The sequence below is a fragment of the Zalophus californianus genome, chromosome 1 (assembly GCF_009762305.2).
Source record: "Zalophus californianus isolate mZalCal1 chromosome 1, mZalCal1.pri.v2, whole genome shotgun sequence".
NCBI classification, from domain to species: Eukaryota; Metazoa; Chordata; class Mammalia; order Carnivora; family Otariidae; genus Zalophus; species Zalophus californianus.
Genome location: NC_045595.1, coordinates 123,147,073 through 123,219,161, shown reverse-complemented (window position 1 = coordinate 123,219,161; position 72,089 = coordinate 123,147,073). Strand labels below are relative to the sequence as shown.

Sequence of the window (72,089 nt, the reverse complement as noted above, 5' to 3'; positions counted from 1 at the left end):
AGCAATAACTTTTTGGATTGAATTTAGCAACTACTGTAATTGGATGCTGACGTGGACAAAATATATTGATTTGGGTCCCATCCCCAAATGTGATTGCCACCAGCTCTTTATATTGCTGCTGTGGTATTTTGAACCAGAAGCTTCTTTAAATTATGTTGCAAACTGATCTTTGTTTTTATGTTATGTTTTGTTTTGATTTCTAAGTGATGAGTTCGAAACACACAGCTTTAAATGATTTTTTTATTGTGGGATTTTGGGTACAGTTAAGAAATAAAAGGGAATCATTGTGTTTAAACATAAGGTAGTTTGTGAATGTATTTTTTAAAATCTAGAGTCATTGAAACAAAAACTCATAAAAACAATATTAATGCAGTCTTGTTTACAGTATGTACAGTGACATAACATAGAACATGAGCTTTTTCTGGTGCCAACAACAATAAAACACAGACGTTAAACATCAAGCCATGCCTTTTATATTTTTGTACAAATATTTTACATGGAGTACAAGGCAAAACTAAATTTAAAAGGGCCCCTATCAAAGCTGTGTTCCTTAACAGATATCTAAAGAATTTCTTTAAGCTTTTATCTTCAAAAATACATTTCCTTCCATCAGGACAATCCCCAGCCCTGATATACTGAGACCCCGATCATGCACAGTATTTCAGACTATTGTTCTTATGGTTCACAACAATTCCCAACTTTCTGGTTTGTTTGCTTTCTTTCTTTCTTTTTTTATGGTGGGGGGAGGGTCGTGCTTTCATCTTAATAGCACCTTAATAAAAATTTCTTTAATTTTGAAACTAGTTAGTTTCAGTGTTTAGTTTTAGTTCTTCCCAGAGGGGATTTTGTTTCTGGAATTGGCTCAGTTTATTTTTGTTGTTCTACAAAGAGAAACTGAGCCCTCCCCCCAAAGTAAGTTTTGCTAGATCTTTTCAGTCCTTATTGCTCTAAATTTGATAATTATATCGTAAAATCCACGGAGCCTGCCCAAACCATAATCTTGGCCCAGGTTCTGACAGGTGACCATCATTCTAGGGTGCCGGTCAGGGGAACTGCAGTATGGATTCCTGCGTCCGGTGGGTGGTAGAAACAGATGACCTTTAGGATCTCCATTTGAATGGTGAGAGCCCTCCCCATGCCAGTTACATCCTGACCATTGCCAGTGCACACAGTATGAATGAAGACAGCTTGCACTAAGTTCCACACAGAATTAGTGGCTCTGTTTACATAAATGTCATTATTTTTCTTGACTTTTAAACGATGCTTCAAGAAGATCTAGAGCTATTTCAACAGTATAGATCAAGGTCCTGAGGAAATCCCACAAGGCCACCTGGACAGGGACTCCATTTTTCTAGCACAATGGCATTGCTTTCTAAGATACATGTCTCACATACTTGGCATCAAGTACACATTTTTAAAAAGCATCTTCATTCCTGGTTGTCAAGACGTACTAACAGTTTTCTGTCTGTTCTTGTGACTCATTGGTCATTGGTGTCTCTGGTCCCTCTTGTGTGGTAGATGAGAAAGATATGTGAAATTCAGGTCAGAGCCCTTTTGGTTTTGTCCGTTGCCAGACAAAGAAGTGCCTGAAGTCTGACCTCCCATTCCATGAAGTTAAAAAAATTTTTTTTCTTTTCTTTCCTATTATGTGTACCAGTTCCCATCACTGTATTCTGGAAATGTGAAAGAGCTCTTTGTGTCAATAGTGTGTGCTGTCTTTGGAGGTCTGCTTGAACAGGCATCCCTGCATTTGTGCTGATTGCTTTAAGATATAAAATGTGCTACCTTATTTTTAAGAAAGAAAATAAAATTTGTTTTAACCCACTGGAGGAAAACAGGAGAAATATCCACAACACACTGATAACAATTCTGAATCATCTGCCCAAGCCCCTGATGTTCCAAAATCCTTTCTGATACTATGTTCTGACCATCTGAACAGTTTCTGTGAATTATCAGTTACCTTTTGGTTCATTCCTCAAAAATTTGAATCTGACCAAATCAAATGAAGCATAACAAACAAATCTATAACTGGCCTCCCTTGAGACGACATAGTTATAACATAAAATCCAAAAGTCCAAATGTGATTTTGTTTACCTGCCAATATTTCTCAAATGCCACTACATTTTGGCTTTGCTGAGTATAGCAGTATCTGGAACCCTAAGGTGTACTGTCCTTTCATGGGTCTCAAAATGGTATAAACTGAACTCTTTTCAGAAGCCCCAGCAAAGAAGAAAATCCCTTGAGAACTTTCAGGTTCAAAAGTAACCATTTGTACATTTCTACCAAGCATTTTCTAGGGTTGTTTGATTTCCATACTGTATCATTGTTCTGGAAATTTTCCACAGGCAACTAGAATATTCAAAACATTGCATAGCGTTAAGCAGTAGGGGACCCTAACTCTCTGCTGTGAACTTTATTCTTCTAAGCCTGCCATTCCAGGAAGTGCCAGAATGCACCAAAACTAAACTCCCCATAAAACTGTGTTCTTAAACAGAAGAAGTCCCTGGATACGTTTTTGAGATATTTTAAATCCAGATCAAAATCCTGGACTCTATGTCCATGAGGCCAAACATTTGGATGAAGACTAAAAAACACAGAAATAGAAATGTTCTAAAAGATTACAGATTTTTTGCTTTGTGTAGATATCTTCCAACTAACTCAACTCCTTACATGATAGTTTGGTTTTGATGGTTTGTTTTTATCCTCGGTGCATGACATTGCACTGCTGAGCCTGAGCAAAGGCTGGTGGAGAGGTGAGTTTTCATTTCCAGCAGTGGGTCATTATGTGTACATAGCAAATATCCATGCTCCAGTTGCCCCTTCCTCTTAATCTCTTCCCCTGCCGTTTAGTGTAAAGGAATAGTAATACTGTATTATGCTCTGTTTAAAAACCTCAGTTATTACCCTAAATCAGAATTTCAAATGTTGGGTGACAGCAAGAAATCACAGCAGGGAAAAAAAAAAAAAATGACAGCTTGGATGAACTTTAAAATTGGATGTTGTGAAACTATTTTTGTGCATTTTAGCTGTCTTATTTACAATGTCAGCATAACTGTAGAGATGCCAAATTTACAAGATTGGGAAGGGAGACTATCATTCTGCTATGCCTGCAAGTGTCTACATTGTTGAAATCTCCTGTTTTCTAAAGTGTTTCACAATGTCAAAAATACGCTGAAACTGGGTAAGTCTCACCTGTGTTAGGGTATAAAAGAAAATATTCTTGGCATATTTTCTAGTCTGAACCTTTTCGGTACTTTCCAGTATTCTTTCCCTGCATACAAAAAGCCTTCAGTTGTTGTGCATAGTTGTTCTGAGCAGTAGCCAGAAACGATTTGGTGGGTTCTAAGCCAATGTTTTCCCATAGAGTCACTGCCACGCCTTGGAATATATTATGTTCTCTCTGTCAAAGTGTGAGTAATAAAGCACTTATAGTAGTAGGATGCCTGTTTGTTCCTCATTGCCACTTCCAGACTATTATCCGTCCCTCCTAAACACCCAATGCTTTGAAGCTCTTGCCATCAACCTACAAAGTCCCTATCTACCTTCCAGGCCTCCCTCGAAGTGCTTAAGTATTTTCAGTTTTGGCTCACTGTCACTGGCTCCAACACCCCTTTCTTAACTCTTGATGATTGTAATATCCGCTTGGACAATCCTATAAATACCCTGCTTTCTTGGTTTCCTGGTCTTGTCCAGTGAAACATATTACCAATTAGTACATCGCCTCCTTAATTCATAGCAGGTGGCTCTTGCTATTTGCTCTAGGTAGCTCCCCTGCAACCTCACCAAATAAAGGCCACTGGCCCAACAATTCCTTCCCTCTCCTGCATCCCCATTTCCCCCCATCCCATTGGAGGATTTCACTATATTCATGTTGGTATCTCTTGTCTTATAAACACTCACCTTGACCACCTTACCCTAACTACCTTATTTATCTGCTCCCCTTCACAGAAAAACTCCTCAGAGGGAATTATGTATACTTAGTGTCTTCAGTGACCCCCTCCCTTGGTCTCTTGAACCAACTTAAATCAGGCTTTCATCCCCACCATAATAGCTATTGCTAAGAAAAATATGATCTCCATGCTGTTAAAATGCAATGGTTAGGTCTCTGGCTTCATGCTTTTGACTTCTCTGCAGTCTTGAACACAGTTAATAACAACTTCCTTCCTGAAATACTTTCTCAGCTCTGGAATATCCCTCATTTTCTCTCATGTCTCTGGCCACTCCTTCTTGGTCCTGGAGTGCCCAGCACTGGACATTCCCTCTCTAAATGATCTTTTCCGGTGTTGGGACTCTATCCACTGAAAGACCCACATTTTTAACTCTAGCCCTAACCTCTTTCCTGAATGCCAGAGTTCTATGTCTAACTTCTTACTTGGTATCTTCATTTGGATGTCTAGTTGGCATCTCCAACTCAACACTAAACTAATTTGCACCCACCCACCATTTTACTCCCATCACATACATCCTGTGTCAGTAACAACAACTCCATTCTTCCAGACCAGAAAATCTTGTAGTTACCTTTAAATTTTCTTTTTTACATACCACATACAATCCATTGGCGGGGGTGGGGGCGGGGGGGTGCGGAATCTGTTTTTCCTCGCTTCAGAATATATCCACAATCCATGGATATACGAGTCCATGCCACATCTTGCTTGGAATGACACTTTTAAAAACATATAAAAGTTATGGTACTTTTCTGCTCAAGTCCGCAATGTCTTCCCAACCTCCCAATCCTTACATTCGCTCTAAAGCCCTCATAAATCTGACCTATCCTTTGCCCCATTTCCAACCACTACTACCACTTCTCTGACCTCATCTACTGGCTCCCTAGTTCATTTGCTCCACCACACTGCCCTTGCTTTATCCAGAACACTCTCAAAGCGTGCTCTTGTCTCAGGGTCTTAGCCCTGGCTGCTTCCTCTGTCCAGACATCTCTTCCCCCACACTTCTGCATGACTCGCTCCTCCTTTCCTTTAGGTACCTACACAAATATCCCTTTACTGTCAGAGATGTATATAATCTCTAATCGCCCACTCATTTTCTGCTTTATTGCTTGTCATAGAACTTATCAGCATCTACTTTGTTCATTGGCCTAGCTCCAGTATTTTGAAGAATAGCTGGCAAACAGTAGATGTATTTATCGGATGAATTAATGAAGGAAGGAAAATAAACAATAGCAGAGTTTTGGCATTAAAAAAAGCTACAGAACTATATGGTCATTTTACTTCAATATCAAAACAAAAAGCTGTGTCCAAAGTTCATATCATTAAAGCATTGGTTTGCTTTCATGTATAAAACAGAAAACCCTATGATTTTCTTTCCTGGAAGGCTATTGTGGATGGAAAACACCTGACTGTGATCCTGGCTGTACTTTCTCCATTAATCATCTTAACAGGCCAAGTTGCAGGACTGGAGGAGAGACTGTCATATAGAACCTGGGGAAAAGCAGCATTTCAAAACTCTTACATTTATACAGATAACGATCCATCTTAAGCTACTGGTATTGCAGGGTTATTGGAATGGGAAGGGGATTCTGCATTTTGTTTCCTGGCCTAAATGTTTAAAAATGATAGCAATTTTTTTTTCTAAAACAAGAAATAAACAACAGGAAATGTATCCCCCTGCCAAAGGCAGCTTCAAGAAAACCTAATGACATTCGGGTCTTATCATTTGTCCAAGTGACAAGAGTTCCGAGGCTTGCCTGGGCAGGCTCTACCCTCTGTATATATTCAGCGCCACTGGATGTTGTTGCATGAAGTCTCATTTAGGAAATTGAAACATGCCTTCTGATGAATGTTTTGTTTCACCCAGTCTTGTAAAGGGCACACCTTGTAGTTTCGATCTGTTGAATTATGTATTTTCCCGCTCACTTAATAAAAGAAACATTTAAAATAAAGGAAGAGGAGAATGAAATGACATAATATGAAGCACTATAACAATGAAATAATTTTTTGTTCTTTTATTATTATCTGTGTCTTTTCACAAATCTGTCAAGAGGAAGGATAATGTGTAATTCATGCTAAATAGCTAGGGTCAAGGTCTTAATCAACCTTTTCCAGGACCAAAGCCATTTGGGGATTCCATGGTGCTTAGCTGCAGATTCCTGAAGTTCTTTACAAAAGATACAAGGCATTGGCTTCAGTTAGAGATGGAGCATGTGAAACAGATGCTAAGGAATGCCCAAGGTGTTACTGCAAAATGAGCTCTCCATAAGTTATGTGAAAAAGCATTTTAGAGTTTGGTTTTCTTTAAAACTGAATATTGCCAGCCTGAATGTGTTTTTATATTTCCATAAGCAACTAAGTCCAAGTTCTGTGACAACAACAATGTGACAGAGGGTCACCGCTCCCCTCCCCAGAATTGTCATCTTGGTTTCCAGAATTCAAAATTAATTTACCTACTAACCGCCCTTAGTAAAATAGATGGCAGTTGGAAGATGAAAGAATTTAGAACCAAAAGGCATCCCTGGAGCAGAAAGAATCAGCATAGCCTTCAGATTAACCTGAGGCTTTCCCCCCTTCTCCTCCTTCCTCCTCCCTCGAGCAGCCATTCAAAATTGAAGGCCCACAGCCCAGAGCATGCCAAAGTTATCACCAGTCCAAGGCAAAATGATCAGAAAGGACAACATAGTGAGTTCTCCATAAAGCTCATTCAAAGACACTTTTATTTGGAGACAGCATGCTTTCATCGTAGTCATAAGATGTATTTGAGAGCGGATGCTGATAATATATACAGCCGTTCATTTTATTAAATGTTCAAGTTTGGTTTTGGGGAGTGGGGGTGGAGTTGGTTTTGGAGTTTTGGGGGTGTTTTGGGGCGGTGGTTAGTTTTTGTTTTTACCCATGGTCCTAGTTTGGTAAAATTAAAAGTTGGCAGCCTTTTTGTCGGTCCTCACAAGATTTGGGCTTGGATTAGGGAGGCTTTGGTTTTGTTTTCCAAATTTTTCTGCTTAGTGAAGTCCCAAAAAATGTGCTAATGACTGCTCCAGAGTACTTATAAAAGTCCAGATCTTTTTTCAGTATAGAAATGTACTAACCATCTCAAAAATTGATGGGATGAATATTTAAAAAAGCATGGTGGGAACCAGCATATTCCAGCACCAGGAACAAAGCAGATACTCCACCTGGTGTCTGTGATTTGGACTTACATTGCTGGCTTTATCAAAGTAAGTAAGTGGTGGTTAAACTGAGGCAGAATTCAAGTCACTGTGATGGGCTGCTGTGCCATCACAGAGCGGACATGTTGTGAGGGGGAAGACATCGCAAAACACGAATGTTATCAGCTAACTGCATCCCAGCCACCTTATCAGCCTTATCAGAAACAGATACAGATCTCAGTGTCCCCACTGTCCCTGAGGGGCGGGCGAAGAGTGCATCCTAAAGCCTGCCCTGTGGAAGGTCCCCAACTTACACCTGGGTTTGACCAAGTCTTTAGGTCCTTTTCCTGGAACTCCGAACACTTTTTTCCCATTGTCATAGGCCTTTTTTTTAACCTAGGCTATTGCTAAGAGAGTGGTTACTGCCACCCACCAGGGTACAGATAGGAGGTCCCCCCACCACGTCACCCCTACCCCACCGGCCACCTGCCTGCCAGCAAGGAGCACAGCCGCCAGGGAGAGTGGTGGTCTGTTTCTGCTCAGCAGTCGTCTCCGTCTCAACACGAGACTTGGCAAATAAATACAATATAACTTTCAATATAAATGACAAATTTCATTTGAATTTTCTGAGTAGCTGTTTAAGATTCATGAACCACCTCAGTTGTAAATGCATTGTTCATTTTAATGCTTCTAAATTTTCACATTCTTTCTTTCCTTCAAAAAAGATCACACTCCACATACTGGCATTATTTACTGCCTTTCACCATACAGGTTACTATACAAAATAAGGTAAAATCACTGATTAAAAACTAGGGTATTTGGGGCGCACCTGGGTGGCTCAGTTGGTTAAGCATCTGCCTTCGACTCAGGTCATGATCTTGGGGTCCTGGGATTGAGTCCCGCAATAGGGTCCCTGCTCAGTTGGAAGTCTGCTTCTCTCTTTCCTTCTGCCTCACTCAAAATAAAATAAAATTTTTTAAAAATCTTAAAAAAAATTATCAGTTCCCAATCTTCTCAAATATGATGACCTCCATCATAACCACCCTAAGAAACTGAAAAGCAGCAAGAAGTTCAATAACACTTTCGAATGAAACTGCATTTTATAAGCCACATTCATCTGAAAATATGTACTGAGACACGTGAGTCATTTGTTAAGTCTACAAACAATGTTTGGTATACACATGGGTTACTGGACCCCTTGTTCTAGTTCCACACCCTAAGCCCTGCTGAGGTCCCTGATCCATAATTTGGAAAATGTAACTGTAAACATTTTCCCTAAGAACCCCCATTTGCATCTTCATTTTGTTTTATGGCAATGTTTGATGTGGATATGTTAATGGTCATTGGTTCTGTTCATCTTAATAAGGCTGCCCTTGTCACCTTCGGCTATCAGAGAACTTAAAAAAATATCATCATAGTATTTTTATATTTTTCCCTATTTATATGCCATCTTATTTCTTTTAAGTATTTGCAACATCTATGATCAGACTTTTGACAAGCCACTAAAGCAAACCCAGCTCTCACCTGTGTGAAGAAAAGCAAAGTAGCCCCAGAGCTTTCCAGACCCGGACTCAGCCAGCTGCCTGCCCCCCCTTCCCAGCCCCCCAACCCCCCAGCCCCCGGCCAGGGACAATGCTTGGGGGATGAATCACACCATCAGTCAGGAATGCCAGTGATTTCTGTATGTTGGTGGTAGGAGCCCCCTGAATGGATCATTTTGTGCGTGTAATCCCGTGCATTCTTGGACTTGCTGTCTGTAGGACTCAGCCCCCAGATTTCCTCACTGAACCCCAGCTTGGAAGCATGAAGCTGCCCTGTGGCCCAACTAGCCCAAATTCTCCTGATAGTAAGAATCACCTGCGTGCCTATCACTAAGGCAGACTTCTGGATCACCCACCCTGCTATGAATAGGACCCTGTAATTTTGATGCCCCTGAACCACCCCCAGGCCCACGCTTTGAGAAATATTACACTTCTGAGCTTTTGCTTCTTCCCCTTTGAACAACTCTGTATGCTTTCCACACAGAAAGTGTGTCCAAAACCTGCCCCTTCTTGACGTTATGCAGGCCTCCGGTCCCATCTTTTGTCCCACGTAGGACTTTGAGAAGAGAGGGTTGCCTAGCGGCGGCTATGCCCAACCACCTGGAACTGGCTTCTCTGAGCACGGAACCTCACTCTTCCATCCGCCTTCAGGGCTGGGCCGGCTCTGCACCACCGGTGGCGCACTCCTCCACAGCCCAGAGCTTCCCACTTCTTTCCTGCACACCCTCTTCCTGTCTCAAATCTTCAAGTCTCCATTCATTCTTACCATCCCTTTTATTGTCTCTTAGATTGAGGTTGCGATAAAATTGTTTATTACTACTTCTTTAGTTCCATACTCTCTCTTTGATAACCAACTTCTGATTTCTTTTGACTTAGCTATTTACTTTTTTGTTCTTTTTTCTGCCTTTCCCTTTTATTTGACAACTGTCTGGATTTCTACATCTTTGTGACTTCAAATGCTTCTTACTTTGTTCTTCTCCTTATTTGAATCTTTTTATGATTAAATGTCTGCATTCGGGGCGCCTGGGTGGCTCAGTTGTTAAGCGTCTGCCTTCGGCTCAGGTCATGATCCCAGGGTCCTGGGATTGAGCTCCGCATGGGGCTCCCTGCTCGGCGGGAAGCCTGCTTCTCCCTCTCTCACTCCTGCTGCTTGTGTTCCCTCTCTCACTGTGTCTCTCTCTGTCAAATAAATAAATAAAATCTTTAAATGTCTGCATTCACTTTTGCATGTTATTTGTTTTTAACTTTTTCTTTTTATTTGAATTTTATCTATATGCTTTAGTCCGCAGGTATGTTCTTTTTTTACTCTTAATTTATTGGTCTCTTGGTTTGCTTTATTGGTTTTGTCTATTCTATGTCCTAATCATTGTTTATTTATTCATTATAATTATTTTCCCAACATATTTAAAATTTTTTTCTCCCTAATTTTAACTTTAATTTAGAACTTATTCTATTTAATCCCCTCATTTTGTAAAGGGGGATACTGAAATGCAAAGAGTTAGAAATAATTTGCTCAAGATCTTAGGGTAAGCAATGGTAGAACTGAAAGAAGAAGCCTGCTCTTTTGGTTACTTGGCCTGGTCCTCTGTCTACCAAACCATTGCAGTAACAATGACTGTGCGAATAAGACCCTTCTTTCAAATAAAGAACACCTGAGTAGCACCTCTTCAAAGAGCATTTAGTTCCTGAGACATCAGAGTGGAGACTGATTCAACATCAGTGATCACCCAGGGAGAAGGCTGTTCCTTGGCCTTAACCAAAAGGACATGTGAAAACAAGTGAAAAGGGGAATGCTGAGAAGTGGGACTTTATTTCTAAACTACTTGGAAGAACAGAATCTGAAGCCAATACAATCTGCGACCCTAGGTAAAAACACCTCTCCAAGCCTCTGTGTTCTTACTTCTAACATGGGGATAATGAGACCATTCCTGCCTGCCTCACAGTTGTGTTATGTTGATCATATCAGGTCATGGATGGAAAAGTTCTTTGTAAATTTTGCGTGTAGTTGTTCTTATAATGAGCATAAAATTCAAAAGAAAGGTTAGAGGACTCACTACATAAAAAGAATACCATTGTTACTTTTAAAATGTGTGTATCTATTTATTTTAATAGGGAAAGAATAGGGATGCCTGGGTGGCTTGGTCCAGTTAAGCATCTGACTTGAATGCCCATAGTGATCTCTTGGGTCCTGGGATTGGGCTCTGTGCTCAGCAGGTTTTCTGCTCGTCCCTCTCCCTCCCTCTTCCCCTCCCCCTGCTTCTGCTCTTTCAAATAGATAAATAAAATCTTAAAAAAAAAAAAGAGGGAAAGAATAAGGTGCCTATGCCACTCAATACCTTAAATCATATTTTTTCCCTCTTCCTCCTTTAAAAAAAATTACTTTTTATTGACTTTCTATTGTTTGTTTGCACATTTCCATCTGGTGGTCTTGGGTTTATATTCCTGCATTATATGCATGCATTGGCCTGCTTCATTCCCTAAACTTTGATGGTTAAGAAAAAATGAATATAATCTAACTTAATGAGAGCTACTTTTTAAGAATGTCTGTCTTCAGACTTGTATTTGGCCTCACCAATCAAGCAGTGGCTTCTGTGGCAGTCCCATACTTTCTTCCCTGATCTATTTTGTACTCCTACATTCCCACAAATGTTCCAGCTATAATCTTTGTGGAAGTTAACAATGACAATCAGAAAAAAAAAATTACCTTGTACATTAGGTATTTGAGATTTTTAAAATTTCATTACCCAATAAAATTTTCAGACAGCGATCCTTTAGTGCCTCGGCATCTGGAGCAGTTACCTCCTAGGCAAAGCCGGCTCTGCAGCAGCAAATTATTGGATTAAAATCTAAGTGAATTCTCACTGGCAAGCAATCTGTGAGTAAGGACCATGGATGAGTCAGGCTGTGCACTAAGTGATGAGGACAAAGGCTCAGGGACATTCTAGTGTTGGGCCTTCTCTTGGCGGGGGCCATAATCATCAGAAGTGAATTAGAATAGCATTCGGCATTCAAGACTCTTACCTGTGGGAACACTCGGACCATCTCTTTGCCCTTTAGTGTGAAGCCATCAGCAAGGAACCTAGCCCTTATCTCTGCCGTGATCTTACACATCTCGAAAGGACAAAACTGCATACCTGCAAGGAACTTAGAGGCTCACCCCCCAGAGACCAGAACTGAGTGGCTCAAGGTGGCCTGAAGGGCTGCAGCAGCAATGGAACAAGAAGGCTCATCTCCATACTCCAAGGACAGCACTCTCTCCTGTCTACCAAGCCGTTCTCCAGACCCTCTTCATCCTTCTCCCATCAGTGGCAAAATAAAGGCAATGGCTTTGTTGTGTGGCAACAGAGCCCCCCCCCATAAGACTTGGCTAGAATCTGGCAGTTGGGTCAGGGTAAGAGAGAAGGGCGCCTGTGCTCTTGCTGTAGCAAAGCAGAGCAATTTCCCCCTTCAGATCAGCACAGGCCACCCGAGGAGAGTTTGGGAAGGGAGAAGAAAAAAGGGGAGGATAGTTGAGAGGAAAGGCAGTGACATGGCTTCGGGGCAGACTCCCCCTGTAAGGGGAGACTGTAGCCACCACAAAGGAGCGCTCCATTCTGAGGCTGCCTTGAACATCCCTAGAGGCCCGCAGACTTGCTCCCAGGACTGGGGAAACTGAGTCACCTACTGCACAGAGACACTGAGGCACGAACCTTCAATTTTGATATGCTGGTTTGAGTCACTGAAGACAAATAAAAACCGCTTCCTCTTCCCACCAACCATCAAAAAATGCTTCAGCAAATCCATTTGCCTTGCTCAAAGAAAGGAGGTGATTTCAAGTTGCGAGGGAGAGAAGTTTGATTTGCTTTTATGTTTGCCTATCTTGCTACTGCCTCTCAAATATGTCTCTGCAGAGATGCCAGAAGCCCACATATGGTGTTTGTAAGCACTGGGGATTTTCTGAGGGGAGGGGGGCTCATAAATGGAAGCCAGCTGTGTCTCTTAGAGATCGGCAAGACAAAGGAGTACCTGGGTCAACAACTTGCCCACCACCAAATTGCACCATCTGCTTGTGACACTACATTCCTGGAACTCCTTTGTGTCTGGTAAACAGCTGTCACGAGAACCATTTCTCCCTGACACTGCTCCTTTTATTGGTGACCTATTGGTCAACAACACAGAGTAATGCTGTTTGTTAAACTTCAGTGATGACCTCATGATCTTTGCTCCTATTTTTTTATATCAACCTCATAAGCCTCCTTTAGCACCCCGCAAATTAACAGCAAATGGTATTGAAGGCAATGATAGAAAATATCACAAACACTGTCTGAAAATGATTAACCCACGAACATTAAAGAGACACAAACTCATAATGGAAAGATGCCCTGCAGAGCGTTGTGGCCATGTAGGAATCCTTGATTGAAAACTGGTTAGGAACAGAGAATTTTAATAGACTTAATTTAAACTGAGATGACTTAAAAATCGCAAACAAAAATTTTCTGCATGCAGCAGCACCATTCAATTTAGACTGAATTACCCAATGATGAATTAATTTGGGACAGTGCTCACTGAAAAATTGCCATAGATGTGCACCTGTCAAAGGAATTTGCCACAGATTGTCAAACCTTCGTGACATGAATGGCACAAATTCAGGGGGCTGCCCACTCAGTAGACCTCTTGCTTTTCTAATGAGAGTTGTCCTCATTGCCAAATATCACGAGCTCCAGTTAGAAGAAAGAGCAAAAAGGTGGGAATGGTACCTAGATTTGTACGAGGTACTGGGTAGCTTTTCATCTGGTACCTGTGACTCCCAATGTGGGTCATTGTGAGGCTATTAAGGTCACTGCATCTGTCCAGGAAGTTCTTAACAGTCACAGCCCCAGTGACCAGAACTAATTCCTCTGCCCTGCACTTGGTAGCCAGAGGTCTGCCTTTGGGATGGGGTCAAGAGGTCCCACAGGCCTCTGGGTACATCTGGGTTTGTCACCTTAGATTGTCTGAGTCTCTCCGGGTAACCACTGAGCTAGCCAGAAGAGTCCACTCATTCCTTCTGATCCACTATACAAATCCATTGAATTGACTCAATTACAGGCAAGATTAAAGGAAGGAAAAGAAAAAGAATAAAGGAAATAGGCCAATGCATTGGCTGCCACAGACAGAACTCGCACCAACAATCTGCCCCATATTCTTTCCTTTTAATCACAGCACAAGACACTATCCTTAAGTTCCTAGCAGTACCCCCCTAGCCATGGGTGTGGCTGGAGATAGAGACCATGACTGCACTTGGACCATGACTTGACCTCCTTGGACCCCTGCCACTCCAGGGAAAGTCCAACAGGTCAGTTTGAATCCTAGGGCATGCAAACAGGAACAATATACCAGCCTCAGCAGGCCTTGCTGGAGACCTGGACTCCTTCCTTTTTAGTGTTCTCCTTCTATCCTCTTCCGTTCATTGGCCTACCCAACACCCACTCACACTACTGTCTGTCAGAGAAATATCTACTCTTCACCAAACCCTTTCCCTCAAGTCTATCACACCAGAGCTTGGGCTTTAGTGCTCATTGGCTTATTTATACCAAAGACCTACTCTAAGATATAAGGGTCTAATGTTACTGGCCCAACTACCTTACATTGCTTATGGACACAAAGATTAATTAAGGTTGGAATCTGAAACATTTTTGTGGTCACTAAATTATCTCTAAATTGTTCACTCAAATTCTTCAGTGTCTTCTAAAATTAAATCATCTCAATGCTTGACTTCAATACATTCCATGAAGTCCTCATTTTATGTTTTCACAAAGAAAAATATCATAAGGATTCTTATTATATGGAGATTCTCCCTGCAATAGATGACTATTTGGATTGTGCATAGAACCAAAAGAAGGTTCTAGTTTTGTAGTTTAAACAACTGTCTGCTCCTTTCCTTAATGATCAAGAATCTGGTTATTAGTTGCTGAATAACTTAGGCCATACAGCACATGAATGTAGAGAGCACCAAACATTCACTGTGGTATAGATCATATGATGACTAGCTTAATAAATGGCTTCCAGACCATAACAAAGATAGCGGGATATAGCAGAAGGATCCAAACCCAAAAATCTGGGTTCAAATGGAACCCTAACACTACCTAATCATGTGGTCTTGAGCAAATTACCGAACTACTTTTGAATACCAGGCTCATTCATCCAGGACCTCTGGGTCCTGGAATGGAGCCTTGTGTTGGGCTTCCTGCTCAGGGGGAATCTGCTTCTCTTTCTCTGCCCCTCCCCACCGCTCGTTGCCTCTCTCTCAAATAAATAAAATCTTTTTATTTTAATATGTTTTTAAATGTTTTATTTATTCATGAGAGTCAGAGAGAGAGAGAGAGAGGCAGAGGCAGAGGGAGAAGCAGGCTCCCCGCCTAGCAGGGAGCCCGATGCGGGACTCGATCCCAGGACCCTGGGATCATGACCTGAGCCGAAGGCAGACGCTTAACCATCTGAGCCACCCAGGTGCCCCTCAAATAAATAAAATCTTGAAAAAAAGATTATATTCATTATAAATGTGAAAGGTAATGAGATTATTAGTTATGAGAACCATCATTAACACAACCAAACACAAATGCACAAGGTTCTAGCAATTAATTTCAATGCAACTACACTGAGTCTCAAAGACTTGGACCTTCAAGAATCTTTCATGTACATATGTAGTCACACCCAAATGAGTGTGGATGAGAGATGCAGGATTTTTGTATTTCACATCACTTCATCTTAATTGTTGTACTTATAAACCTCCTACTTTTCTTGAAATAAATCTATAGTTTCCCTTAAAAGTAAATCCACATCCCCAATATTAGCAAGAGTCCACATGGTTTGAGGTGGCTCGAACTCACAGGACTGATTCAAGTTCCCCCAAATTCACCATCCTGTCATTGGGTCCTCAGCTTGCCCTTTAGCCCTTCAGTGTGGGCATTGACCCATCTCTTCCCCTTGAAAGCTTTTCCAGAGGGCTGGAGATGACAGAAGGAAAACACACAGCAAATAATAAACAACTAGATAATCTATATTCCAAGTTATGACCAGTTTTCCAGAATCTATAGGCCTAGAACCACCCTCAGATGATACCAGGAAAAGAAAATGTGCTTAGTCAATTCTTTCCTTTAAATCCCTCAGATTTTCTCTTCTTTCTTTTTTTCTTGGGTTTGTCAGTTCTGGAAGAACTCAAAACAACCCACCATTTACTTAGGACTTACATTTGCTCTGGCAACACAAATCCTTGGTCCTGAATGGTAAAATCATCTAGAATTGGGTAATGACTACACGCCTTATAAGAAGTAGCCTCTCCAGGGGCGCCTGGGTGGCTCAGTCGGTTAAGCGACTGCCTTCGGCTCAGGTCATGATCCTGGAGTCCCGCATTGAGTCCCGCATCGAGTCCCGCATCGGGCTCCCTGCTCGGCGGGGAGTCTGCTTCTCCCTCTGACTTTCTTCCCTCTCATGCTCTCTCTACCATTCTCTCTCTCTCTCTCTTTCTCTCAATAAAAATAAATAAAAATCTTAAAAAAAAAAGACTACTCTTAAAAAAAAAAAAAGAAGTAAGCCTCTCCAGTTTGTCACAGACCTTGCATCTCTATTACTCTTTGAGGTTGAGGCCAAGTGTCAGATGCCGTTCATCACCGCATGTGTGCTGCTGTTTTTCTCATAAAAAGTGGGAAGTCTCTTACAAAATCAGGAAAACAAAAGCTAGGCAAAGAGACCCGTGTTTTAAGAAAACTAGACAAAGGCATATTCCTTTGAAAAACTGAAGAGTATGTGTAATTGTTTAATACACAGTGTATATCTGTGTTGAATGGATACAATACATAGACCTTTTCATTTATATTACCTGCCCTACCCTGTTAAGCACTTGTTTGCCAACCTTTTTTGAAAGTTCTGTTAGCTCTGGGATTGTGTCTGTTTTCTTTCTAGCTGTCATTAGAACCTATAAGCACTAGTGCCTAAAAAGTGTTCATTAAATATTTGTGACTGCTGCAGTGATTATTCACTGTTCTGATGTATTTGTTAACACATTTGTTAATGTCCCACCTCATCCCCCATAGGTTGTCATTTGGAAAAATTTGAGGTGCTCTCAAGATAGGTTCTAAAATTTGGATCCTAATACCTCTAAGAATATAAATTCTAGGAAGACAGGAATCTTATCTGATTAGTTCACTGTTCCCTCCAGTTCTGGCACATAAAAAATAATCTATAAACATTTTTTGAACAGCTTTGCCACTGATTAGCCATGGAAGCTTGAGATAAATCCTTCAATGCTTTGAGCCTCAGTCTTCTCACCGGTAAATGAAAATAACGTCTTACTCAAATGGTGTTACAGGGATGAAGTGAAAATTATGTAAAATTTTGAACTGTGGCAGGTGTTCAGTAATTTAGAAAGATGGGATAGGAATTTGGTTATTGATTACTGTTCTAATTCCTAGTTCTTTTATGAAGCTGCCTCTTGCCTTGCTGACTACTTTCTAAGGGTTAAGGATAATATAAAGATCTTTCATTGCCAGACAAACACTGCAATGGGAGGATGCTAAGGTTTAAAGCTGCCCATCCATAACCCCCTAGTGGGAAGGCCATACTAATAGTTAATTAAATTTTCTTCCCTTTCTGAGTGGGCAAGAGATGATGTTTTTGAACTGCTTCCTGGGACTAATTCTAAGTATCATTGATTAAAAAGAGAATAAATATTTAAATAAATAAAAATCTATAATAACCACTACAGTTGCCATGTTTTGATCAGAGTCAGGAAATTCTTGAAATATCATCATCCCTTGAAACCCAATGTCCTTACTGAAAATCTTCAAAATGAGGGTGCCCTTTAATGAAATGTAGCATATGTTCAGTAATAAATAATAATAATAATAATAATAATAATAATAATAATAGCAGCAAATACTTACTATGGGCCTGGAACTGTTCCAAGCATTCCAGGTACATGTAGTAACTTCTTTAATCCTTTCTCATCTGATGAGACAAGCACTATTATATAGTGCCCCATTTTACAGATGAGAAAACCATGACATAGAAAGTTTAAGTAACTTTTCCAAGGTCACATAGCTATACATGATGAAACTGTGATTCAAACTAAGGCAGTCTACTCCAGATGTAAGGTAGGAAGGAAATCTGGCAAATTGTGTGTATTGCCTAGTTATGAATCAATCAACAAATATAATACTCCCAGAAAGCCTAAAGTTAATAAGTCAGTCTTTTAGGAGCACCTAACTGTGTGGGTGTACTAATAATATTCTGGAAGCTGGGAATAAAACAGTGGGCTGATAGAGTCTGTCCCTCAAGGACTTTGTATTGTATTAGGGGAGAGAATAAAAATAAACACGGAAACAAATACATAAGGTGGGTTTAGGTATTAATAAATGCAATGAACAAATTATAATAGGGTAATTATGTTAATAGGTGAGAGAGGGAAGATGCTATTTTAGCTAGGGTGGTCAGGGAGGGGATGGATGGGAGTGTGTTGTGGAAGGATGCAGGCAGGGGTGAAAGGGACATATCTGAATTGAGACCTAAATTATGAGAAGAAGGCATCCATCCTGGGATGAGCGTTCCAAACAGAAAGGAGCTAGCTTAATGGGCTCAGGCAACATGGTGGTTGCAGCAAAATGAACAAGTTAAAGGTGGAGGAGATGTTAAAAAAAATAAGCGAAGAATCAAATCATGCAGGCCTTTTAAGTAAGGTTAGGAGTTTTGATTTATTCTCCTTTAAATGGAAAGCAATTGGAGCATTTTAAACTGGGAAATGTCTTCTGACTTTTTATTTTTTTAATATGTATTTATTTTATTTTTTTAAATTTTATTTTATTATGTTACATTAATCACCATACATTACATCATTAGTTTTTGATGTAGTGTTCCATGATTCATTGTTTGCGTATAACACCCAGTGCTCCATTCAATACGTGCCCTCTTAATACCCATCACCAGGCTAACCCATCCCCTCAACCCTCTCCCCTCTAGAACCCTCAGTTTGTTTCTCAGAGTCCATAGTCTCTCCTGGTTTGTCTCCCTCTACAATTCCCCCCCTTCATTTTTCCCTTCCTACTATCTTCTTCTTTTTTTTTTTAACATATATTATTTGTTTCAGAGGTACAGGTCTGTGATTCAACAGTCTTACACAATTCAAAGTGCTCACCATACCACATACCCTCCCCAATGTCTATCACCCAGCCACCCCATCCCTCCCACCCCCCCACCACTCCAGCAAACCTCAGTTTGTTTCTTGAGATTAAGAACTCCTCATATCAGTGAGATCATATGATACACGTCTTTTTCTGATTGACTTATTTCGCTTAGCATAATACCGTCTAGTTCCATCCACGTCATTGCAAATGGCAAGACTTGGGGTTTTTTTGATGCTTGCATAATATTCCATTGTGTGTGTGTATGTGTGTGTGTGTGTGTGTGTGTGTGTAAATATATATCACATCTTCTTAATCCATTCATCTGTTGATGGACATCTTGGCTCTTTCCATAGTTTGGCTATTGTGGACATCGCTGCTATAAACATTGGGGTGCACGTACCCCTTTGGAGCACTACATTTGTATCTTTGGGGTAAATACCCAGTAGTGCAATTGCTGGGTCGTACAGTAGCTCTATTTTCAACTGTTTGAGGAACCTCCATACTGTTTCAACCTGGCTGCACCAGGTTGCATTCCCACCAACACCATAGGAGGGTTCCCCTTTCTCCACATCCTCGCCAACATCTGCCATTTTCTGACTTGTTAATTTTAGCCATTCTGACTGGTGTGAGGTGGTATCTCATTGAGGTTTTGATTTGGATTTCCCTGATGCCAGTGATGTTGAACACTTTTTCATGTGTCTGTTGGCCATCTGGATGTCTTCTTTGGAAAAATATCTGTTCATGTCTTCTGCCCATTTCTTGATTGGATTATTTGTTCTTTGGGTGTTGAGTTTAAGAAGTTCTTTATAGATTTTGGATACTAGCCCTTTATCTGATATGTCATTTGCAAATATCTTTTCCCATTCTGTCGGTTGTCTTTTGGTTAAGCTGACTGTTTCATTGCTGTGCAAAAGCTTTTTATCTTGATGAAGTCCCAGTAGTTCAATTTTGCCCTTGCTTCCCTTGCCTTTGGTGATGTTTCTAGGAAGAAGTTGCTGCGGCTGAGGTCGAAGAGGTTGCTGCCTGTGTTCTCCTCTAGGATTCTGATGAACTCCTGTCTCACACTGAGGTCTTTCAACCATTTTGAGTCTATTTTTGTGTGTGGTGTAAGGAAATGGTCGAGTTTCATTCTTCTGCATGTGGCTGTCCAAGTTTCCCAACACCATTTGTTGAAGAGACTTTTTTCCATTGGACATTCTTTCCTGCTTTCTTTAAGATTAGGTGACCATAGAGTTGAGGGTCCATTTCTGGGCTCTCTCTTCTGTTCCATTGACCTATGTGTCTGTTTTTGTGCCAGGACCATACTGTCTTGATGACGACAGCTTTGTAATAGAGCTTGAAGTCCAGAATTGTGATGCCACCAGCTTTGCTTTCCTTTTTCAACATTCCTCTGGCTATTCAGGGTCTTTGCTGGTTCCATAAAAATTTTAGAATTATTTGTTCCATTTCTTTGAAAAAAGTGGATGTTATTTTGATAGGGATTGCATTAAATGTGTAGATTGCTCTAGGTAGCATTGACATCTTCACTATATTTGTTCTTCCAATCCATGAGCATGGAAAGTTTTTCCATTTCTTTGTGTCTTCCTCAATTTCTTTCATGAGTATTTTATAGTTTATTGAGTACAGATTCTTTGCCTCTTTGGTTAGATTTATTCCTAGGTAGCTTATGGTTTTGGGTGTAATTGTAAATGGGATCGACTCCTTAATTGCTCTCTCTTCTGTCTTGTTGTTGGTGTATAGGAGTGCCACTGATTGGTGGAGTTGGTGTATAGGTTGGTGTATAGGAGTGCCATTGATTTTATATCCTGCCACTTTACTGAATTCCTGTATGAGTTCTAGCAGTTTTGGGGTGGAGTCTTTTGGGTTTTCCACATAAAGTATCATATCATCTGCAAACAGTGAGAGTTTGACTTCTTCTTTGCCGATTTAGATGCCTTTTATTTCTTTTTGTTGTCTAATTGCTGTGGCTAGGACTTCTAGTACTATGTTGAATAGCAGTGGTGATAGTGGACATCCATGCTGTGTTCCTGACCTTAGGGGGAAAGCTCTCAGTCTTTCCCCATTGAGAATGATATTCGCTGTGGGTTTTTCATAGATGGCTTTTATGATATTGAGGTATGTACCCTCTATGCTTATACTCTGAAGAGTTTTGATCAAGAAAGGATGCTGTACTTTGTCAAATGCTTTTTCTGCATCTATTGAGAGGATCATATGGTTCTTGTTATCTCTTTTATTAATGTATTGTATCACATTGATTGATTTGCGGATGTTGAACCAAACTTGCAGCCCAGGGATAAATCCCACTTGGTCGTGGTGAATAATCCTTTTAATGTACTGTTGGATCCTATTGGCTAGTATTTTGGTGAGAATTTTTGCATCCATATTTATCAGAGATATTGGTCTGCAATTCTCCTTTTTGATGGGGTCTTTGTCTGATTTTGGGATCAAGGTAATGCTGGCCTCATAGAATGAGTTTTGAAGTTTTCCTTCCATTTCTATTTTTTGGAACAGTTTCAGAAGAATAGGTATTAATTCTTCTTTAAATGTTTAGTAGAAATCCCCTGGGAAGCCATCTGGCCCTGGGTTCTTGTTTGTTGGGAGATTTTTGATGACTGCTTCAATTTCCTTAGTGGTTATAGGTCTGTTCAGGTTTTCTATTTCTCCCTGGTTCAGTTTTGGTAGTTTATACATCTCTAGGAATGCATCCATTTTTCCAGATTATCTAATTTACTGGCATATAGTTGCTCATAATATGTTCTTATAATTGTTCGTAATTCTTTGGTGTTGGTTGTGATCTCTCCTCTTTCATTCATGATTTTATTTATTTGGGTCATTTCTCTTTTCTTTTTGATAAGTCTGGCCAGGGATTTATCAATAATTAATTCTTTCAAAGAACCAGCTCCTAGTTTCATTGATCTGTTCTACTGTTCTTTTGGTTTCTATTTCATTGATTTCTGCTCTGATCTTTATTATTTCTCTTCTCCTGCTGGGTTTAGGCTTTATTTGCTCTTCTTTCTCCAGCTCCTTTAGGTGTAGAGTTGTATATTTGAGACCTTTCTTGTTTCTTGAGAAAGGTTTGTATTGCTATATACTTTCCTCTTAGAACCACCTTTGCTGCCTCCCAAAGATTTTGAACAGTTGTGTTTTCATTTTCATTTGTTTCCATGAATTTTTTTAATTCTTCTTTAATTTCCTGGTAGACCCATTCATTCTTTAGTAGGATGCTCTTTAGCCTCCATGTATTTGAGTTCTTTCCAACCTTCCTCTTGTGATTGAGTTCTAGTTTCAAAGCATTGTGGTTCGAAAATATGCAGGGAATGATCCCAATCTTTTGGTACCGGTTGAGACCTGATTTGTGACCTAAGATGTGGCCTGTTCCGGAGAATGTTCCATGGGCACTAGAGAAGAATGTGTATTCTGTTGTTTTGAGATGGAATGTTCTGAATATATCTGTGAAGTCCATTTGGTCCAGTGTGTCATTTAAAGTCTTTATTTCCTTGCTGATCTGTTGCTTAGATGATCTGTCCATTTCAGTGAGGGGGGTGTTAAAGTCCCCTACTATTATTGTATTGTTGTTGATGTGTTTCTTTGATTTTGTTATTAATCGCCTTATATAATTGGCTGCTCCCCGTTAGGGGCATAGATATTTAAAATTGTTAGATCTTCCTGTTGGATAGACCCTTTAAGTAGGATATTGTGTCCTTCCTCGTCTCTTATTACAGTCTTTGGTTTAAAATCTAATTTGTCTGATATAAGGATTGCCACCCCAGCTTTCTTTTGGTGTCCATTAGCATGGTAAATTGTTTTCCACCCCCTCACTTTCAATCTGGAGGTGTCTTTGGGTCTAAAATGAGTCTCTTGCAGACAGCATTTCAATGGGTCTTGTTTTTTTATCCAATCTGATACCTGTGTCTTTTGATTGGGGCATTTAGCCCACTTACATTCAGGGTAACTATAGAAAGATATGAATTTAGTGCCATTATATTGCCTGTAAGGTGACTATTACTGTGTATTGTCTCTGTTCCTTTCTGGTCTATGTCACTTTTAGGCTCTCTCTTTGCTTAGAGGACCCCTTTCAATATTTCTTGTGGGGCTGGTTTCATGTTTGCAAATTCCTTTAGTTTTTGTTTGTCCTAGAAGCCTTTTATCTCTCCTTCTATTTTCAATGACAGCCTAGCTGGATATAGTATTGTTGGATGCATATTTTTCTCCTTTAGTACTCTGAATATATCATGCCAGTCCTTTCTGGCCTGCCAGGTCTCTGATGATAGGTCTGTTGCCAATCTAATGTTTCTACCATTGTAGGTTACAGACCTCTTGTTCCAAACTGCTTTCAGGATTTTCTGTTTGTCTCTGAGACTCGTAAGTCTTACTATTAGATGTCAGAGTGTTGACCTATTTTTATTGGTCAAGCTCAGTTGACCACTAATTTTGAGGGGGGTTCTCTGTGCCTCCTGGATTTTGATGCCTGTTTCCTCCCGCAAATTAGGGAAGTTCTCTGCTAAAATTTGCTCCAATATACCTTCTGCCCCTCTTTCTCTTTCTTCTTCTTTTGGGATCCCAATTATTCTAATATTGTTTCATCTTATGGTATCACTTACTTCTCGAATTCTACCCTCGTGATCCAGTAGTTGTTTATCTCTCTTTTTCTCAGCTTCTTTATTGTCCATCATTTGGCCTTCTATATCACTAATCCTCTCTTCTGCCTCATTTATCCTAGCAGTTAGAGCCTCCATTTTTAATTGCACCTCATTAATAGCCTTTTTGATTTCGACTTGGTTGGATTTTAGTTCTTGTATTTCTCCAGAAAGAGTTTCTCTAGTATCGTCAATGCTTTTTTCAAGCCCAGCTAGTATCTTTATAATCGTCATTCTGAACTCTAGTTCTGACATCTTACTAATGTCCATATTGATTAGGTCCCTGGCAGTCGGTACTGCCTCTTTTTCTTTTCTTTTTGAGGTGGTTTTTTTCCATCTTGTCATTTTTTCCAGAGGAGAATAGATGAATGAGAGAACAAAATGCTAAGAGGGTAACAATGACCCCAGAAAAATATACACTAAACAAATCAGAAGAGACCTGAAACCAGGGGGAAAGAAAGGGAAATAAGGAAAAATAAAAAGATTTTAAAAAAGCATATGATCAAATATGATCAGGCTAGTGAATAGATCAGTGCCACACACTAGATTTTGGGTGTATTTTGGTCTGTTAGAAGAAACTACCTCCCAAAATTTTAAAGAAAGAAAAACATATATGTACAAAAATAAGGGTAAATATGATGAAGGGAAGGAATATGACTGTAAAGATGAAAATTATAAAAGGAATTGATAAGAAGTTGTTTGAAAAAACAAAGAAGAGAATTTTTTTTAAAAAAAGGGAGAGAATGTGATCAGGCAGGAGACTAGAACAAAGCCATACACTAGAGATTTAGGGTATATTTTGGTCTGTTAGAAGCAACTATATCCCAAAATTTTAAAGAGAGAACAACTTATATATATATACCAAAAATAAGGTTAACTACTATGAAGGGATAGAATATGACTCTAAAAATGAAAAATAAAAAAGATTTTTTTTAAAAAAGGGATTGATAAGATGTTGGTTGAAAAGGGAAAAAGAAAAATTCAAAAAAAAAAGAAAAAGAAAACTTAAAAAAATTAACTTTGAAAGACTAAAGAATCATGGGAAAAAAGCCATGAATTCTATGTGCAGTGTTCCCCTAGTGCTGGAGTTCTGCCGTTCTCCTTGATCAGTAAACTTGGTCTTGGCTGGCTGTTCTTGCTGATCTTCTGGGGGAGGGCTCTGTTGCAGTGGTTCTCAAATGTCTTTGCCGGAGGTGGAATTGCCCCACCCTTGCCAGGGGCTGGAGTAAGTAATCTGCTCGGGTTTGCTCTCGGTAGCTTTTGTTCCCTGTGAGCTTTCCATACAGGTTTGGAGGATGAGAGTGAAATGGTGGCCTCCCAATCTCCTCCCGGAGAGACTGAGAGCTCAGGGCCCCACCCCTCAGTAAGCCCCCAGAGAAAAGCAATCAATCACTCCTGTCTCCCTGGTCTCTGACCGCACTCCGTGCTCACCCAGCCTATGACCGAGCATTTCTATCTCTGGCACACGACCCTGTTTGGAGTCTCCAAACCCAGTAGATCCCTGCAGTGCACTCCTGCACCGCTCCTCCCAGGGGAGGAAGGGGAGTCTCCCTGGATCTGCCGCTTGTTCGGTCTCTGCTGGAAGAGCAGTGGCCTGACTGTGCTGCAGACCATGGTTTATGGCAACCCTGAGCTGAGAGCCCACTCCTTGACTCTGTCTTTGCAGACGGCTTCCCTGCTCTGATACCTGGGAGCTCTGCCACATTCAGGCACCCCTGGTCTTTCTGTCACCCCAAGGGTTCTGAGACCACACTGTCCCAGTGAAGGTTCCACCCCCCACCCCCCCCACCCCCCCGCTTAGCCACTGGAGCGATGTCCCTCAGCAGAGCAGACTTCTAAAAGTTCTGATTTTGTGTTCCGCTGCTCTATCACTTGCCGGTAGCCAGCTGATGGAGGCTCCCTCCCCCCACGGTCTATCTTCCCGAATATCACCTCAGATTCACTTCTCCGCACCTCCTACCTTCCAGAAAGTGGTCATTTTTCTGTTCAGAGAGTTGCTATTCTTTTCTTCGATCTCCTGTTGAGTTCGTAGGTGTTCAGAATGGTTTGATCCCTATCTAGCTGAATTCTTGGGACCCAATGAAATTTAGGTCTCCTACTCCTCCACCATCTTGCTCCTCCCCCCAATATGTATTTATTTTTAAAGATTTTCTGGCTACTACAAGGAAGATGAACTGCAGAGGAGCAAGAATTGAGACAGGGAGAGCAGTTCAGAGGCTATCGCAATAGTCAAGGCAAGAGAAAGTGGCTCCTTGGACCAGAGTGATGGTAGTAGAGATGGTGAGATGTGGTCAGATTCAGCATATATTTGGAAGGCATAGTGGGCAGAGCTCCCCAGTGAATTGGCTATAAGACTTAAAAGACAGGAACTGACCTCTGGATCAATTTTGATGCCATTTACTGAACCAAAAAAGACTTGTTGGGTAGCAAATTTAAGGGTAAGAAGTAGAGAAAGTAGTAGTTCTATTTACATAGGATTAACTTAAGATAAAAGCTCCTAGACATTTAAGTGGAGATGTTGAATACTGTCTGAAGTTTGGAGAGAGAAATAGATTATTGTACTTCTATGCTGTCTAATATAATAGCCATTAGCCTTACATGGATACTGAGCACTTGAAATGTAGCTAGTATGACTGAGCAACTGAATTTTTAAAATTTTAATTAATTTAAATTTAAATAGCCACATGTGGCTAGTGGCAACTATATTGGACAGCACAGATGAAGAACATTTTTTATTATCACAGAACATTTTGTTGGATACCAGTCATTAGATATGATGAGATCTACAGAATGAATGTGGATAAAAAGAGAAATAGGCCAAGGACTGAGCCCTAGACTATAACGCCATTAAGTCTGGAAATGAAGAGAGAGTCAGAAAATGAGAGACAGTGGCCTTTGAGTTCAAGTGATCCATTTGTCACGAGGTTAAGAGAAGAAAACGTTTCAAGAAAAAGGGGAGTGGTCCAACGGACACAGAATTGTCCATTAGCCTTGGAGAGATGTAGATTGTGGGGAAACTCATAAAGAACTATTTCAGAGGTGTGAAGGACAAAAGCCCACTTAATGTAGACTGAGGAGAAAAAAATGGTGAATAGTGAAGATAGTTGGTGTTCACAATTTTTTGGAAGAGCTTTGCCATGAAGGGAAACAGAGAAGTGCAGGAACATCTAGGAAGATAAGAGAGATATTTTCCCCCCAGATGGGCCAAATTAATGTGTTTTACACCACTGAAGTAAATGATTCAGTGGAGTTGGGGAAACTGATTTCTCTTGATTGCAAGAAGAGAAAGTGGATAACTGCTAGAATGAGGTCCTTAAGAAAGTATGAGGGGCTAGGACAGGAGTGTAGGCATTGGCTTTGGAGAAGACTAAAGGTTATAACTAACCCAAGAAGTAGGCATTATCATATCAGTCTCACAGAAGTGAATACTGAGACCCAAAGCTACATTAGCAGCAAATGGCATATTTGAGGATAGGAAGGTAAGAAATCAAGATTTCTGTTTAATTATGATAAAATTCAGATTGTACCTACTAGACACTTACATGAAGATAGTGAGTAGGCAGTTAAAATCCAATTGTCTGAAGCTTGAAGAGAGATAGTTTTGAGCCCACATTTATCTACCTCCTTAGCTCATTTTCTTTTCCCTTTATCTCACCCCAAATATGATGAGCCAAAGCACAGGGGATGAAAAACAGTAACTTCTCAACTCTAGTATTGATAAAATAAGAAAAAACAAAAAAGAGCAGGAAGACCTGAAGTTGTTGCAAAGGAAAGTTAGGTTAAATGCCACAAAATGTTTTGTTTTGTTTTAGTTTGGTTTGACTTCATCTTTTATTTATTTGTTCTGTGTTTGTTTTATAATTAATTAGGTTTCTTTCCTTAAGGTCTTTTAAAAGAGGAATAAGGCCTCTGCAACCAGGAAGATGAGGTAGACATATTTTTCCTATTCCCCCTGCTAAGTACAATTAAAAACCTTGGACATTAATATAAAACAAACATAAGAAGACTATAGAGAGCCAACTGGCTAGAAACCTCAAGATCTGAAAAATGGCAGTGGTGAATTCCACTGCCTCGTGTATTCCTGATTTGGAACGAAGAAGTCAGCAACTCAGAAATGCCAATGGGTACCAACAAGCAAAAAAAAAAGTTCTTCAAAAACCTGCTGTCTCTAGCCAAAGGACAAGGAAAAGGGAAACTTAGTAAGGCAAAATAACTTTTGGATAATAACTGCTTTATTCCTGCCAATCACAACAGAAAAAATTGTGGCCTCAACCCAAATGATGCCAGCAAAGACTGAGTAGGGAGCCTAGACTTCCACCATTGTGAGGCTCTAACAAAAAACCCCAACATTTCTACCAGGATGATGTCAAAGAAGGCCAAGTAGGGCATGGGACTTTTATCCATCCTTCATTGAGACTCCCCTTCAGCAGCATCAGTGGAAATCATGTGGGGACTCTAGATTTTCCTCCCTACCTGAAATAACAAAGCCCCCCTCTCCTTTCCTGCTAGGGTATTGTCAGAGGATGCCTAGTGGAGAGATAAGAATTTTACCTTGCCCATAAGTAATGAGGTCATCCCCACCATGGTGTCAATGGAGACCACATGGGGAACAGGAAGTCCCACTCCTGCCCAGCATGAATGAAGAACTCTCCCACTACCCTGGGTGTCAATGTAGACTGAATGGGCAACATGGACTTCTACCTTTACTTGGCAATAACAGATAAATCCATAATTACCATTGTAGATCCTAACACTCCTCTCACAACAGTTGATAGAACAATTAGACCACAGAGCTAGAAGAACTCAACAACACCATCAACCAACAAGCCCTAATCAACATTAATCAATCATACCACCCAACAACGGCAGAAGAGAATCACCTTTCAAGTGCTCATGGAACATATACCCAGAAAGACCATATCCTGGGCTATAACACAAACCTAAACAAATTTAAAAGAATTGAAATCATACAGAGTGTTTTTTCTGACCACAGTGGAGTAAATCTAGAAATCAGTAACAGAAAGAGAAAAAACTCCCAACACTTGGAAACTAAACAATAAACTTCTAAAATAATCCATGGGTGAAAGAGGAAGTCTCAAGGGATATTTAAAAAAAAAAAAACACATTGAACGGAATGAAAACTGAAATGCAACATGTCAAAATTTGTGAGATACTGTAAAAGCAGTGCTGAGAAGGAACACTATAGCAAAATTCCTACTTAGGAAGGAAGAAAATTCCTCAAAGCAATCAGTTAATCTCCCATTTCAAGAACCTAGAAACAGAATACCAGAATAAACCCAAAGCAAGCAGAAGGAAGAAACTAATAAAGATAAGAGCAGAAATTGATAAAATTGAAAACAGAAAAATACAGAAAATCAATGAAATAAAAAATCTGCTTCTTTGAAAAAAAATCAATAAGATTTACAAACATCTAGCAAGACTGACAAAAAAAGAGAGAGAAGACAAAAATTATCACTATCAGGAATGAAACAAGATATATCACTATAAACCATGTAGACATAAAAAGAATGATAAGGGAATACTAGGAAAGACATAAATTTGACAAGTTAGATGAAATATACCACTTCCTCAAAAAGCACAAACTGCCACAACTCATCCATTATGAAACAGATCATTTGAATCATCTTGTAACTAATGAAGAAATTGAATCTATAATTTAAAACCTCCCAAAAAGAAATCTTCAGACCCAGATTGTTTCATTGGAAAATCCTACCAAACATCATTTTTATACAATCCTTTCCAGAAAACTGAAGAAAAAAGATGACTTTTTATGAAGCTAATATTACCCTGATATCAAAACCAGAAAAAGATGGTACAAAAAGAAAACTCTAGCATTTCACATGAATATTGACATAAAAATCCTTAACAAAATACTAGAAAATAGAACTCAATAATATATAAAATATTATACTCCATGACCAAGTGGGGCTGTTCCAGAGAAACAATTCTGACTCAATATTTGAAAATCATTCAAAAAACCATTTAACAAAATTCAATACCAATTCATGATTTTAAAAAAGTCCTAGAAAAATGGGTATGGAGAGGAACTTCCTCCTGATAAAGAGCATCTACAGAAAACCCAGAACTAACATTACACTTAATTGTGAGAGACTAATCCTTTGCCTTATGATCAAGAACAAGGCAAGGATATCCACTTATATCACTCTTACTCATCACAGTGCCAGAAGTTGTTGCCAGTGTCATAAGTTAAGAAAAGGAAATAAAAGACATATAAATCGGAATGTAACAAATTAAACAAAATCATGTGACATGATTGCCTACATAGATAAGTCCAAGAAATCTACTAAAAACTCCTAGAACTAACAAGTGAGTTCAGCAAGGTCGTAGGATATATGATGAATACACAAAAATAATTATACTTCTATATTCTAGCAATGAACACATGGACACTAAAATTAAAAATGCAATACTATTCACAATCACTGAGAAAAATAAAAGAGTTAAGTATAAATCTGACAAAACATGTATAAGATTTGTATGCTGAAAATTACACCTATAAAGAAGATTCAAATAAATGAAGAGCATGTTGATGGATTGGAAGATTCAACATGGTAAAGATATCAACTGTTCCCAAACTGATATACAGGTTTAATGGAATTCCCATCAAAATCCCAGCAATCAGTTTTTGTAAATATATATGGAATTATTCTAAACTTCATATGGAAAGATAAAGGAACTACAGGTTTCAGAAAGAAGAATAAAGTGGGAGGAATCAGTCTACTGATTTCAAGACTTAAATAGCTATAGTATTCAACATTCTGTGTTATTGGTAAAGAGACAGACAAGTACATAAATGGAATAGAACAGAAAACCCAGAAATAAATCCACATAAATATGCTCAACTGATTTTTGACAAAGGTGCAGAAGCAATTTAATGGAGGAAAGATACCTATTCAATAAATTGTGCTGGAGCAATTGAACATGCATCCATAGGCAAAAATGAATTTCAATCTAGGTCTCACACTATACAAAAACAACCAGTTAATCACAGACTTAATTATAATTTGTAAAATAATAACTCTTTTAGAAAAAAAATGACATAGAAGAAAATCTTTAGGAAAAAAAGAAGAAAATCTTCAGAATGTAGGGGTAGACAAAAAGTTAAGACTTGACACCAAAAGCACAATCCATAAAAAGAGAAATTGATAAACTGGCCTTCAGCAAAATTAAAATTTTTTGCTCTGTGAAAGATCCTGTTAGGATGAAAAGACAAGCTAAAAAGTGGGAGAATATATTTGTCAACCATTTATCCAACAAAGCACAGTAGTTAAAATATATAAGAAGCTGTCAGAAGTCAACAGAACACACACACACACACACGTAAACAAACAAAACAATAATACAATTAGAAGATGAGAAAAGGCAAGAAGAGATTTCACCAAAAAGCATATACAGATGTCAAATAAGTAAATGATAATATGTTCAACATCACTAACCATTAAAGAAATGCAAAATATAAGAAACAAGCATTGACAAGGATGTGGAGAAAAAGGAACCCTCATGTACTGTTGGTGGGAATGTAAACTGGTGCAGCCACTGTGGAAAACAGTATGAAGGTTTCTCAGAAAATTAAGAATAGAAATACCATATGATCCATTAATTCCACTACTGAGTATTTACCCAGGGAAAACACTAACTCGAATGGATATATGCACCCCTATGTTTACTACAGCATTATTTACAATAGCCAAGATATGGAAACAACCTATGTGTCTACCAAAAGATGAATGGATAAGGAAAATGCAGTGTATATACATAACGGAATATTATACAGCCATAAAACAGGATGAGATCGTGCAATTTGAGGCAACATGGATGCACCTGGAGGGTATTATGCTAAGCAAAATAAGTCTGACTAAAAAAGACAAATACCATATGATTCCACTCATAAGTGGAATCTTTTTTTTTTTTTTAAGATTTTATTTATTTATTTGACAGAGAGAGACACAGTGAGAGAGGGAACACAAGCAGGGGGAGTGGGAGAGGGAGAAGCAGGCTTCCTGCTGAGCAGGGAACCCATGCGGGACTCAATCCCAGGACCCTGGGATCATGACCTGAGCTGAAGGCAGACACTTAACAACTGAGCCACCCAGGCACCCCAAAAATGGGATCCTTTAAAAAAATGAACAATCAAAAAACAAAATCAGAACTATAAATACAGAGAACCAACTGATGGTTGTCAGAGGGAAGAGAGGTGGTAGGTTGGGCAAAATGGGTGAATCGGGGAGAGGGAGATCTAGGCCTCCAAATAAGTCATGGGAATGAAAAGTAGAGCATAAGGAATACAGTCAATGATATTGTAATAATGATGTAACAGGACAGAGTAGCTATATTTGTGATGAAACACAGCATAATATATAAACTTGTCAGCTCACGAATTTCCACACCTGAAACTTTTTTTTTTAAAGATTTTATTTTATTTTATTTATTTGAGAGAGAGAGAATGAGAGATTAGCATGAGAGGGAAGAGGGTCAGAGGGAGAAGCAGACTCCCTGCCAAGCAGGGAGCCCGATGCGGGTCTCAATCCCGGGACTCCAGGATCATGACCTGAGCCGAAGGCAGTTGCTTAACCAACTGAGCCACCCAGGCGCCACACCTGAAACTAATCTAACATTTTGTGTCAACTATACTAAAAAAAAAATTAACAGTCTCCTGAAAAGAAATTAAACTGAACATGTTGTTATTCTTCTGAATAAATTAATTAACTTAATTAAATTAAAAAACAAAGAAATGCAAAATAAAATCATAATGAGATAGCACTACATACCTTTCAGCATGGCTAAATTAAAAAATAGTGATGATATCCGGTGATGAGGATGCAGAGAAACTGGATCACTCTTACACTGCTGGTAGGAAAGCAAAATAGAAGTTTCTTAAAAACTAAACATGCAACTGCTATATGGGCACTCATGGATATTTATTCCAGAGGAAAGACATGTTCACATGAAAAAGTTTGTTTTTGTTTTTTCTTTACCTGAATGTTTATAGAAGTTTTGTTTGTAATAGCCAAAAACTGGAAACAACCCAGATGTCCTCAAAGGTAAGTGGTTTAACAAACTGTGGTACATTCAAACCATGGACTACTACTCAGCAATAAAAACCAACAAACTATTGATACATGCAACAACCTGTATGCATCTTGAAAAAATTATACTGAGCAAAAAAGGCAATCTCAAAGGTTATATGCTATGACAATTAGTTTGATGTGTTAAATTGTAAGGGCCACTGTACCCAGATATTTGGTCAAACATTATTCTGAATGTTTCTGTGAGAGTGCCTTGGATGCGATTTACATTTAACTTGGTGGACTTTGAATAAAGTAGATTGTATTCCAGAATGTGGGTGGGTCTCATCCAATCAGTTGATGGTCTGATAGAACAAAAGGCTGATCTCCCCAGTGCAAGAGGGAATTCTCTAGCCTTTGGAGTTGAACTGCAACTCCTTCCTGAGTTCCCAGCCTGCCGGTCTCCCCCATCAGAATTTGGACTCACTAAGCCTCCACAATCATGTGAGGCAATTCCTTAAAATAAATCTTTTTCTCATATTCTCATGTATATACACACATCTTTTGGTCCTATTTCTCTGGAGAACACCGACCAATACACATACTAGCTAATTCCATTTATATTACATTCTTTAAATGACAAAATTATTGGAATGGAGGAAAGATTAGTGGTTGCCACAGTTTGGGAGTCAGTAAGGGTAAGAGAGAAATAGGTGTGGCCATACAAGGGCAACATGAGGGATCCTTGTGGCAATGGGAATGTTCTGTATCTTTACTACTGATGTGAATATCCTGTGATATTATGCTGTAGCTTTACAAGATGTTACATTGGGGGAAACTGGGAAAAGGGTATATTGGGAATTCTGTATTATTTCTTACAACTACATGTGAAACTACAATTACTTGAAAAAGTTTAACTTTGAAAAAGTAAAACAAAATATATATGTTTTGATTATTTTATTGCAACCCTCCTTGAGGTCTGGGAGGTGAACTTAGATGATCACTCAGATGAATAAACAATCCCCCAGCACCTGTAGCATTAAATAGCATTACATCATCGCAATTTAACAAGCCAGAAACCTATCAGCCATCCTGAGTTTTTCCTCTCCCAAAACAATTAAGAAAAAGTCCCGCTTCATTGCCAAAATATATCTTGAATTTGTTACTTCTTCCCCGCTACCACCATTATTTTGGTGGTCAATAGCAAGTATGAACTGTTGTAAGAGCCTTGCAATTAATTGTGTCTCTCCTCTTTCACGGGTACCCCATCCAATCCACCCCTCACTCAACAGCATGAGTAATCTTAAAACATATAATGGATCATATCCCTGCCATGCTTAATCCCTTCCAGTGAGTTCCCATTGACCTTGGCATGAATCCAAGCTCATTCCCATGGCTTTCAAAGCCCTGCCTGAGCACAGCTGCTATTTCCCCAGTAGTATCCCTTGCCACTTCCTCTTGCTCCCTTGCTTTAACCAAACTTCTCTTATTCTTCAACCTAAGATTTTTCCTCCCTCAAGTTTGGCACACACTTTCCCCCTCCACCCTGCCTGCCCATTCTTCAGGTATCAAGGACAAAAACATCTCTTCAAAGAACATGTTTCTGAACTCGTTTTTTCTAAAGTGGGTGCCCCCTGTTGTCCTCTTCCTCAGTACTCATTTTGTTTCTTTTATAGAATGTAAGCCCCATGAGAGCAGAGACTGTCTGTTCCGTTCCCTGTTGTAACTGGTGCCTAGCAAAATGCAGGGTAAATACTGCATTTATTGAACGTTAAATCAATAAATGTCCAATGCCAGCCTCAGACTCCTCCAACCCCACTGCAAGAAAGCACGTGGCAACTCTTCTTGAACTTCCTTCATTTATTAAACAAATACTTAATTGAGTGTACCAGGCACTCTCACAGGCGCTGGAAATAACAAAACGGGCAAGGTCTCTGCATTCATGGGACTTAGGCATGGTGGGGAAAGTGGAACACAATGAATAATAGACAAGTAAATAATAAAATAATAAATTTTAATTAAAATAATTTTAATATTTAAACAATTAAATATTTTAATTATTAATATAACAACTAATTTGTTATAGATAACAATTATTATATTGTTATAATTATTATTCATTAACTTATTTAAATGTTTAATGTTTTAATTATAAAATATTAGTAAATAAAATTTCAAGCATAAGTGCTATGAAGAAAATAAAGCAGAGTAACAAGACTGAGAATGAGTTGGAAGGGGTAGGTGGTGTCCACTCAAGAAGCCTGGCTAGAGAGTCTGAGCTGTCATCTGAATGCAGAAGTGCCAGGCCCCACATACAAATCTGGAGCAGACAGCTCTAGGCAGAGGCCCATGGAGTACAAAGGTGCTGAGCCTGCAACACATTAAACAAGTCTGAGGCCAGTGTGGCTGAGCAGAAAAGGAGAAGAGTAAGAGAGAAGGTCTCAGCATCAAGGAATGAATGCTACACCAAATTCACCTCTCCTGCCACAGTAAAAAATGTGGGTTTCCTTCTAAGGGTGACTGGGAAGCCTCCGGATACTTTTAAACTAAGAGGGTTATGTTCTGATTTAATTTTTAAATCACTGTTGGTTGTTCAGTCAAAAGGGACTGTAGGGTAAGAATGGGGACAGGGAGCCCAGGTAGTTACAGTCAGGAGAGATGCTAGTGGCTTGGACCAGAGAGTAACTAGAGAGGGGGAGAAGAGGCAAGCTACAATAAGGACAAATCTGACTCAGCAATCTTAAAATACACTGGACTTCCTCAGGGACAAGGAGTTTCCAGTACTCCCTTGCGCTCCTAGCTTGGCCCAGTTTGAACTTAACTTGATTCGGTTCCCCAGAGATATCTTTGCATTACCCGCACCCGCCCCAATGACAGAGGAATGCAGCATGCTCTTTCTTCGCTTTAATAGAAATAAGCTAAAGTCTTGTGTTACTGAAAGGAAGATAAATAATGAAAAAAGAAGAGGCTCTTTTCTATACTTGGAAATTCTCACCACCTAGAGCTATTGGTATCTATTACGAAGATTAAATTAATCACGATGTAATCAAAATCTGACCTAATGGGTTTAAAGTGTGAAGCCTAAAGAACAACCACACAGAACTGGTTTCACCCCACCCAGCCGGGATCTCTTGGTGATTATGGGCACTGAAGCACCTCTCTGAGCGGCCCCCAGCCCGACAGCAAAACACAAAAAGCCTGACTTTATCACAGCCAGGGAAACACGAATATAACTCCGTGCATCGGACCCGCAGCTCCTCTGGTGGGCACTTGGGCAAACTCTCCTGAGAGGCCGAAATGGAATAACAGTCCTCCCAGGGCTAAAATCCACCAAGGCAATCACTGTAGCTGACTCCCTCCACCCCCACTCCGGAGATAGTTTCAGCCCATCCCTAAATGGTGCAGAGTGTATTCATTTCTGAGCAAGAGCCTAACAAGAGAGGTGCTGGCTAAACCAGAGGAAACTGGTCTGGGTGGCTCAAGGTCCCGTGTCTGTCCGGGTTAGCGAGAGCGCTCTCCCAGTGAAGAGGAGAACAGCTCCCTGCACGCACGCGCAGCTCCGACCCGGCAGGAAAAGTTAAAGGCTCACCTGAAACCCGGCCGCATTCAAGCCCATTTCTGTCTCTTAAAAGGAAGATTCAAAAAAAAAAAGGTTGGTAAAAATCAGAAGGTAACTCATTTTTCACAGGTGCCCAAAGACTTTTTTTCAGTGTCAGTGGATAGCAGTCCTCCCAGGGCTAGGATTGTCTGTCCCTGGAAAATGATTGCTAAATTCTCTCCTGATTGTGGACGCTCTGATAAGTGGGAGTGCGCAACACCAGCCCAGACTGGTGCAGAAAGCCAGGCGCTGGTTATGCACTAACGTCAGTGTGAGCTAACTGGGCTAACTTTGCTCCCCAAAGCTTAGCTCTACAACGGAGAATGCCTTGCGTTGTGATGACCGGGTTAATCCATGTAAAATGCAGAGAGCAGCGCCTGGCAACAAGCAACAACTCAATAAAGATTAACTATCACTAATAGTATTCGTTAGTGTTTTTCTACAAAAAAACAAAACTGTATTGAGTGTTTGTGATTCCGTTTGTCCGTTCTTATACATTGTGAACTCCTAACTGTCTTGTTTATCTCATGTATTTCAGAGCCTGGGACTGTGCTGGTCTCAAGTTTGTGGTTTGAGCTGAATTATTTATTCAGTTGGGTTGCCCCACAGAGGTAATAGAAATAAAAGAGTGGTGGTGAAATAAAAGACACATGAAATCAGAGTCTCCCTTACCTCTTCACTTTGTCACTGCTTCTTCATAACATCCTGGTTTAGGGGACTGTCTGAGATCTCCTCTGCTGGGAACTGGTTCTGGCTGAGCCTCAGTGGAACCAAGTGACAATAGTTGCCACACACAGTTCAAGCTCAGCAAATTTTGATACTGTCTGGGCTCCCACAGGGACTGAACATTATAGAGGAGACACAGAAAGGTACAGACTCGGGGTGCCTGGGTGGCTCAGTCAGTTAAGCCTCTGCCTTTGGCTCAGGTCATGATCCCAGAGACCTGGGATCTAGCCCCACATCCACACATCCGGCTCCTGGCTCAGTGGAGAGTCTCCTTTCCCTCTCTCTCTGCCCCTCCCCCCAGCTCGGGCTCTCTCTTGCTTGCTCTCTCTTAAAAAAATAAATAAAATCTTAAAAAAAGAAGAAGAAGAAGAAGAAGGGTACAGACTCAAGCCAAATGAGCAGATTTATTTGAGAACTCTACACTCCAACAAGCGCCTCTAGACATACACCAAACCAATAATAATTGCAAAAACAATAATAACCTACATTTTGCTGAGCACTTATTATGCACTAGGCTAACCACTTTCCTATCACATTTGATCCATATAGCAATACAAAGTGTGTTCTGTTTTCATTTTATTCAGTGAAAAACTAAGGTGCAGAAAAGTCACTGGGAGCCAACTGCTTAAGGTAATACCATCAGTAAATTAAGATTCAAACCCAAGTTCATAGTTCTCAAAAGCTCATTCAGGTAAACCACTCAAGCCTACAGTGGCCTCTGGCCAAACAGCCCAGCTCTAAAGCACAAACACCACAGTTCTGGTTCTCTGTAGAGAAGAGTGCAGCATGCCTCCCATGTCCCTCATCTTTGTCATCCCCACAACATGAAACATCAACCCAGCATCTCATCTCTACAAAAGACCCCAAAGAATTCTTTTTTCACCTGTTCCTGGTTACTGGTGTACTTAACATGTTAAAGTGTGACCATCTCTGGTTTGTGACTTACGCCTGAGGGACCTGCTCCCATTTTCTTTTGCTGGTGCACAAGTTTGAAATAACAAGTCACTAAGGCAAAGCATTTATTGATTAGATTCTCCTCAATATTCAGCCTCTGATGAAATCAGATTTTAAAGGTGATGGCCAGGCTGCTTCGTTGCCTTGCTCCTCCTCCTCTAATGTATAACTAGTAGAAAGCTGAAGAAAGGCTGGCCAGCTGCATGTGCCACACTCACCACAGGACTTGGAATTAAGAGGAGGACTCTTAACCGATAAAATGACAGAAGATAAGGTAAAGTAGCATTATGTTCATTTTAAATCGGCTTGAGGAAATGAATAGGGGGATTTGTTCAAGTCGGTGACCATAGGGAGGATTTGGGGGATGTTGGGTGTAGCTACCACAGATTGAAGCTACTTCTCTTGGCCAACTGATAGTTCATTTAGCTGCAAAAATATGTATCACATTCAGTATTTTATATATCTATTCAGAATTTTAAGGATATTTGCTCTGTTTTCTGAGCAGTCTGTGTAACTTTCTCAAGTGATTCTGCAAAACCATATTACTGAAGGAATGTGCCAAAAAAAGGTAGATTAACCCAAATCTAACTAATCATGAAAATTGGTCTGAAATTTTCAAAAATGACAATGAATGAAAAACAAGAGGCAGAAGGACTGTTCTAGATAAAAGGAGACTAAGAACTGACAACCAAGTTAGATCCTGGAAAGAAGAAAACAGCTGTAAGGGACAATATGGGGACAGTTGGGGAAATTTTGAAAATGGGCTGTTATATTAGATAATATTAGTATATCTATTACATTCTTGGATATGATGATGGTATTGTAATTATATAGGAGAATGTCTTTGTTCTTAGTGAGTACATTCTAAAGTATTTAGGAATGAAGTGACACTAATATCTGCAACTGATTTTCAAATGATTCCAACCACACTACATACGTACCTGTCCATGCACAAACATACACAGTGAAAGTTAAACAAATGTAAATGCTAACCATCCTGAACACAGGTTATGGGATGTTCACTGCCCTATTTTTTCAACTTCTCTATAGATAGGATACTTTCCAAAATAAAAACTTAAAAAGGTCATAGTGCTGTCGTTCTCTTATAAGTTTTCCCCAACCAAACACACCTACCCCTTCACACAATCACACAAGTAGGTAAATCTGTAGCCCTGTTAGACTAGGATATCTAAAGTTCTGGCCTGTTGTAACTTAACTCTGCTGAGCATTTCTTCATGTGAGTAAGTGACAAGTCTAGGAGCACAGACTTTGCGGTTAGCCAGGCTTGATTTGGAGTGTGATGATGCTACTTACCTGCTGTGAGACCAAAGTTAAGTTATTTAACTGACCTTGGGTTTTCTATATTGTGACAAAATAAGAACATATTGGGATATAATAAGAGGATATAAGATATACAGGGATTCTAATAGTTCTTTATGGTCTGGGAGTATGTAAATGAGCTAATATTTGAGAGACGGATGATAAACATTTTAATGTTAATAGTTACGCATTTACATGATATATTTTAAAAATAACTAGGACTTCATGATTTCCTATTATAGCCCAGGATAAAGCTAAAGTAGTCAGCATTTTAAAGGTGATATAAAGATAAATATTAAGTTAATAACTATACACATAGTATGTAGATTTGGCAAAAATAATAAAGGTAGTGTTCAAATAACTAAAGTTTATAAGAGACTGCAAAAGGGAAGGTAATATGCTTACCACAGTGTCTGACACATAGTAAATGCTCAAGCTTCATTTTGAACATCACTAAATTCCCTTTAGAAATTGTTGTAGGACTTTTCTTGAGAACCAAGGAATTGCCTAATAATGGAACCCAGAAATAATGAGAACTGATGTAAAGCACAATGTTTCAGCTTTGTAAAACTGCCCAGACTTTGAAAGAAGTGGGATAAGCATGGACTGAGGGTTAGGAGACCTGAGTTCTCACACTGAATATACCCAATAATGTACTAACTCAGACAAAGGACCTGAATTCAGTTTTTTTCAAGTGGAAAATGAAGAAATTAAACTAGAATCCTCTGTTCTCTAAGGTCCCTTTCAACATGAAAATTCTATGGCTTGAGAGGCCCCTGGAGTTTTCCAAAGTTGGGTGCAAGATCACCTTTAGGTTGGCATTTGGAGCCATGCAGTTTAGAGGAAAGACATCAGCTTCTCCTCCCTACCAGTCACTCTGTAGCTGCTGAAAATCTGCGTTTTTGCTTAGAAATGGGAGTTTAAGAACACCAGCTCTGGGTTCAAATGCTAGAATATCTGTTACTTACTAGCTGTATGGTATTGAGCATATCACTTAATCTTCTATAAGCCCTGGTTTCCTCACCTGTAAAATGGGTATAATTTCTTTTACATTGTAGTATTGTTGTGAAGATTTTTGGTGACATATGAAAAGTTGACAGGTGGTTGGTTGACAAGAGAGATAAATGATATGCTAATGTGATTAAAGATGCAATTGTTTTATAGCCCTTTCATTATTTATAGGAAGACCACATTAGTATCTTATTTAATCTTTATGATATCCATTTTTTGGCAAAGAAGCAGATTCAGGGATATTAAGGGCCTAGCTGGTAGTCTTCTAGGTTTTCTGAATTCCAAGTCTATTTGTTTTTTCTAACAAACCCCATCTAATTTCTAAGCCACAAAATAAATACCACATTTTGTTTTATGTTAGGGTTTAGCCACTTGCCCATTCTGTGTACTCCCACATTTATCCTGTGGCATATCTTTCATTGGATGTGGAACCTAGTTTCTCTAACTTAAAATTGTTAAGCTCTAAGTGGGGATAGTCTTTCTAAGAGTCAGGCTTAATATCTTGTTGCCTATGAAGAGATGAGAGACAAAGCTTGAAGATCTTCAGCCACTTTGTAGGTATATGGCTTTGGACAAGTTCCTCACCCTTTGTGTACTGGTTTTTCCGTATGTGACATGATAATAATAATTACTACCTACAGAGTTGTTGAAAGAACAGAGCCTGGACAAAGTAAGATCCTAAGTTCTCACTGTTTTCATTAGCTCCTATGTACCTATCCTCAGTCAACCTCTTGGACGCTAGATTAATGGATAGGATTGATGGGCTAATTCAGACTTAACAGTCTTCAGAAATTTCCCTTCTCATAAACAAAACTTCTTTGTCCAAGCCTAGTACCAAAATATATAGAAGATTGAATATAAATGTTATCTCTTTCATTTCACTACAGAAAAAGAAAAGATGGAAACCAAAGAGCCAGTTTAAGGTAAGGTTCAGAGAGGGAAATTAAACCTAAAAGTAAGAGAAAAAAAGAAACAAAGAAACAAAGAAAAAGAGAAAAAGAAAGAAGGAAGGAAGAAAAGAAGGAATCAAAGTTTCAGAGACTTTTATATTTGGGATTATCACTTTAGTTGGGAATTCAAGTGACCTTCTTAAAATTGATAACATTGTTCCTTACCTGACCAACTAGGTAAAATTTCTATCTTAGGAAGTTAAAGTGGGGAAACTGCAGCTCTGCCCCCTCAAGATGGCAAGACCAAAGCGAACTCTGAAAAAAGAAGCCAGTAAGACCAGAGGACAAGGACTTTAAGGACATTCTAAGATTTCTAAACATCTAAAACTTCTATTTCCTTCACAGTTCCTTTTTTCTGTTACTCCTATCACATGAGAAATTGTTCTTAGAGGCAGCCCCAGAATTGCTATAGTAATGACTTAGAACAATTTGATTAGAAAATAATGAGACAGGAGTTCCAGAGAACTTAAGTCTTTGAAAATTAAATTTCATTTTTATCAAAGTAATGTGGAGCAGCTAACACTGTTGTGACTTAGAGTGTGTATTTGGAGTGGCAGGGGAGAGCCAATGGAGATTATGGGGAACCAAATCTGCTACGGCCACCACCTTCACCCCTAACTTCCATTTCCATAGCACCCCTGCTCACCATTGGCATGGTGACTAGTTGGATTGTTAAAATAAGAAGAAAGGAACTATATGATTGTCTGGTGGGGGCAGGAGAAGAGAGCCAGTAGAGAGTGGAAGCCCAGGGATGGAGTGGGAAGGGCAGTCACTAAGACACCAAGTGCTTGGACATTCTGCTACAGGAAGAAAAGGAGACACAGGGATGAAACTGGCCCTGGGCTTGGTGGTGGGAAGGCCATGAGGTTCTTCTTCAGCTGAGCTACAGAGGAGCAGTTGAGTAGCTTTTCCCCCTTAGTATTTTTGTACAGAAATGTCACAAAAGTTTTCTGTGGATAGATGAGGAAGGAGGGGATTTGTGTGGTGGGTAGTGGGAAAATGCACTTGAAACTGGTGGGTGTTGGTGAGTTGGCTTCAGCATCACACTTGGCAAATTCTATGAATATGTGTGCTCTTAGTTTTTTTTTTATTTAGAAAGATTATATTCCTAGATTTTTAGATGTCCTTGACTTTTGAATGTCTGTTTCTGACCAATGAGAAATTCAAAATAACCAATTAGTTAAAAGCATAGGGTCTGAATCTAAGTCATTATTGCACAAGTTACTGACTGTGAGACTGTAACCTAGTCTAGTTACCTATAAAATAGGGATACTGATAGTGCTGTCATGAGAAGTGTCTGTTACTTGGTCTCCAGGATGTGTAAATATGTTACCCTAAAAGGCAAAAAGGACTTTACAAATGTCATTAAGATTATGGACCTTGAGATAGGAAGATTAACCTGGATTATCCAGATAGGCCAAATCTAATCTCATAACTTCTTCAATGGGAAGAACTTTTCCGGGTATAGTCAGGATCAGAGAGATGCAATGTGAGGACCTGACTGGCCCATTTCTGGCTGTGAAGATAGAGAAAGGACACCACTAACCAAGGAATGTGGTGGCCTCTAAAGCTGGGAATGGCCCTCACTTTGCAGCCAGCACAAAAACACAGATCCTGGTCCTACAGCCATGAGGAACAGAATTCTACCATCAACCCAAATTTTCCCCAACAGCCTTCAGAAAGGAACACAGCCTGCCAACATCTTAATTTTAGTCATACCAGACTTCTGATGTACAAGAACTGTAAGATAACAAACTTGTGTTATCTGTTATAGCTGCAAGAGAAAACTGATACAGTTAAAAGAGACAATCACATACAGCAAAAAATAGGCATGCAGTAGGCAGAAATATTCAGTATTAGGCCTTGAAGTTGTGTTTGCATTGCACCTAATATCAAACTGTCTAGATTGTAGTGACGGAGACTATCAGGGAAGTGGGTGGAAGCCTTGTCAAGGTGCCCTCTGGTCCCCTCATGGATGATGACGGTTACTTCCTACAAATAAAATGAAAGGATAAAATTCTCCATCCCTGGAAACAGCTGAAGGGGAAAAAGGATTTAAGGAGAAACCACCAAGTAAATGGAAGCCATTTTAGCTTTGGTTGCCTGAGGCACTAGGTATTAGATATCTAATTACATATTAAAGGATAATTCAAAATCTCTGGTAATCCCATACCATGTAGCATATTGTGTGTGTGTATGTGCACACACACAAACCTGTGCACACAGGTACATTTTACAGTTAACATACTTTGAATTTATTTGTAATTATTTTATTATGTATATGCATATATGATTTATATCTCAATATATATAATGTATACTATATGATATATATATGCTTCTTTCAGGATATATATAGATATAGGATATATATGCTTCTTTTAGGATAATATAATATTATCATATCTTTGGAGAAAGTTTTAAGTCCTTTCTTAGGAAGGAAGGAAGGAAGTTGCTGGGAAGAAAAGCCTACAGAGGTGCCACCTGAAATTAATTCTGAATTAGTGGAAAAAGACAAAACAAACCTACAGATTCCCAATTCTCACCACAGAGATTCCAATCCAATAGTAGGTCTGGGGTGAATCCCAGGAAGCTACACCTGCAACAAGCTCTCCAATGAGGGTCTGGTTTTAGAACCCCAAGATTCCATAACTTCAAGGCTCTCAGGCTGGTTCTGTGATAATACTTTGTTGATGATGACACTGAAATTTCTAATCTCTGGCTTTATTAGGTAATGAGAGGACTTGGTTAATAAGCTACTTTTCATGCTGGAGTAGGGATTTACAATCATCCCCCTACTTAGAGAAAAACTGAAGATCCTACAGGAAAAGTGGTTTGGGTCATATACTCCCTAAACATCAGAGTGGGAACTAGAATTCATGTTGATATGACTCGTTCATTTGTTCAGTGAAGTTTCTACAATATCCCATGTTATTTATTTAAACATTTAAATTATGTAATTATACAGGAAATTATTTCCTTATAAAATGTCTGATAATATAAATAAAAGAAAGAATACTCGTTTATCCCCCTTCTCTAGTCTCACATTCTTCCTCAGTGGTCATCCTTTTGTTATCTGTTCTTCAAGAAAATATTCTGTGACTTACATACAACATGCGCAAATCAAAGAATGCTCAAGTTTAAGCCTTTTTAAAAATTAATGAGATGGGCACCTGGGTGGCTCAGCTGGTTAAGCGACTGCCTTCGGCTCAGGTCATGATCCTGGAGTCGCTGGATCGAGTCCCACACCTGGCTCCCTGCTCGGCAGGGAGTCTGCTTCTCCCTCTGACCCTCTTCCCTCTCGTGCTCTCTGTCTCTCATTCTCTCTCTCTCAAATAAATAAAATCTTAAAAAAAATAAAAATTAGTGAGATTACACAGCTTCCTTTATCACTTAACAGTAAGTCAGTACAAAATGATCACATTACTCTAGCTTCAGCACAGCATGTTGTATGTATCATGATGTATTTGAATCTATCTGGCCATTTTCCATTGAATGATATTTTGGTTCTTTTACGATTTTTGCTATCACACACACACACACACACACACACACACACACACACACATACACAATGCTGCATCAAACATCCTGATATGAGATTCTATATGTATGATATGATTTCTCTAAGATGGTTAGATATGTAACTATGAGTTGAAGGGAATGAACGTTCTGTCCCTTTCTACACTGAGTTTTGTAGTTACATGGAGTTGGAAAGAAAATAACATCCTTCAATCCATAACTCTGGATTCAACTAGTTGCAAATCTTGGAAATTATCCTTACCTGGATATTGATGTCGTCATGATAAAGCCTGGCTGATGCCTCTTGTATGAGTTTTGAGGTGTTTTTGTACCATAACAATGCCCAGGAGAACTCCCTTTTTGTTACTAGTGTTTTTTTTACCTCTTCAAATGATATAAATTGACTGTTTTTATCACGGTGGTTTCCTTTAGTCAGCAGAAATTCTAGTCTTCAGACCTGATTTTAAATCATAAATATATGCATGGAAAAGGATGTTTCGTTCCTCTCTTGGAAGAAATTGTCCCAAACTTTTCTCAGCTTTAGCAGTGTAGGGCCCTCGATGAATGGCTCTTGCATTCTCATATGAATGAAGTTGGGCGCATAGGGCACACTGTGAATGAGTATCAAGGAGCAAGAACCAGCCTGTAGAGCCTGTCAGAAGTCCAAGCTGCACACTGACACGATGGTAGGTAACTGAAGTTGCCTTGTGTTTCCCAGCCCTGTGTTTCATTCCCCACAGATCACCGGGACCTTGATTTTCACTGTCTTCACTGCTGCACTGGGTTCCTTCCAGTTTGGATATGACATTGGTGTGATCAATGCACCTCAAGAGGCAAGTGACACATGTACAATTCAAATCTCTTATTGGCAATTTCTGTAAGTGACTGAAAGATTTGTGTTCCTCATACACAGAGATAAAGTGTGCCCACATGGGGAACATAGGGTAATCCCAGCATTCTGTCAGGCACCATGTGCGTGGTTTCAAAGCTGATAACTTGGCTTTGGCTCCTCAGTAACCCGCACAAAGAAAGGGCAATAAACAATTCTTGATCTCTGACTCTGCTGTTCTCTGAGCTCATAGAAAACTCCAGCCAGAATACCACGTGCCTACAGATGTTGTTTTAAAAAAACTTAAGAACTTATTGCAACCTTTATTCAGAGCTCCCAGCCATATGTGAGTGAAAAAATGAATGACAAATGCTGGGGAATAAGAGGAAGCAATAGAAGGATTTATTTCATTTTATGCACAAGCTTTTACTGGGCACCAACTCACTGTGCATCAGGTGCTTTAACATATGTTCTCCCTAGTCTAACCTCCAAAAACCTTATTATGCCCAATCACAGGCCAGATGAAAGACTTTAGGAGCCCTAACACTAAGAAGGTCCTATCCTTCCCCCTAATTCTGTCCCTCCTAGCTAATCCAAAGTAAAATGATATATGACTGCTAAGTAATAGTCTGGAAGTTCTACAAAATTTGGATTTCTCCACGATAACTATTCGGATGGGTGTTTTTAAAAATAATACTGAATAATTTCTATCACGTGTCTCATTTATTTTGTGCAGCCCTACTCCGGTATACAATGAATAAACAGGAGGGGGATGTCATTTTCTCAGCTCCCACAGCCTGTTAAGTGGGGGACCTAGACTTCATTCCCTTTGGTCTAATTAAGGCTGGCAGGTCATTTAGGGCAGGATTGTCTTCTTCCTCTTCCTGTCACCAGTGCCAAGCACAATGATTAGCATAAAGGTGTTCAACAAAGTGGTTAGTTGGGAAAGAGAGGAAGAGAGGAGAGAAGCGGAGAGGGGGGGAGCAGTATAAAATGAAGGTCCAAGCATTTGTTGGGTGCCTTCTATGAATACATCATATTTCACCTTCTTCCCTTACAATGTTGCACTCCAAGGAAAATGTGTACTGACCACAGGCTATCACCTGAAAGCGTTGCTCCTTGGGCCAGAAGATGTGCTTTGGTTGGGTGCCACATATTATCATGAGTGTGGTGGTCTTGCTGTAGTTGAGAGATTTAGATAACAATGCTGGGGGTCACCACTTTTTTCTGTGGGTGATGACAACACGTGCCAGTTTAGCAGCCTTCTTGAAATTTGGTTCAGCATCACCGTAATTTAGAATCAGTAGAGTCTCTTTTTGTGGAAGACCTTTTCACATCCTATTTAAACCATCTTCTCCAGGGAAGGAGAGAGAAAATCAGGCTAAGGTTTCCCCTCCTTCAATCCAAGTCCTAGAGCCAGACTTGAAAATAGGGATCCCCCACTGGCATTGGGCTTCGTGTCCTCTCTAGAGGCCCTCTTTCTGTGTTTAACAAGCTGCTTAAACATCATTATTGAAGCATAGATGTTCAGCTTCATTTGTGTTTGTTAGTGGAATGACACGTGGCATTAAGGTTTTTTAAAATCACACTTTTTCATGATTATAAAAACTACACATACCTGTTACAGAAAGTATTTGGAACAAATCACCTATACTAATTCTACCACATAGAGCAAACAGCTGAGAACATTTCAGATAGTTCCTTCTAGCCTTTTTTCTATGCATATTATCCATGTAAAATGGTCTGCTAATGAGGTAAATGTCTTGGTCAGACTTCTTTTATCACAAGAGGATATCAGTCCGCTCCTTCACTCAGTTGATTTTACCACATAGGGCCTTGCCCATGACTGACAACCTAGAGCAGCTTCATTCCAAGTCCTTGTCAGAGGTCCTCCCACACCACTGAATAGTGACCAAATCAGCACTGAGAGGAAGGACAAGGAAAGAATCCCGAAGGCTGTGCCTTTACTCAATTATACTTTGGTAGGATCTTTGCCTCTTCTGAAACACAGGATAAACTATGGCTCTGTGAAATTTAATTTTGAGTTCTGTTCATTCTATTACATACTGAAATCTGTGAGGACACAGAGGAAGAAACTCCTTCAGGTATCAATCCCTTCTCAGGGGCCACTGAGTTATTTTTATCTTTGAAATCCATCAATATACATGATTGTTTTCCTCTCTTTGCACTGGCTTCTAGGAAGTTTACTGGTAAATTTATAGGATATTTCGGGTGCCTGGGTGGCTCAGATGGTTGGGCATCTGCCTTTGGCTCGGGTCGTGATCCCAGAGTCCTGGGATCGAGTTCCGCATCGGGCTCCCTGCTCCTTGGGAGCCTGCTTCTCCCTCTGCCTCTCTCTCTCTCTGTCTCTCATGAATAAATAAATAAAATCTTTTAAAACAATTATAGCATATTTCTAGCAAGGATACAGCACCTAGGGTTTATATTTTGTATACTAACTTTATTTTTGGCTTCATCTTATCTTTCCCAATCTTTTTTCTTACAGCCATTTTTATGCTTCTATTAGAAGAATATTTACATAAATCAATTTAAACCCTGCTGTGCAGAGGTAATATGGTGTGAAAATGTATCGTTTTGTCTGCAGAATATTTTCAATTTGAATAGATGCCTGCACTTAAAACTTGAAGAATTTTACATAAAAACCCAGATTTCTGGCTTCTTTTTTAAAAATTAAAGGTCACACAATACTAGTCTCACATTTGCAGCTTCCTTCTTTAGGTGGGGCAAATGCTCTCCAGTGCTATAATCTTGCCCATTTGCTCTTATATTCTCAATAGTAGAGACAGTATTTCAGTCCTCTAGTTATCAAGGTTCTCCTTCACTTATTTGTTCCTGCCTAGTTCCTGTGGGCACTGGAATTTGCAACCTCTGTTTTACAGGATATGGTCAACTGTAAGTAAATCTATCTGTGTTTGTATATAATACACATCATTGGGATGACCCTTTTAAACACCTAACAAACATTCTAAAGGAAAAACAAACAAAAGGTGTATAGAATATTTGAAATGTTGGAGCTATTTTTCTTTATTTTATTTCCTCAGGTAATAATATCCCATTATGAATACATTTTGGGTATTCCACTGAATGACCGAAAAGCTATCAACAACTATACTATCAACAGTACAAAGGAACTGCCCACAGTCCCATTCCTAGGAGATTCAATAACAACACCTTTGGTGGAGGAAGAGACTACAGCATCTACTAGCCTCGTCACCATGCTCTGGTCCTTGTCTGTGTCTAGCTTTGCAGTTGGTGGAATGATTGCATCATTTTTTGGTGGGTGGCTAGGGGATCGGCTTGGAAGGTAGGCAAGTTTCATAAATAAGCATAAACATGGAAACTTTAGTATTTGGGGTTTCTAAAACTTTATTTAGAAAGAAATCCTCTTTCCTTTTGTGGAATAGTTTCAGAGTTGTTCTTTTCAATTCATGAACCTATGAATTAGGTTTTAGGACAAATAATGGAGAAAGCTGTTGCCCTAGTCTGCTTAATCATGGAGGCATTTATAGCAAAAGTGGGTTTGGTGTGTATTTACACAGAACTGATTTGATTCTCTAAATTTGTTAGTTTTAAAACATATTGGGGTGCCTGGGTGACTCAGTCAGTTGGGTGTCTGACTCTTGATTTTGGTTCGGGTCATGATCTCAGGGTCCTGAGATCCATCCCCCACCCCCAAATCAGGCTCAGTGCTCAGTGGGGAGTCTGCTGGAGATACTCTCCCTCTTCCCTCTGCCCCTCCCCCTGCTCACTCTTCCTCTCTCTCTTTCTCAAATAAATCTTTAAAAAACTAAAATAAAATAAAACATGTTAAGAAACCACTACATAAATGGTTAACTCAGGAACTCAATGGCAGAGCTAAGAGTGAAATTTTTAACCAGGAAATCCATTGTTTGCTTCACTAAATCACTCCATTTCTCAGACATCCAGTTTTTCATTTTCAAATTAGAATTTGGCATTTGGATCAGTCAAGTCCTAAGGGTCAAATCAATATCCCTAACTCCCAATTGCCCAATATACTTGGCATGGGTTTCTAGCTGTTGCTACTGCTCTCTCAAAACCCCAACCAGAGATGAAGCAAGTAGTGTCTCCACTTCTTTACCCTGGTTTTTATCAAGTGTGTTGGATTAAAAATGTCATAAAAAAAAAAAACTCCCTGGAACTCCTTTACACTTAAATTTCATTCACTTAGTCATGTGACATACTAAAAATTGGGATTCCACCCCCACACACAGAGAGAGGAAATAAAATCAGAAAATCGAATGGGTTTTTTTTGGACTCATTTTCTGTTTTGAGGCCACCTTTTGTTTATTAATGATCTTTTTCTCTGATGATAAAAATAAATGTGCAAATATGGAAAATTTAGAAAATGCAAAAACCTCTAAAGATATAAATGATATAGGTAACTATTTTAGTAATTCTAGATTACAATTCATTTAGTTTTTAAATTCTTACTTTAAATTATAATTTTATCTCTCTCATTAAAATTCTGATAATTTCTTTCTCTTACACTGGAGATTTTATATAAGACTGTAAGAAGTTTTCTTAAACAATGAGCATCATTGGGGCACCTGGGTGGCTCAGTTAGTTAAGCATCTTGGCTCAGGTCATGACCCTATCAGGCTCCCTGCTCAACAGGGAGTCTGCTTCTCCCTCTGCCCCTCACCCCGCTGTCATGCTCTCTCTCACTCTCTCTGTCTCAAATAAATAAACAAAATCTTTAAAAAAATGAGTAGCATAATAACCCAAGTTTTATTCTTGTTCTTACTTGAAAGAACAAGTAAGTGTTGTAAGTAAGAGAAAGTAAGAGAAAGAACAAGTACCTCTTCCACCCCTAAAGAGAAAATTTAAGGGGTGCCTGGCTGGCTCAGTTGGTGGAGCCTGCGACTCTTGATCTTAGGATCGTGAGTTCAAGTCCCAAGTTGGGCGTGGAGCTTACTTAAAAAAAAAGAAGAAAGAAAGAAAAGGAAAGAAAGAAAGAAAGAAAGAAAGAAAGAAAGAAAGAAAGAAAGAAAGAGAAAGAAAGAGAAAATGTAAGCCCTTGTTCTCATCTCATTTAGAAATGAGATTTTGACATGTCTAGTGATGTACTCTAAAGCATTTAATTCATGTCCTCGTGATGGATACAGGATGCATACCCTCTCAAGTCTTAGAATTTAGCATCAACAATGGTCATACCCCAAAACAATGTTAAATGATCATTTATCAAATGACTTCAGTAAACTAAAAGTGAGGCTTCTTCCAAGTATCGGTAGAAAAATGATTCTCCATAAATAGCAGCCACAAAATTAATAATTTTAACATCAGGGGTGCCTGGGTGGCTCAGTCAGTTAAGCGTCTGCCTTCAGCTCAGGTCATGATCCCAGGATCCTGGGATCGAGCCCTGCATTGGGCCCCCTGCTCCATGGGAAGCCTACTTCTCCCTCTCCCACTCCCCCTGCTTGTGTTCCCTCTCTCACTGTGTCTCTCTCTGTCAAATAAATAAATAAAATCTTTAAAAAAATAAAAAATAATAATTTTCACATCAAAATTAAGACAAAAGAGTTCAGTCTCTCCTATAAAACTGTTTTCCTAGGAAGATTCATTGAGAAATGACATGATTTTCCTTATTGACCAGGTCATTGCTCCATCAATTAAAAATAAGTAAATAAAAGCTTATTTTTCCATTACTTCTTTAAAAAAAAAGTCTTTCCTTATAATTGTGTAATAAGCAATAAATGTCTGTGGCCACTGCTTTATAGATTTGGCTTCTCAGTCAATTTTTCCCGAAGTTGTGTACTTAAAATTTAATTACAATGACATGGTGGAGAAGACCATGGTCTGTGCAATCCACACTACTGTAAGTGAAGGAAGGTATACATAGCCTGCCTTTAAATGCATTCTTTCTTTTGTATAAAAAAATGGAACTCACTAAAATCAAGCATTAACCTTTGGTTTCACACAGATCAAGCCCCAGCTCTAACATTTAATAGTTGTGTGAAAATGAGCAAGTCACTTAGGTTCTCTAAGATGTTTCCCCATCCATCTACAATGTAGGAAAAAATAATACCTAACTCATGGCATTATTGTGAGAATTACATGAGAGCACAGACAGAGGATTTATCACAATGCCTAGCACACAGTAAGCAGGCACTGAATGTAGCCTTACTTTGATGCTGATGCTGATGAAGACAATGATCATGACAGTGTTAAAGCCTATGCTAACAGGAGTATTTAGAGCAAAATTTAAAGAAATATACTTAGAAATATATTTCTTTCTCCCTGATTCAGTGATTTCATGTATTTTTGGATTCTTTATTCTTGGCCATTTCTCATGTCTGAGCAGAAGTTAAAATCCTTTAAGTTGTACAAAGTGCTCTAGCACCCATTGATGATAAGGAAGAGGGACTTTAGAGCAATCTGGCATCAAATATACTTTCAAGCTATCTCTTTTAAGAGTTTTTCTCCCTAACAGAATATATACTACTAGCCAGCTAGTAACAATTTCTTAAGGTAAATTATTGAATTTGTTTGCCCTCTGAACTTGAGTAGAGAAAAAGCACTTGAGAGAGAAATAGCCCTGTCTTTTCCTGCTCTGCAGCTCTGAAACTGACCAGCTCTAAATCACTGTTTCCCCTCCCTTTGAGTAGTTGACATTTTCCTATGTTGGTCTTCTATTACTGCTCTAATGAGTTACCATAAACAGTGGCTGAAAACAACAATTATTTTCTTATAGTTTGGGAGGTCAGAAGCTCAAATTCAGTTTCATTTGGCTGAAGCCAAGACGACAGCAGGGCTGGTTCCTTCTGCAGTTTCTGAAGGAAGAACCCATTTCCTTGCCCTTTTCCAGCTTCTGGTGGTCACCATATTGCTTGGCTTGTGGCCCCCCCATTCAATCTTCAAAGTACATTACTCCAATCGTATTTCTGCCATTACATTATCTTCTCCTCCGCCCTCCTCTTAGAAGAATACTTGTGATTCCATCACTGGGCCCACCAGGATAATCCAAGATAATCTCTTTATCTCAAAACTGTTAATTTAATCACATCTGCAAAATCCCTTTTATTATATAAGGTAATATATTCCCAGAGTCTGAGGATTAGGATGTAGACTCTTATGGGATATTATTAAGCCTATCACATACTTGTTGGGCAATCATTGCAGTATAAGACTATATAATTTTACTCTCCAGGAAAAAAAAAATCTGTCTGGCATTAAAGATACTTGCTTAGAAAAAGCTCAGCTATTCAAGTTTGAAACACTGACACAGAACATAACAAGATGCTTACATTTCTTTGTGGCACAAATATTTCCACACCTGTCCATTCAGATTCTTTTACTGGCCTTATCATCATCTATTGAACTTTAAAGGTTTTTGTGCCCCACTTTCCCATTTAATAGGAATAAAAGTATCAGATATCTGCAAATGTTGTTAATTTTCACAGGATTAATTTTGAAAATGATGTTTTTTTGCTATTGCCAGCTTTATTACATATTTTACGTTGGTTGACATTAATTCATAGGTTCTGCAAATATGATGACATGCAATGTTAAAATAAGAATAATTATAATTCTCTATGATAAAACACTTAAAATTTAACTTTGAAAGTTCCTTACATCATCTACATCAACTAAAAACTTGCACCATTAAGAATGAAAGAAAGAAGGTGGGGGAGAAAGAAAGGAGAGGAAAGGAGGGAAGAAGGGAGGGAAGGAAGGAAGAAGGAAGGAAGGAAGGAAGGAAGGAAGGAAGGAAGGAAGGAAGGAAGGAAGGAAGGAAGGAAGGAAGGAAAAAAGAGAAGAGAAGGAAGAAAGAGGGGAAAGAGGAGGTAATAGGTTACAACTATAGTGTTGAATGTAGCTATCACCAGACAATTATTACTTAAAACAAGCAACTTGTAGAAAACTTAACTAGTTAACTGTTTGAAAAAGTTTCAGAAGTGTTATTTTAAATCAAACCAGTCATCAACACAACTGAATCATCTCTATTAAAATGTGGAGATCACATGCATGAAACCCAGATTTTTTCATTATAAAACATTATTTACTGTTAATGCTTTAGTCCACAGATAAATCAAACTAGCAATCATGGTTTAAAATTCCCCAACTAACTTTTTTAGAAAAATTAAAATAACTGCTCTTAAGTAAATATCTTAGCATACTCCAAAAGCAAATAATTTTATCAAATTTTGATGCTGAATTTGTAATTCTTGCTTTTTAAAATTTCAGAATCAAAGCCATGTTGGTAGCAAACATTCTCTCATTAGTTGGAGCTCTCTTGATGGGGTTTTCAAAACTGGGACCATCTCACATTCTTATAATTTCAGGAAGAAGCATATCAGGACTCTACTGTGGTAAGTCATCCATGCACACATGCGTGCACATATGCATGTGCGTGCGTACGCACACACACACACACACACACACACACTTGTCTTAAAATCATTCTGAAGGCAGATATGGTAACATGCAGGGAAGTTTTCAAGCCGGAGGTGGCATTATGAAAGGGAAAGGCAATAGCATAAAATTGAAGTCCTGAGTCAGGGAGGTTTGGGACCCATTAAGTGGGAGTTGTGAAACTATCTTCTTGCTCATGGCAATTTCCAGTGGTATAATCGAAGATAAATTATTTAACTCATAGCTTCCTGATCTGTTAAATGAAGGAGATAGTATGTACGATGTAGGGCACTTGTAAGAATACATGTAAAATATTCAGCAAAGAATCTGCCTATAGTAAGCTGCCGAGAAAAGCCAGCTGTTGTGATTGCTCCTGCTCTGCAGTAGACAATGGCACACTGCTACACCCAGAACCTCCAACTTGGCTCTTATGGCCTACTTGGCCACCTAGGTCTCTGTCTCTCCTTTCTGGAAAGACCTTGACACCCAAGCCCATCTCTCAGACCACATTCCCTTAGTGGTTGGATTTCAGATGTGGCTGGGTGAAGCATTACAGTGGCAGTGACCGCAGGGAGAGGGAGTCAGGCAGGGGCAGCTGGTAGAGGAGTTCATAATGGACAAAGGATGCGCCCCTTGCGAACCTCACATCTGAATATCTGGAATCACTAGTTCTTGGGAAGGGAAGGAGGAAGGGAGGGAGGGAGGGAGGGAAAGAAGGAAGGGATTGAGCCCCTCATCGGCTCCATGCTCTGCGGAAGCATGCTTCTCCCTCTCCCAGTCCCCCTGCTTGCGTTCCCTCTCTCACTGTGTCTCTCTCTGTCAAATAAATAAATAAAATCTTTTTATTTATTTTCAAACTTTTCAAAGTTTTGGAAGTTTCAAACTTTCAGAAGCAAATTTAATCAGCAGAGGTCTGAACAAAGGGAGGATCACTTCATCTCTAAAATAGCCAAATCTTTAGCTTCTCAATGCCAGTGAAGCCCTGATTCTGATGGTTTGGAGTCAAGGTTTTAACCCATTGTCCCAAATCATAGAGCTGTCTTTCAAAGCACTAATATCCACTGGGGCCAGGGGAGGGTGCAAGAGCACAAAATGATGTATAAAATGTTTATAGTTTTTACTTGCAAAGAGAAAAGACTATAGCTTCATGTGTCTTCAATGATCCCCTGAAACAAAAGTCCAAAATACCCACAAGTTAATAACTTAATTAAAAGTCTCTTTTCATTGTTTTCAATGTTAATACAAATAGCTGAAAGTTAGGATAGCTTTATCAAGGTGAAGAGGCAACCCACATGTGGAGAGATTTAGATTCAAAATGAATTAATTCTGGCACTGTCTCTGCAGAGCCTTAGATATATTAACTGGATGTTCTGTAAAATGCAAAGAATAACATTATCAAGGAGTTCCAAATCATGATTCTTCTTTCTTCTTTCTCCATTTTAAAAAATACAGTATGAAAAAAAATCACGAATATTTTTGGGAAAATTGAAAAATGCTATAAACATTGTGGAGCAACCTATCACTAGCATAGCCAAGTAACTTGTACTCCCCAATTATCTTTTAAAATTATGCCTGGTCCTGTTCTGAGCATTAAAATTGCTAAAAATTATAGGAAATATATTTTGACTTTAAATTTGTGTGAACTCAGACCTGTGAGCTTATCTACATTATTATGTTCTTGAGCTACAATAGGAGGTATTATACAGAGAGTACAGCCTGGAAAAGGGACAAATAAATGGGCTTTTTTTTTTTTAAGATTTTATTTATTTATTTGACAGAGAGAGACACAATGAGAGAGGGAACACAAGCGGGGGAGTGGGAGAGGGAGACGCAGGCTCCCCACTGAGCAGGGAGCCCAATGTGGGGCTCGATCCCAGGACCCTGGGATCATGACTGGAGCCGAAGGCAGATGCTTAACGACTGAGCCACCCAGGCGCCCTAAATGGGCTTTTTCTTATTTAAGTTCAATAGACCACACATTAGAGTCACATGTAAATGTCAGCCAAAATTCAGATGCCATATCAATCATGCAACTGTTCATGAGAGATATTAAGAACAATTTAAAGCATTAAAAACATATTGAAAGAGTTCCCAAATTCATCTTTTACACAAAACCATATATTTTCATTTTATAGACAAACTCGCTAAGAGGAAGACTCTAACAAGTCTTATTTTTAAATTCTCAAGAAAACGCTAAACATTGCATTCAACCTTGCTTGTTGATAGTTTCTAACCTTTTTATGCACTCAGCAAATGGCTGGATACTCCACCATTTCCAACGACTGAGTACATCTGTGTTTAAGAAAGCTATAGAAGGCAGAATTGCCTAGGGCTTTTCAATTTTTTGGTATTCCTTTCAGCACCAAAATCTTTTCTGAAGCCCATTGTTAGGAGAGAATAAAGAAGAAGCTGGGTTGCTCTGGGTGGAGTAATTGAGGGAAGAGCCCCTGAATTCCTTAACCTCTTCCACCTGTCCACACCTCCCTCACCACTTTAACAGTGATCTTGAGGTACTTCCACATTGTGGAGACTCAGGGCTTGTAGTTCTCATGCTAAAGCTCTATTGCACTATGATCTTGGATAAACTGTTTCTCACCTCTGTCAAGTAAAGAGATTGGCCTAGATATGTTCTAATTTCCTTTAATACTATGAGTTTAGATCAGGAATATTATTAAAGCATTCTTCAGTCTCTTTTCTGAAGACAACTTGAGGCATTATGATGTAAAGTCAATTTTAACAAGGCTTTAACTAAATAAGGCACTACTATGAATAATTGCCAAATCCATGACTAACCATTTCTTTCTATTCCTATATCCAACTACAACTTCAATTGAGTCTTATCAACAAATATTCTTTGCATAAACTGTGTCTATGACTGGGGACAAGGGGCCTTCCAACAGACTCTGAAAGGACCTTTTAGTCAGGATATTGACTATACTTACTTAAACCAAATTATTGTTATTGAGATAGTCCTGGCTGCACTTTCACATTTATGTTCATGTTTTATGCAGGACTAATTTCAGGCTTGGTTCCAATGTACATTGGTGAAATTGCTCCAACCACACTCAGGGGTGCTCTTGGCACACTTCACCAGCTGGCCATTGTCACGGGCATTCTTATTAGTCAGGTAAAAACTCCCATCCCCTACTTCACCCATCTTCTACTTTATCCAGCTTCTCCCTCCCTCAGACCAACACAGCGGAAAAAACTAGTTCCACCATTGGGAGTGAGGCTGCTGTAGAGACTTAGGCTTTTTAGCTCAAAGCTAAATTATTACTGCTCCACTCACTTCTCCCCTTGGATCTGTGGTATGGTTGGCACTAGAGATGACCCAACATGCCAGGTCTTGAACTTTTGTAGCTAGTCTAGAATTAAATTATTCTGTTCAGATTTCAAAGAATTAGAAACTTCACATTTTTAACTGCTGGATTTCCTTTGTTTTGAGCATCTTACCTGGACAATTAATATGTGTATATTTACCATAGCAGTTTTTTGTTCAGCTGGCTCTATCCTTCCCTTCCATCCCATGGACTCAGAGTCCTCAGAACCCCTAACTTAGGATTATCCAGAGGGTAAACCACTGCAATAAGGATGATAAATCTGGGTCTTATTATAATAATTATTCTATCTATATAATCCCATTTTATTTTTCTGGGTAATCTAAGGAGAAATTTTTTAGGGTCCAAAGTTACACATGATTTTTGGGGTTGCTTTAGATGTCAAATGTGTTCTTAAAAGTTTGGTTGTTTCCCATCCTAAATGGCCCATATGCGTTAATGAAAACAAATTTAAGTGAACTCTTTGTAAAACAAATAGTCCCAAATTTAGTTAAGTAATACACACTAGTAATAGTTTCTGCTTTGGGCATACTTGAATCAAAGTTGTCAGGGATTACTATTAAATAACCAACGTACTTTTTCAACAAATGGTTACAGAAGGCAAACCCAAAGTGTTGTGCAGTTGCCATGCTTCCTCCTGCCTTTTCAGATTGTTGGACTCAACTTTATCCTGGGCAATCATGAGCGGTGGCATATCCTGCTTGGTTTGTCTGCTGTGAGAGCCATCATCCAGTCTCTGCTGCTCTTCTTCTGTCCAGAAAGCCCCAGGTACCTTTACATCAAGTTGGATGAAGAAGTCAAAGCAAAGAAAAGTAAGCCTGTGGATGGTTTTCTTTCTTCCTATTGTTTTGGAACTATCAGCTAATGAAAAACAGTGTGCAAGAATGTTTACTGGTCAAGTTGGTATGAGCGCTTTCCAAATGAAGTTAATGATTACATGTAAGAAGAATGTGCAAGATCACTTCAATATGACTCACACATGCCATTTCAAACCCATAAACACTTGATCCCAAATGGGAAACCCATGTGCAAGGGATTGGACTCAACCAGAGGCTTCTAAAAGAACTTTACCTGCATTATGCTTCTATGGTAACAAAGATCATAGTTTTCTTTGTCATTAGATAAAGCCAAATGTTTTTCTCAAAATTTAAAAACAGGATTTAATTTAACAAAAAGAATTGCCAACACTCACGCTGTAAAGCAATAGAAAGGGCTATGCAGAACTATAGCTCTTTCATTAACATAATAAAAATAAATTTGCTTTTCTTTTGACCTGAGTTTATCAATCTGATCATTTTGTGGGCAGGCCTGAAAAGACTCAGAGGAGGTATTGATGTCACCAAAGACATCAATGAGATGAGAAAGGAAAAAGAAGAAGCATCCAGTGAACAGAAAGTCTCCATAATTCAGCTCTTCACCAACTCTAGCTACCGACAGCCTATTCTAGTTGCACTGATGCTGCATGTGGCTCAGCAATTTTCTGGAATCAATGGGGTAAGTTTAAGAATACTCTTTAACTCCCTAAAATAGGGAAAGAAAGGGGTATAAATTTTTTTGTATTAGAATTTCTTGAGTTATTTATTTACTTTGTTAGTTCAGTTAGCCACTGTATAGTACATCATTAGTTTTTGATGTAGTGTTCAATGATTCATTAGTTACGTATAATATCCAGAAATCAGAGAGGGAGATGAACCATAAGAGACTCTGGACCCTGGGAAAGGGGTATAAATTTAAATAACTAAAGGCATTTTAAAATGTTGACATCATGTTTTACTACAATAAACATATACTGAGCATTAATTTTCTTTGTTTTGCCTCATCTGCTTTCTAAAATTGGATTCGAATTTTTAAAAAATGTCAACAATCAATGACACTGTGTCTATTAAGATGGAAGGTAAAAAGCAAAAATCATAATTAATACAAAAGAGGGAAAAGGAGAATAATTATACCAAAAAAAAAAAAAAAACCCTTAAATTAAGGGGCTTCTAGAGTTGAATAGCAAATTTAGGATTCCTGATAGTCCAGGCAAAAGGAGTCCATGGTTCCCTTTATCTATGTATATTTATTATTTTTTATAAAGATTTTCTTTCTTTTAGACAGAGAGAGAGCATGGAGGGGGCAGAAGGAGAGGGACAAGGAGGCTGTTGAGCAGGGAGCCCGACGCGGGGCTCAATCCTAGGACCCTGGGATCATGACCTAAGCTGAAGGCAGACGCATAATCCACTGAGCCACCCAGGCACCCACCTCCCTTTACCTATTTAAGTGAAGTATACCAGGGGCACCTGGGTGGCTCAGTTGGTTGAGCATCAGACTCTTGATCTTGATCTTGGGACTGTGGATTCAGGCCCTACGCTGGTCTCTGTGTTGGGCTCTGCACTGGGTGTGAAACCTACTTATAAACAAACAAACAAACAAACAAAACAAAACAAAATCAAACCAAATGGCCAGGTGCAAAGAAGTTTCCAGCCATGCAAGAAATTTTCATTCTAGGGGTGCCTGAGTGGCTCAGTCATTAAGCATCTGCCTTTGGACTCCCTGCTTGGCAGGAAGCCTGCTTCTCCCTCTCCCATTCCCCCTGCTTGTGCTCCCTCTCTCTCTGTGTCTCTCTCTGTCAAATAAATAAATAAAATCTTTAAAAAAAAAAGAAAAGAAATTTTCACTCTATTTGGGGAGCCAGCATACAAAAGAAACAATAGTGTGAACTGGCATGACATTGGTGAATGAGGGCAGTAGACAAGACATCATTAAGAAACATACTGAATGTTAAACTAGCTAGTTTTTAGGTTTTGAACTGAAATCACCGCATTACACAGACTAAAACTGTTCTACTGGCAATTAGCTACTAGAAGAAAAAAAGTAAGCATTTGCTAAAAAAAATAGATTTAAAAAATCACTTATCCTCTTTTACTGCTGTTAAAAATGTGGTTTGGGCTTCCCCTATTATGAGCTAATTACAGATCCACAAGGGGGTGGCTTGTGGATGGGCAGAGTCTTGGGAGAGGTAAAGAAAGTAATTCTCATCTGTTGAGACAAAAGGAGACCTGGACCTCACTCAACAAGGTGAATACTGCTCTTCTGTCATCTCTATCCTCCTTTAATGGTTCCTTGATGTCCATTTTAATCTAATACTCTGTATAACTTTGGGGTTTGGAGACCAAATTTGTATCCATTTTCTCAGCTCTGCCTGTATATCCAAAGGAACAATACTTAGTCTTTCTGAACCTCCCTGCTTTAGCTACTATCCCAGTGCCTGACTTAGAGGCATCCAGGAGATGTTGAACTGAGGCTGTTGGGCAGCCTAAAAATGTGGGATAGTGTGCAGTGTGCTATAAGCTACTCCTCTCTGAGCACAGTCTGTACCGTCCTTCTCCGTTAGCCCTTTCTGCAGGAGGAGGTGCCAGCAACAGGATGTGTTAAATGGGGAAGGAATGAGAGAGGATGAGAGAATGACAGAATGGCCTTAAAAAGACCATTATAAACGTAAAAACATAATTAATAATAAAGGCCATTAGAGAGATTTTGAAGATTTCTCCATGTCTACGGAGATTAGTGAAAAATTTTGGATTAAAAGCAATAGCAACCAGAATTCTTATACATGCTGGCAAGAGTGTCAATTGACACAACTTTTCTGGAAAACCACTTGCCATATCTATCAAAGCTGAGCATATGCATACACTATGATCTAGTAATTCTATTCCTAGATGTAAATGTGTACATATTTCACCACAAGGATTATACTAGAATGTTCATAACAGCACCTTTCATATTCACCCAAATGACAACTACCTAAATACCCATCAGTAGTAGATTGGATAATAGTGGTATATTAATACAAAAAAATGCTAAGCAATGAAAACAAACAGTGTACAAATACACACAACTATATAGATAATTCTCACAAAGGTAATGTCGAAGCCAGATACCAAATAATTCACACTATGTGGTTCCATTTATAGCAAGTACAAAACTAGGCAAAATTTATTATGATGTTAGAGGTTGAAGAGCTTCCTTGGAAAAATAGGGGGATATCCTGGAGGGTTCTGAAAGACTGGAAATTATTTATTTCTTGATCTGTGTGCTGGTTACACAGGTGTGTTCAGTTTGTAAAAATTAATCCGTATACTTATGTTGTGTGTACTTTCTTGTATGTATTTTATACCTTAACAAAAAGTTTAAAAATTAAAAAATACATATCAAGATAATGCAGACTCAGAGTTTTCAGCTAAATTTAAGGAGAACTTTAATCACAAGTTTCAAACACTAAAGGTTGATAGTGGTTTCTCATTGCCTGGACAGATAAAATGTTTAGGGCATTCTAGGGACCATGGTTCCATAGAAACTACTAAAAATAAACAACCTAAAATATCTCTTGCTTTCAAGCTACCAGTGCTAGGATTCTTGATTAAAGCTAAATTGTTATTACTTTACAGATCTTTTACTACTCAACCAGCATTTTTCAGACAGCTGGAATCAGCCAACCTGTTTATGCAACCATTGGAGTTGGTGCCATCAACATGGTTTTCACTGCTCTTTCTGTGAGTTAATACCCTAGATAAAATAGGCTACTTGTTCCTCAGTTCAGAAATGGGGGAGAGGGGTACCTTGTGACCTAAAAGCAACCAGTGTTTTATTGCTCATATGTATGGGGTGTATAGAACCAAGTGGGTCACGGGAAGAGTCCTATATGCAAATAGCAAACTACTAGGCATGGCTGAACAAGTGGATCACTGGTTGTCCCCATTTGCTAGGATGCCATTTAGTCACTCATTTGTGAATTAATAACTTACTTGGGGGCACAGAGGACTTCTTCCTTGTGTAAATAGATGGATTCCTTTTCCTTTGCTCTGTACTTGAATCTGTTGGGATCAGGTGACTACTTGTCATTCCTATCAATATTGGGTCTTCTACCTAGTTTCCTCTTTTTCCATGGTTGAAATCCTTTTTTTATCCTGATGTCTTGGCAAAAACACTTTTAAAAAAAATAAAGTCTTCTGTAACATATCTATGCCCGTGACAGGGTTAAACAGATTCAGCAAATTCTTATGATATTAGGTTAATGGACAGAGCTTCCAGATAGCTCACAAGGCCATAACTTCTGATGCTGCATTAAAGTGTGTGTGATATTATGAGATGGAGTAGAAGTGGTATAATTTGAAATGTTATTAGTTTTGAAATGTTATGTTTTTTCTGACAAGGGGAAAAGTCATATAGTCTTTTCAAGACTGAATACCTTATATAATGAATGATTCAGTATCTTGACAATATTTAACATAAATAATCTAAGAATTAAAGTAAACAAACAACACAAAAAAACCCCTAAAACTTCCCAACTCACGTAATTCACTCTAAAATGAAGATAATTGGGCTTATTTTTATCTTTGAATGCAGGATATTCAAAAAGTTTGTGCTTTTAAATGTTGGTCACCATGTTGTATTCAACATACTTCAGTGACTTGTTTTTCATTCTCTGCACATGGACTTTTAACTATTACCTTAGGGTGGTCAATAAATTACAGCCTAGCTACCTAGATCAAAAAGCAGATTTGTCCAAACTACATTAAACAGTGCTGGACCTTGGAAAGAGGAGGGAGAACAGATAACAAGGGAACACCAGCAGTTCTGTAGACATGCCTTTAGAGATAATTCCTGTTCAAGCCAAAAGGCCACTGAAAATCGACGAAGGCCTGCTACTGGGATGTAATCCAAGGGCTACTCACATTCTTTTGTCTCCTGAGATATATTTTTTACAAATCCTACTTCAACATATTTTTCTAATATAGAAATTATGCTTAAAACATTTTATATATAACAGGATTTGCTGTGTAAAGCGACAAGTTGTCAAAATTAGGTAACCCAAATTCTAAATGCCTATAAAGGAAATTACTGCAGAATTTCATTTTTGCACCCCTCCCCACCAACCCAGCTGGAGTAGGAGTAGTTGTTTTGAAAAGTTTCTTGATTATTTTGAATATGCCCTTTTAGAGTTTATCCTTTTATTCTGTGAAAGTTTTTGAACAGATGAGTGACATTTTAAATGTCAGCTCTAATCATCTGTCTAACCCTCCAGGGCTACAGATAACATTTAAGATTTTTAATTATATTTATTTTTGAAAAGTTGTTTTAAGGATCAAAAAGTACAAAAAGCATAGTCCTTCAGTCACGCAATACCTCTCCCCTAAATTAACCAATGTTATTGAATTCTGTGTATCTTTTCAAATAAAGATATACAAATAGGAATATGCACTGATAAGTATTAAATGTTTCACCAACTTGGAAGGAACATAATCAACCAATTTTTTTTTTTTGAATGAGTATGTGGGAAAAGAAAGACTTTCCTAACTCCATGCTGAATTATGTTTCCACGTTCCATATTTTCTCCCACACTAATGGGTTGGTAGAAGAGGGCCTGTGAACTTGAGAGAAAACAAAACAGGAAGAAATGGGGAGGGAATGGGGACACAGATAGGTCTAGAGGAGAAGCAGTGGCATCCAGGATCTGCGTGTCACACACTGTCTTGGGCAAAGACAAGGGTTCTAGGTCAGGCAGACATCTCCATCATCAAGGAGTGAGTTCATAATTTATTATCCTATTAGTAACAATTGTTCAGAAACAGAAAAAACATAGTAAAAGCCCTCATTCCTGAAGAAATGCTTCTATTTTCTTGATAGCTTGACATGGTGTCATCAAGTCAACTTGGAAAGTCATAGAGTCAAATTATATAGATAAATGTTATGAACTTGGGCACGAGGTGTTTTTCATACTACCTTCTCAACAGTAAGTGTGGGCTCTTTGCTCATCATCCGGAAGTGATCTGAAATCCGAATATGAATTGCCTCTGAAATGAAAGGGCCTTTCACTATAGGTGAAAACAAATGTTTCTCAGATATTCTCAGAGCCAGAGCTCAAGGGTATTGAATTGCTGTTGATTCACTGATAGATTTGTGAGCCAAGCCAATTTACTCATTGAAGTGAGAAATTATGACAGATAACTTTTGTGTGTGATTCACCAACCTTGGCAGTATCCCAAGGATAGTCCCAAAAAGAGTCTATATAAACAAATATTTGTAATAATAATTGAAAAAATAATTGTAAATGTTAAACATTAATGCAAAGGTCCACAAACCCCAAGGTATCAATGACCTATCTCCTAAATTAGGATAAGAAAGCACTTTAAGCTTTTGCTTTAAAGTCTTATCTTTTCAAATGGATAATTCACTTCCAGCACCAAATACACTTTAGGCACACCAGAAAAATGCAGATCTGACTATTTGGTAAAGTGATCAAATTCTGTAGGTTGCCAGGTTGTAATTTGACTTTTTTAGCAGTGAGAAAGTTGGATGAGAATGGTTGACAACGCAACAGTTATACTATTTCAGGTTGTCTGCTGTGCACAAAACCTTGTACTTAGAACAGGATAATTATCAAAAGATAAATTAATGTCCTTTTTTATGTAGAGCCATTTTAAATGTACAAGAAATCTACTGGAAGAGATCCAAGATGTACAGCCTCTTAATACTATACTCAAGTGATAATTGCAGAGTGGTGGCTCTTTGTCCAGAATGGCCTATTCAAATCACTGTGACTAAATGAAGCAGGTATCTGTTAATTACTTCTGCTCACTGAGACCAGTTCTGCCACCTGAGGCAAGAGTCACCCCCCAACTCAGTTCCACATCTGTAAAACGGGATTATAGAACTGCCTCCTTCCAGCTGTATGAATTAAAATTACGTCTTTGGCAGTAAAAACTAAGTCAGTATGTTTTAAAAACTTTCCTAGGTATTCCTTGTGGAGAAGGCAGGGCGACGCTCTCTGTTTCTAATAGGAATGAGTGGGATGTTTGTCTGTGCCATCTTCATGTCTGTGGGACTTATATTACTGGTAAGTGTAGATTGTTGCACTGAGATTTTTGGTTACCATATGATAGCACTTCTGTGTTCCAGGCTAGAGTGCTCTGTATGTCCAAACATTTGAGACTGACTTATAAAATAAAGCCAGAGGAACAGCATAGAATACAAGGGAGAAATGTAAAGTAAAGGGGGACTAGCTTTTGGGGTTTAAAGACTTAAATGTCACAAGCGAATTGCACTTGTTACCAAGGGAGGCAGTGTCGCCAAATGGTCAGAGCATAGTCTCTGGGGTCAGCCCCGCTCAGGTTCTAACACTGGCTCTGCCATTTGGCTACCTATTTGACCTAGGGCAAGTACCAGGACCTCTCCACAGCATCCTCATCCACTACTTCATGGAGGGTAAGGCATCCTGTCTAGCCATCTTGGTATGAATAGGAGCAAAGCTCATAGACTCTTGCCTTGCTTCTATCACAGGAGAAGAATGACTGAGAATCAAAGTCCTAATCCAGAGGATTTCCTAATAACAGGGTTCAAAAGATCTAAGCGTGACTGAGACCAGAATAAACCTGTCTCAGACCAGAATAATCTGTAGTTATTTGCACATAAACCTATCAGGCAGAGAGCCGCGTCACCTCTGAACTCAGTGAGAGCCCACTTAGCTAAAGGAAGCAGCAGCCAATAATCCCAACCCCACTTTTGTTTTCATTTTGTTTTTTCCTCAGGATAAACTGGCGTGGATGAGTTATGTAAGCATGGTAGCCATCTTCCTCTTTGTCAGTTTCTTCGAGATTGGGCCTGGCCCCATCCCCTGGTTCATGGTGGCAGAGTTCTTCAGTCAAGGACCCCGGCCTGCTGCTTTAGCAATAGCTGCATTTAGCAACTGGACCTGCAATTTCATTGTAGCTCTGTGTTTCCAGTACATTGCGGTAAGCAGCCTAATATTGTGCAAATTTGCTGAACAGAGATGGAGGAAAACAGCTGCTAATTGGAACTCTGTTTGTTTCTATGCAGAACTTCTGTGGACCTTATGTGTTTTTCCTCTTTGCTGGAGTGGTCCTGGCCTTTACTCTGTTTACATTTTTCAAAGTCCCAGAAACCAAAGGAAAGTCCTTCGAGGAAATCGCAGCAGAATTCCGAAAGAAGAGTAGCTCGGCCCAAGCGCCCAAAGCTGCTGTGGAAATGGAATTCCTTGGAGCTACAGAGACTGTGTAAAGATAACCTGCTTTTTTGACAAGAACAGAAACAGGAAGGAAGTTGTGTGTTTTTAATTGACGATTCTTTGAGAATTTTATATCTACGTCTTGAAGTATTATTTTATTTTTTAGAGAGTTTTTATGGGCTTTTCTCAGAAATGTCATCCAAAATTACCAAAGAAAGTATTTTTTTAAGTTAGAGCATCTATTTTTGATAGTAAGACTCTGTAATTAAGTAAACCAAAAAGTCTAGCTCAATTTACTATACCAAAGGGCAAGTACATTGTAATGTTCCTAGCTCTATTCTTTATAATGAGGTTCTCCTGAAATGGAAGCAGTGTCAATGTATCATGTTATTGCTTCATTAAGCATGTGACTGGAAACCTGGAGCTGCAGCTCATTTACATATTTGAATATGATTATGTTGGCATTTTCTTACCCACAGACCTCATACTAAAGGAGCTTTGGCTAGTGGTAATAAAAGGTCCATGTTAAAATTGATATTTTTCTATTGCTCCCATTCAGCTTTTTTCTTGTCTTAGAATTTATATTTTGTTTAAAATTTTTTTTCTGTATTTTCACATGGAATGGTTTATTGAGTATATTAAGATATGTTTATAAAAAAAACTTTTATTTTTGGTAGGCTTACCAAAACTTTTGGTACTCAGAAAAAAAAAAATTAGTTCCTTTGCTTGATAACCAAATGATTTTTATAAGATTAAACACTGAAAAGATTTTACCGTTCATATAGCCTGGGTTATCAGTTAATATTCGTATCTGTTATAAACCTATGTTAATTCCTTGCTAGTTCAGTCCTTTGAGCTCTATTTTGGTTTGCTTTTAAATTGAGCACAGCCTGGTTTTCTCAGCTGTATTTTTTATAAAGTACATTCAAACAGTGATTAAAGTGGACATTTTTATATCTCCTCAAACCCTAAATAAGTTAGAGCAGTCTAATGGAAATTTGAAATAAAGGATTGCTGTTTGTTAAAACATATTTTCTGTATTTATGTTTGAAGACAAGTTGAAAGAGTAGGATTGCAGGAATCCTAAAGGTTTGGCTCCTGAAACTTCATGAATGCTCAGTTTCAGACTTTATCAAAATCCCTATTTACTTTTATGGTTAGATAGTCATCCCCTTTGACGTTCCTTCTTTGTCACAGCAGTATACAGATGCTATCTAAGCCATTCTATTGCTATTGCTAACATTTCCTGTGTACTATCTATGTGCCAGGCACTGTTCTAAGTGCTTTTACCTCTGTAGGCAAATTGGAAATGCACAGATGATTAAACAGACTTTCACTTATAGTCAATTTTACAACCATGGAAATACATTTCTGATGGATACCAAAGGCTTAGCAGGGAGCTAAAGTATCTCCAGGCTGTTTTCCCCACAAAGTGGAGCACTGAGTCAATCCTTTTCATGTTTGCTTTAATGTGCATGAAAGAAAGGCACTTTTTTAAAAGTACTTTTTATGAGTGGAGGGGAAAAAATGCTTAACATTTGTTTTTGTTTTTTTTCCCTAGAGTTGTTTACCTTTATATAATTTGGCAGTCCAGACAACATAAAATTATTTCTTTTCACTTTGCTTTTTATTCCCTTTGGACCAATTTGGAATAAATTATTTTTACTTAGGACTTCAGGACACAGTTAAAGTGAGCTTAAATAGTTCAAAAGACTTTTGTGCTAGCTTGTGAACTCTAGAAAAATTGTGGGGACTCTGAATTGGGCAAGAGCAGGAGAATGGCTCCTGTGTGGCTCTTGTCCTCTTCTTTAGGATGCTGGTGGTCTTTGAGAAGCCCAAAGTTACAATGATAAAGAAGTTTAACATTTTTATAGGTGATGAATGTGATTTAATCAAATTGCTATTCCTGATCTCATTTACTAAGAAAATAAAGTAGTAAATGTTTAAATAAAGAACCCAAAAGACCACTTTTAAGTTCTAATTACTTATTTCGACTAACGCATAAACACCAGAAATTCATAACCCAGAGTTCTCTGCCTCAGAGAAATTGAACTAATTTACATGATTTCCCTTCCATATTTTTTTCCTTGCCAAGATACAAATGAGTTGAAAAGAAACCTTAAGGTGAAGTAAGAAGCTGTTGAAGATTTATAGGACAAAGGAACTAGCTTAACGTAATAGAAACTCCCTGGTCTTCAATTTCATACATCATAATAAATAATAAAATTGGCACTGGTTAATTAGATGTAATCATAGGGAAATTAGATGTGAGTTTGAACATTTAATTTTCAAAGTACTCTATCATTTTTGTGGAAGTCTTTTCACACTCTAATGTCCTAACAAATGTGATTTTTCTCAGCTTGTTCGAAGCATTACAATTCTTGGTCTGGCCACTCACCTGCTACACCTAGCTATTGCCCACTGTCATGACACCCAGTGAAAGGGTCTTCTCTAACTTTCTCCTCTATGTAATCAGCACTGTGATGGCACTGAGATACGCTAAGACTCTGCCCCCTTCCTCCTCAAGGAGCTCACAGTCTAATAAGCAGTTCAGGAACACCAGGATATGAATGTCCCCATGTGTGCCTTTTGCCATCCATGAAACTTGATTTGGAGACCTTGTAAAATGGGCACAGTAATATTACCTACCTCAGAGCATTGTAAGGATTAAATGTAAAGTGTTAAGCAGAGTTTCTGGTACAAAGGAGGTACTCAATAAATGTTACCTAGAATTAGTATTCACAAAGATACTGCTAAAATAAAAGTTTGTCATATATATTGATAGTTCCAAATTTTTCTTTTCTAAATTTTTTTAATTTTTTCCAAGTTTCTTTTGAGTACAAGAAATTTTATAAATTCAAGATAATATTTTCTTCTTTCAAGCAACAATTTCACAGTGACAAGGGAATGGTAAAAAATAAGGGAGATTTTTAGGCTATCTAATTCCTAAACCCAAAGTTGATATTTCTAATTTGGTTTTGAGTTTTTATTGTATTTTTAAAGTTTGCTTTTGTCTAAGTTATGTTATTCTTAAAAGGTTGCTATGTAATATTATTTCTTGAATAATACTAAGTACAGAGTAAAATGCTGTATATTTAAATGCAATTCCACAAGATTATAATCATAGGACAACACCAAACCTTCTTGATAATCCTGAAAAACTGCAGTAGTGCTTTATACATGTAAACCAGTTTACATGCATAAGCTACTTCTTCTTGCTAGATTATAGCATATGCAGCAAATAAGGCAATGTTAGGCAATTATTTTGTGCTTATGGTGTCCTAAACAGAGGTGCTGAGTAAAGCACAAAAGAATATATAATTTTTCATTACAATTCTATCAGTGACCTGAAGAGAAAAGGTTTGTTGCCAACCACTCTGACCCATCTGCTGGTGTTTTTACTGCTTTCTAATTTGGTGCACATTAGAAAGGATCATCATGAAAATACACTGGTTTTAGTTACAGGTATATATACACTACAGTTTTATGTCAATAAATACATTTCTGAATGCTTAAGTGTTGCTTTATTTTATATAAAAAATAATCACATTTAAGAAAACGAGTTTGGTTTACTATAATATATCCTTGTTTCTTTCTTACAGTTGTTTCTATTCTCATTTTAAAGATAATACGTGAGTTACTTTTTAAATTCAAATTTTATTTCCATCAGGCAGTTGTTTTGATTATCAAGAGTAGGAAAAACTAAACTGAAGTCTAGGTAAAAACAACTGACTCCCTTTGATAAAATAAAAATAATTTCTTCAGTAAATATTTAGTTGAGCTCCCACTGTGAATAAGACACTTTGTTAAAATTTTGTGAAAGACACAAAACTTAGAAAACATGGTCCATATCCTCAGTCACTTGCATTCTCATAAAAGGGTTAAAAGTTTAAAATAAATAGTTACAGTATGAAGGAGAAAATAGAAAAAAACTATAGTGGTTTTTAAGTTGACCTTTAAGTATGCTGCAAGGATGAGATTTTTTAAAAATATAGTATATACTGATATTTAAAAATTGTTGCGCTCTATTTATCCAATGGACTTTAAATACCATAGTAATTTGTTACCACAACCATTAAAATATATATAAATACATATATATATACACATATATTTTAGCAGTTGGAAATTTTACTGCATTCTTCTCTATTCTCATATTTCCTTCTCATTTCTCCCAAAGAATTTTATCCCAAATAACAAATTTAAATGCTTTTAAAACAACTTTTTGATGATTCTGAGTATCTATAATCTGAATTTTTATGTTTAAAAATGTACCATGTCAAAAAGGTCAAAATGTTTTAACATTTTTTTCTGGATTGAGTTAGCATTTATGATTATTAGCAGTACACAAATGATGAAAAAATCTGTATTGCAGATTTTGATAGAATTATTAATTTTTAAAGTCATTATTTTAAATTTCATCTCAGTGAGAAACATGAGTTATTTATTTTTCAATCAATTAAAATATTAATGGATGGATATTTCTTACTGCTAAAGTTAAAGAGTGCTCAGCATAAATTCTATTATTACACTTTGTTATTATAGATGTATTAAAAAATCTTACTTTCGGGCATGTGGGTGGCTTATCGGTTAAGTGTCTGCCTTCAGCTCAGGTCATGATCCCATGGTCCTGGGATGGAGTCCCACATTGGGCTCCCTGCTCAGCAGGGAGTCTGGTTCTCCTCCTCTCCCTTTACCCCTCCCCCTGCTTGTACTCTGTCAAATAAATAAAATCTTCTAAAAAAAATCTTATTTTCATAAATAATAGTATAGGAATGGGATATCCTTTCCATAAACTATTTCCAAATCATAGACAAAAAGCACATAAAAATTAATCATAAAAATAAATTTGATTTTTTAATAAACTTTAATAATCTATCAGCTAACAACTCCATTGGACACTTCTTCTTTACTTTTGTTGAAATAAAAGAACTTATATTGTGGAAGGATGTGTTATCCAGTTGTTATAATCATTCTTCAGTTAGTTTCTGGGCAGTATACCAAAAAGGTTTTACCAGGACTTAATAAAAGACTATTCATTATACTGCTGAATCTTTCACTTAAAGGTAACTTGCCTAACCTGATATACTGAGAAGGGGTTGGGAGAATTGAAATACTAATTTTACATATTTTCACATATATAATAAAATTCTTCTATTTTATCACATGCCGTATTTTCATCAAACCATCAGAAGTTGGATTTAGCTTGTTAGCTTGCTCAATTCATGGAAAATATCATAAATAACCTAGTGGGCAAATTCAGTCCTCATTGTCAAACTAATTTTCCAAATCAGTTTTACTATCTGACTTAATTTTTCACTTCCAATAATTACCTTAGTACTCATTCTTGTGACAGCTATCTCATGTTTGAATTCCAGTAATTCCACATGGATACTTGCCATAAGTCTGTCTCCTGCATTTCTAACAGATGCTTTACTTTCTTTACTTTTATGGGTCTTTCTCTCAGGAGTAATACACATTGAAAATAATTGGGTAAGATCTGCTAAACAAAAGTGGTCATTATTCTGTTCTACAAAGCCCAAATTCAAAATATTCTAACTATTTCTTATGCCACCTTAATTAAGGTAGTCTTCATAGGTAACATTATTTCCAAGTATTCCTTTGTTTGGTAGCTCTAAAAGTTTAACGCTCTGGGGCAACACACCATGGCGAGAGTCAGGATCCATTGAGAAGGACAACTATGAAAAGTGTTTGGAAAGAAGAACTGGTCTAACGAACATTAGGCACATATTGGGTATGAAAGTGTATGTTTTTGCCCATAATAAGAGATAATACGTCCAACTTTGAAAATAGTTATTACAAGTTATTCACAAACTAAATGCTGGGGTAGGGGCAGGGTGCAGAATAAAACTTATAGAATCAGAAGATCCAGCACCCAAACAACAGGAGTTCAAAAGAGAGGAAAAAACAAAATCGGGGGGGGATTACTAAAGACACATTATATTGGAATTTTGCTGAGCTG

At 38.6% G+C, this 72,089-nt stretch overlaps 2 protein-coding genes across 11 annotated transcripts in view; both read left to right on the top strand.

The window, feature by feature from the left end:
• The window catches only part of TNIK (TRAF2 and NCK interacting kinase), a 380,205-nt gene extending 379,744 nt beyond the window's left edge, over positions 1-461 (top strand). For all 8 annotated transcript variants that reach the window (XM_027583491.2, XM_027583490.2, XM_027583487.2 and 5 more), the window contains one exon: positions 1-461. This exon is cut by the window's left edge and continues 2,288 nt beyond it. The gene's annotated coding sequence lies outside the window, so the exon portion shown is untranslated.
• Positions 462-37,843: 37,382 nt separating this feature from the next.
• Positions 37,844-68,087, top strand: SLC2A2 (solute carrier family 2 member 2). 3 transcript variants are annotated; one of them, XM_027587740.2, is made up of 12 exons: positions 37,844-38,009; positions 40,954-40,989; positions 45,279-45,371; positions 48,430-48,692; positions 53,594-53,718; positions 56,773-56,888; positions 57,749-57,911; positions 58,406-58,593; positions 61,530-61,634; positions 64,877-64,978; positions 65,670-65,873; positions 65,959-68,087. In XM_027587740.2, exons 1-12 carry the CDS (start codon positions 37,995-37,997, stop codon positions 66,157-66,159), a joined length of 1,611 nt encoding a protein of 536 aa, XP_027443541.1. In that variant the 5' UTR covers positions 37,844-37,994; the 3' UTR covers positions 66,160-68,087. The 3 variants fall into 3 exon arrangements, with proteins under 3 accessions (XP_027443541.1, XP_027443542.1, XP_027443543.1); XM_027587741.2 differs by lacking the exon at positions 40,954-40,989; XM_027587742.1 differs by lacking the exons at positions 37,844-38,009; positions 40,954-40,989; positions 45,279-45,371; positions 53,594-53,718 and having other exon boundaries at positions 48,573-48,692.
• The last annotated feature ends 4,002 nt before the right edge of the window (positions 68,088-72,089 follow it).

Coding starts and splice junctions, on each gene's coding strand:
- SLC2A2 (XM_027587740.2), top strand. Junction 53,719..56,772: donor CATATCAGGACTCTACTGTG/GTAAGTCATCCA, acceptor TGTTTTATGCAG/GACTAATTTCAGGCTTGGTT. Junction 65,874..65,958: donor TGTGTTTCCAGTACATTGCG/GTAAGCAGCCTA, acceptor GTTTCTATGCAG/AACTTCTGTGGACCTTATGT.